The following is a 72,089-nucleotide window of genomic DNA, read 5'->3' as shown; positions in this document are numbered from 1 at the left end:
ACAGGAAGGTGGGCTAGCTGTACCAAATCTGAAACTTTAGTATAAAGAGGCAGTCATCAAAACTATTTGGTACTGGCTAAGAAATAGAGTGATGGATCAGTGGAATAGATTAGGCACAGAGACATTGTAGTAAATGACTTTAGTAATGTATTGTTTGATAAATTCAAAGGCTCCAGTTTCTGGAATAGCAACTCGGTATTTAACAAAAAATCTGCTGCTAAAACTGGAAGATAGTATGGCATAAATTAGTAATAGACCAACATCTTACACCTTATACTAAAATAAGGTCAAAATGGGCATATGATTTAGATGTAAAATGTGATACCATAGCTAAATTAGGAGAGGAAGAATAGTTCACCTCTCAGATTTATGGAAAGTAGAACAGTGTATGACTAAACAAGAGATAGAGAGAGAATATTATGAAATGCAAAATGGATGATTTTGACTACATTAAATTAAAATGTTTTTGTACACACAGAAGCAATGCATCTAATACTGGAGGGGAGACAGAAAGCTGGAAACAATTTTTATAGCCAGTATTTCTGATAAAGGCCTCATTTCTAAAATGTATTGGGAATTAAATCAAATTTATTATAATATAAGTCATTCCCCAATTGAGAAATGGTCAAAGGATATAGACAGTCAGTTTCCTGATGAAGAAATTAAAGCTATCTATTGCTATATGAAAAAATGCTCTAAACCACGATAGATTAGAGCAATGCAAATCAAAACAACTCTAAAGTACCACCTGACATCTATCAGATTGGATAATATGACAAAAAAGTAAAATAATACATGTTAGAGAAGCTGTGGAAAATTTGAACCACTAAAACATTGTTGGTGAAGCTGTGAACTGATCCAACTATTCTGGAGAGCAATTTGGAAGTATGCCCAAAGGGCTATAAAGTTGTGCATAATCTTTGACCCAGCAATACCACTATTAGGTCTTATTCCCAAAGAGATCATAAAAAGGGAAAAAGCCAGGGCAGGTAGGTTGGGCAGTGGATAGAGCACTGGCTCTGGAGTCAGGAGGACCTGAGTTCAAATCCGGCCTCAGACACTTAACACTTACTAGCTGTGTGACCCTTGGCAAGTTGCTTAACCCCAATTGCCTCACTAAAAAAAAAAAAAAAAAAAAAGGAAAAAGGATGCACATGTACAAAAATATTTATAGCTGTCCTTTTGTAGTGGCAAGGAATTGGAATTTGAGAGGATGCCAATCAATTGGGGAATACTTGAACATGTTGTGGTATATGAATGTAATGGAATACTCTTGTGCTGTAAGAAATGAGGAGCAGGCAGATTTCAGAGAAACCTGGAAGGACTTACATGAACTGATGCTGAGTGAGATGAGCAGAACCAGGAAAATATTGTACACAGTATCAACAACATTATGTGGTGATCAATTGTGATATTCTTGACTCTCTCAGCAATACAGTGGTCCAGGATATTTCCAAAGGATTCATGATGGTAAATGCTCTCCAAATCCAGAAAAAAGGAACTGTGGCATCTAGATGCCACAGATTGAACCATACTTTTTCTACTTTTATTTTGTTTTTTGTTTTTTGAGGTTTTTCTCTTTTGCTCTGATTCTTCTTTCACAGCATGACTAATGCAGAAATATGTTTAATGTGATTATACCAATATAACCTATATCAGATTACTTGCTGTCTTAGGGAAGTGAGAGGGAGGAGGAGGGAGGAAAACTTGAAATTATAAATCTTATACAGACAAATGTACCTACAAAATAATAAAATACTTTTATAATTAAAAAAGAAAAAGAAAATTGAATTGTCTTTATAGCTATTAAAAAAACACAAGAATGTTTACATGTCAACTACATCAATGAATAAACCCTCATTGAATTCCTACCTCCCACTTTTAAAGATTATACTCAGTTTTATTAGGTCAGTAATTCATAGTGGCAATCCTAACTCTCTTGTTCACTGGAATATCATTATTCCAAGCCCTCTCATCCTTTAATGTAGAAGATGTTAAGTCTTCTGTTATCCAACTATGGCTCCACAAAATTTGAAGTGCTTCTTCCAATATTTTCTTCTTGACCTCAGAGCTCTGGGATTTTGACATAATCTGGCATTTTCATTTTATATCGCATTCACTATTTGATTTGTAGATTATTTAAATTTCTATTTTATCCTCTGTGTTCTAAAGTATCAGGGAAGTTTTCCTGGAAAATGTATTGAAAGATGAATCTTGGTTCATGGCTTTCAAGTAGTCCACCAAATTTTAAATAACCTTTCATCAAACTATTTAGCAGCTCAGTTATTTTTCCAATGAGATATTTCACATTTTCTTCTATTTTTTCATTGTTTTGATTTTGTTTTATTATGTCTTGATATTTCATGGAGCAATTACCTTTCACTTGCCCAATTGTACATTTTTAAGGAAATATTTCTTTCAATGAGCTTTTTTACTTCCTTTTCCATTTGACCTTTTTTTTTCTTTTAAGGAGTTCTTTTCTTCAGTAAATTTTTGTACTTTTTTGGTGAGAACAATTTTGATCATTAAGGATTTTTTCTCTTCAGTGAATGTTTTACCTCTTTTACCATTTGGCCTATTTTCTTTTTAAAGTATTTTCTTCAGCTTATTTCTCTCTCACTTAAAAAAAAAAACACTGTTTACATTTTTTTCATGATGTTCTTTCATCCCTTTCATCTCTTTGCTCAGTTTTCCATTACCTCTCTTATTTGATTTTAAAAAATCCTTTTGAGCTCTTCCAGAAATTTTCTTTGGGCCTTAGATGAATATAGATTTTTTCTTTGAAGCTTTAGATATAAAAGTTTTGACTTCTTTCTCTTTTCCTGACACAGTATTTTAGTCTTCCCTATCTTCATAGTAACTTATTATTAGCGAGAACGCTTGTTTTATTTGTTCATTTCCCAAGCCTATTTCTTGACTGTATGTTAACATTGATCTCTGATTTCTGGGTGGAAGATACATTATTTCAAGCTTTAGGTTTTTTTATACAGATGTTTTCCTAGCTAGTTAAGGGGGAGGTGTCTATAAGTTTTCAGTTCTTTGAAGATACTATGTGTGTTTAATATTCTGGCCTATGCCCTGTGGTCTTTGAACAAGCACATGCAATTTTTGTGACCTTGTAAATATGAGCAGAGTCCCTGCTCTTCTGTAACTGCAAACTTTAGTATGGAGTGCCCTTCCTCAACCTGGCACTGTGTCACAACACTGAAAACTGGATGCACATAGGAGGAATACAACAGTGATATGCACCCAGTTCTAGAAAGGGACTAATTCAATCTCCTTTGGACTTATCTAATCTTCTTACCCTCTAACTTTGCACGTATTAAAAACATGTCAGTTATATCATTTTCATTATCAGTGATAATATTCCATTCTATTCTGTTAATATAATCAAAGTGAAGTGATTAAAATGGTTATCCTTTTAGGTTCTACCCAAACCCTATTTAATAAAAAAAGTCTTCCTTTTAAGGTTTGTTATTTTCATTCATTTCAGGCATGTCCAACTCTTTATAACCCCATTTGGGATTTTTTGAAGAATACTTTTCATTTAATGGGACATTTCATATGAAAATCCTTAGGAATTTTATTGTAATACTTCATTTTCTCTTACAGCGTGTCAGTGTAATAGGTGTATGATATCATAATCATGTTTAAGACTAAATTCCTCTAAACAAGGCTTATAGTACTCATTCTTAAATTCTTTCTTGGGCCCCTCCTAATAGCTTTATTTTTTACATCATAAAGGTATTTTAATATTTTTCAGTTACATGTAAAAACAGTTTTCAACATTTGTTTTTATAAGATTTTTATTTCCAAATTTTTCTCCCTCCCTCCATTTTTCCCTCCTCCCCAGGAGAGAAAGCAATTTGACATTGGTTTTTTATATATATATATATATATATATATATATATATATATATATATATATATATATATATATATATATATATATATATAATCACATTAAACATATTTTTGCATTAGTCATGTTCTGAAATAAGAATCATAAAAAGGGAAAAACCTCAAAAAGTAGAAACAATATGGTTCAATCTGCATTCAGAATCCACAATTCTCATTTTTGCATGTGGAGAACATTTTCCATTATAAGTCCTTTGGAATTGTCTTGGATCATTTTATTGCTGAGAAGAGCTAAGTCTATCACATTTGATCATTATACAATGTTGCTGTTACTGTTTACAATATTCTCTTAGTTCTGCTCACTTCCCTCAGCATCAATCCACTTAAGTCTTTCCAGGTTTTCTGAAATATGCCTGCTCATCATTTATTCTGAATGTTTCTTTTTTTCTTTATTTAGATTTTTTCCCAAATTAAATGTAAAAATAAATCTTATCCATTTTTTTGTGGGGCAATGTTAAGTGACTTGCCCAGGGTCACGCAGCTAGTAAGCGTCAAGTGTCTAAGGCCAGATTTGAACTCAGGTACTCCTGAATCCAGGGCTGGTGCTTTATCCACTGCACCACCTAGCTGCCCCCTTTATCATCCATTTTTAAAACTTTGTGTTCCAAATTCTCTTCTTCCCTCCCTCCCCAACCCCCATTAAGAACTCAAGCCATTCAACCTGTTATACTCGTATAGTAATGCAAAACCTTTTCCACGTCAGTGAGGTTGTGAAAGAAAACAGACAAAAAACTTTAGAAAAAGGACCTAACAAAACAATTATGCTTCTATCTGTATTTAGATACTATCAGTTCTTTCTCTGTAGATGGACTGCATTTTTCATAAGTCCTTCAGAGATGACTTGCATCATTGTATTGCTGAAAATAGCTGTCATTCACAGAATATCATCTTACAATATTGCTGTTATTTAGTATACAGTATATTTCACTTTGCATCAAGTCATGTGTTTACAAGTTTTCCTGATAGCATCCTGCTCATCATTTTTTATATAGTAAACTATATTTATATAGTACTTTAAAGGGAGATTTCTTTACAATAAACCCATGATATTGATTATTGCAATAACAATAATAGATAATATTTATATAGTATCTTATACCTGACAAAGAATTTTCTTCACAATAGCCCAGTGTGAGAAAATAATGGGGTTCTGGGACTCCCCAGAGGCCACTGAGAGAGCCAGGCCTGATCTTTCTTATGGTCAACACAGAGTCAGGCTGTTGAGTAATTCCAGAGTAAAAGCTTATGGTAGGATCTGAGAAACTTTAGTAGCAAAATAAAGATTCATCTGTTAGTATCAATTCAGCCAAAGCCCAAGGAGTCTATGTAGTAAATCTGTTAAGTGAGATAAAGGCCCAGTAGCATGTAGGTGTGATAAAATTATTAATAATAGGACTTACTGAGAGAGCTGGGCTTGATCTTTCTTAAGGTCAGCCCAGAATCTGCAAGTTACCTCATTCAACACCACACCTCCCTGGAAGCCTTGTTTTTGCCAGAGGATATGTTCTCTGACCTCAGCACTACTGTGCATCCAGTGAACAAATGTATTTGAGTGGTGCTAGCCAATTAGCTTCAAACAATGTTTATGGGGAGTCTCTGTTCCTGCCTTCAGCAAGCTTGCAGGGACACTCACCATCTTTGGCACAGGAACTGGGTAAGAGCAGATTCAGCCCTCTAGGGTTCCCCATTTTCGCTCTTCTCTAGGCCTTCCTGTCTTTCAGAGTCATGCATGCTCTCTTTACAAATATTTAATATACTTTAATAAATGCTTAATGCCCCAAAACTGGTTCAGTAGCCTCTAATTTCTAAGTAACAAATATATGATAAACCCCAGCTAATTTTTCCGACACTTGGGACAGAAATAGGGTGACCACACATAATAGTTTTACTTGCAACAACTGTAAAGTAAGTACTATATGTTTTATCAACACCACCACCACCACCACCATCATCATCTTACATTGCTCCTGCCTCTGATTCAAACTTTTTTCACAATTACTATTGCTAACTGTGTTTCCCTCCATCCTATTCCCTCCCCATTTTGGATTTTATTGGCAAAGATATTAGTATGTTTTGCCACTTACTTTTTTGGCCTATTTTTATAGATATAGAAACTGAGGCAAATGGGGTTAATTGACTTATGATGGGATCACATAGCTAGTAAAAGACTGAGTTGAGATTTGAACTCAGGAAGATGAGTTTTTCAAACTTCAAGCTCAACCCCTATATCTACTGTGCCTTCTAACTTACTTTCTTTGTAAGGTAGTTAACTATTAGGTTGTTCTACGGCACAGATGGTGATATGTCATTTCACTTTAGTAAAGAGTGATTCAGTTTGGGGATTTTTATATGCCTCATTTCATATTACATATTTATCATTTCTTTTACCTAAACACATTCAGATAGTGATGGGTGCAAGTCTATAAAAGACAGTAAGAACTGATTTTGAATTTGAGCTTGAATCTAAATTTAACTTTACCTTGCATCTGCTGAATTCTTTCTTTTGAAAAGTTGCTGTCTGTGAGGTGGCTAAAATTCTAATGAGTGTTTGCCAATAAATTCGAAGCTTTAGCAAGAGTTTAGACTTTTAAGCATTTATTAAGGAGCATAAGAATTTAGTGAGGAGAGAGAAAGATGGCAAGGTTCTTACATTTATTTATCTAAGGGAGCCAGCATATCTCCAGCTCCACTCCACCCATGGTCCCTGGCCAAAATAGAGAGACCCCTAACCCCTTCTTTGTCCCAGAAGTCTCCTGTGAAACCGGACACAGGGTCATCCAAACATGCACAGCTTCAAGCTAATTGGCTGGTAGCTTTGATCGACAGTACCCACAAGCAAACATTATTTCCTGATGCCAAGGAACTGACCTTCCAAGCCACATGACTTGATCTCAGACGCCTTCTTCTCTTGGTGGAGCTTTCCTACAGTATTTCTCCAGCAGAGGGCATCAATCCAATTCTCATACTTTTCAGGCTATCAACTATTAAAAGGAATCCACAGACTTTCTAATTCTTTTTTTTTTTTAAGTGAGGCAATTGGGGTTAAGTGACTTGCCCAGGGTCACACAGCTAGTAAGTGTTAAGTGTCTGAGGCCGGATTTGAACTCAAGTACTCCTGACTTCAGGGCCGGTGCTCTATCCACTGTGCCACCTAACTGTCCCAACTTTCTAATTCTTAAACATGTGCAATGGGGAAAAAATCAGAAATCTAAGCTGTTAATCAAATTAATTCACAAAGCAAAAGGGATCAGAGTAAACATAAAGTGAGAAAGAAATATAAATTGTTATTCTTATATTAATCCTTATTATTATTACTGATTTGCCATTTATCATTACAAAATAATTTTTTCTTTGATAGAATTGGATTGATACTATAATTTCCTAACTTGGGAATTAATGGAATTTTATTTGAAAAGTACAAGCTCATTCAAACAACACCATATGAATGGTACCTAATCAACTAAGTGAGACATAAAAACCGTTAACTAGAAACAGAGTAATTTTGGCAGCATTATCCTATTTAAATCCTTATATCAATAACAGAAGATTGCCTATGAGATTTATTTCTCTGCCATTTCAATTACTCTGAGCACTTTAAAACAACACTGGCAAATAATTATACAAGAGGGAAAGTTTTTCTTGAAATATTTATTGAATATGTCTAATAAATATATTCCTCAGAGTCCAACACCAATTTGTCATCATAGCATGGAGGCAATCCAGACTTCTTGAAAGCTAATTCTATGCAGTAAGGGGTGTATCATGTTCAAAAAAGTCATAGAAGTTTTGAACACATTCTCTTCAATTTAATATTTGTTGTCTGACAAGAAGCCTATTTGAGTTTAAAAGATATCAGATTGATATCACAGTAATCAATTTTGCAAACACTATAACTCTTGTGGGGCATCAATAAAATCAAATAATATTTGAGATTTTACTGGTAAGAGTTATACACAGACTAAAATATCACATCTCTATAAAGATTCCAAACATATCTATTGATGTTTAAGTCACACTCTTAATGATTCTGCTTATTTTAGTACTCAAAATCCAAGGATTTATTAAGCACTTACTTTGTGTTAAACTTGGTGTTATGCACTATTGATTAAAAGAAAAAGATAAAATGAACCTAACCATGGGGGGACTTATATTTTGCTGAAGAGAAAGAAAAAAAAAATAAGTAAACTCTTAAGTATATCAAATTTATCTACAAAATAAGAATAGTTCTCTCTCTCTCTCTCTCTCTCTCTCTCTCTCTCTCTCTCTCTCTCTCTCTCTCTCTCGGTGTGTGTGTGTGTGTGTGTGTGTGTGTGTGTGTGTGTGTGTAATTAACAATTGATGAAATGGCAGGATCACAGAAGACTTCTTCTGGGATGAGTATCTTGATCTTAGACATAAGGGAAATTAGAGATATAAAGGAGAGTAGATTAGGGAGGGAGACTGTTCAAGGCCTTGGTACAGGCTGTGCAGACATAGAAGAAAGAGATAGAATGTAATGTACAGTCAACACCAAGAAAGCCAATTTGTTTCATACATCATCATGGAGGTGGGGCAAGATAGAAAGTATAATCAACATGAGAAAATAGACTAATGATTTACCTAACCTTTACTTTTAAAGTAAGATAAGTTTAAATGAAAAAAAAAATACTTACAATTTTTAAAAGTGATTACATTTTTTAAAAATGTGCTAATAGCAATAATGACATTATATGTAATATGGATACATAATAACCATAAAACCAAAAAAGGGTGAAAAAGCCCTTTTTATTCTCTTTTCTTCCATTATTCATATTCCACTACTGTACAGAGGTTGGACTTCCAGCTTTCTATACTCTCCACCTACAGCTCTCCCTGTTTTCAATTCCATGGAATAAGATACCCTTCCAAAAATGATCCAGTCACTTCTAACCTCATAAGTCTTAGATACTACCTCCATGAGCTTCCTCTCCCTTGTTCCCCAAAACCTTCATTTATAGAAGGCAAAAATTTGAATTCCAGATCACTCCACTCTCCACTCCACTTTTAATAGATACCCCTTCTGTTGTCATCCCTGCTTCATTATTTTACTGTTGTTTTCTTAGATATATTGCCAATACCCAGCACACTGTCTGGGATGCAATGGGACTTTAATAAATGTTTATCAAATTGAATTGCACTAAAACATGTTCTCTGTTACCATTTCCCTCAAATACCTATTAAATGACAGCTACATAATCAAATTCATGAAATTAATTTCATAATTTATCTTGTATTAATATTTTTTCTATCATGTAATGACACATTTGTTATTTTCACAGGAATTTGCTAAGGAAAATATCTTAAATCAAAGGACTTATTTGATGGTATAAATCCTATGAATTGGAGAAGGTTATAGATGGGTACACATGTGTTTAAGCAGATAGTTTTGGACTTCCCCTCATATTACAATCACCTGTCTCCTTCCATAGAATGCAGAGAAAGAAGATGTTAAGAAATCTCAAGCACCAAAATATGATTTTCAAACAAAAGAAATATCAATGCCCTGAAATGATTAAGATGAACCAACTCAACATTTTACTTTTAACCCAGAATTAAAATTTCACCAATGTAATTTAATACTATAATCCATAAAGAATAAAATCCATTACATCTTTGAGAGGAAAATTTGAAGAAAATATTAACATAATGATGATAGCATCAGGCATAGTATTTCAATCTTGCAATTTTAAAATTTCAAAAATCAATGGCCATTCCAGGGGGGCATCTAGGTGGTACAGCGGATAAAGCACCAGCCCTGGATTCAGGATGACCTGAGTTCAAATCTGGCCTCAGACACTTGACACTTACTGTCTGTGTGACCCTGAACAAGTCACTTAACCCTCATTGCCCTGATCCCTCCCCCCAAAAAATGGTCATTCTTTAGGTTATCTTTTAATTTGAACTTATCTCAAATAGCTAATCTGAACAAAGTTTATTTTCTGATTATACAGTACAATTTTTGTTTTTGTTTTTGTTTTTGTTTGTTTTGCAGGGCAATGGGGGTTAAGTGACTTGCCCAGGGTCACACAGCTAGTAAGTGTCAAGTGTCCGAGGCCAGATTTGAGCCCAGGTATTCCTGAATCCTGGGCCGGTGCTTTATCCACTGCGCCACCTATCTGCCCCCTATACAGTATATTTTTAAAGAGATTAAATGGTCCATTTGTAAGCAAAACATAATGACTGTCTGGATTTCTCTTCTCTTCCTTCCTCTTCTTTTTTCTTTAAAATTGCTTCATTCACTGGAATGGTTCTTCTATTGAATATGATAAAGATTATTTTGATAATTTTTTTCTTTATTCTCTACGAAACTGAGTTTAGTGATTTCTCATTTATATACGTCTCTTAAATCATAGAGAACTTCTCTAATCTAAATTCTATCAAAAACTTCTATAACTGTTAAAGAAGGTCATCCTAACCACCTCAATAAAGCCAGCAACCTCAGTGAGAAAGACGGAATACTCTTTATTGACATGCAGAAAAAAGGAAGCCTAAGTATTGGGGGGACATTACAATTGACTACATTGGGGAAAATGGATTGCTATTCAGGTGTAGTTTTCTGTGTTTCTCTATTATGGATCTCTACTACTTATATATATGTGTGTGTGTGTCTGTGTGTGTGTGTCTGTGTGTGTGCGTGTGTACATATATATATATACATATATAATTTATAATATTTAAGTGATCTAAACCAGCAGGCTAGTTATTCCCATGGGGGAGATGAATCATCCCCTATTTTCTTTTTTTTCCTTTTTCTTTTGTGGGGGGCAGGGTAATGAGGGTTAAGTGACTTGCCCAAGGACACACTGCTAGTAATTGTCAAGTGTTTGAGGCCGGATTTGAACTCAGGTCCTCCTGAATCCAGGGCTGATGCTTTATCCACTTCACCACCTACCTGCCCCTACATCCCCTATTTTCACAACAACAGGCAAGGGCATATGGCTGACAATTTGAGGGGATGGCACCAGGTTAAACTAGTTGGGCCATATAGAAAGTCAACAAATGTCTCAGGGACTAACCATGAGTGATAAAAAACAAAACAAAACAAACAAAAAATCATTTGATTTTTACCACACCTTTACACTAGCTCAGAGGGACAATAGTATTTTTGAGCCCAACTCCAGAACTAAGAAATATTGCTTTAACAAAATTGGGAATGGTGTTAATAAGAGACTAGAATAACTGAATAAATGATATGGAAAATAATCATTTCCTCAAAACTTTCTATCCTACACTCCTCTAACTTAAAACTTTAGTATTTACTAAAGGGATAATGGGTAGGCCATTTGTATAGAATTTGGGGGAGTTAGTTTAGAATTTTATTTTCCAAGATATATGTAAAAAGAAATTTTGACATCAATTTTTTAAAAGGTTGTGTTCCAACTTCTCTTTCTCCCTCTCTTCCCACCTCTACCCCTAATAACTCAAACATTTCAATATAAGTTATACATGACTAATCATGGAAAACACCACATTATCTAGGTTGTAAGAGAAAATAGTTAAAAAACAAAATTTCAGATTAAGTAATTGTCAAAGAATAAAACAAAACAAAAACAAAGTATTTCAATCCGTATTCAGATACTATCAGTTCTTTCTCTGTAGATGGATTGCCATTTTCAAAAGTCCTTCAGGGTTATATTGGATCATTGCTTTACTGAAAATAACCACGTGCATCCAAGCAGATTATCTTACACTATTGCTGTTGTTTGTATATAGTATATTTCACTCTGCTTCATTTCATGTAGGCCTTTCCAGGTTTTTCTGATAGCAGCCTGTTCATCCTAACTTTTATAGAGTACCTTAAACTTCACAAAGAACTTTCTTCACAATAACCCAGCAAAGTATGTACCATACATTTTGTGATTATACTCAATCATCATAACTATTTCCCTGCATCCTATTCCCTTCCCATGATATTTACTCTATTTTCTATCTTTTACCATATTCCTCCTCAAAAGTGTTTTACTTCTGACTGTCCCCTCCCCAACTCTAATTAAAAATGCTATTCTAATTAACAACCCATTCTAATTAAAAACACTACAGATCACTGGATTAAATTGAGTTTCCTTATGATGATCATCAGTATAAAGCAATCAGAAAGCATAATATGTGATGGAGATAAGTTGGAATCATTCTCAATAAGATCAGGGGTGAAACAAGGATTCCCATTATCACCACTATTATTCAATATTGTACTAAAAATGTTAGCTTTATCAGTAAGAGAACAATAAATTGAAGAAATTAGAACCGGCAGAGAGGAAACAAAACTATCACTGTGCAGATGATGAGATGGTATAGTTAGAGAATCCTAGAGAATCAACTAAATAACTACTTGAGACAATGAACAACTTTATAAATTTGCTGGATATAAAATAAACCACATAAATCATCAGCATTCCTATATATGGCCAACAAGGCCAAGCAGCTAAAGAAAGAGAAATTCCACGTAAAAGAACTGTCTGTAGTCAATATAAAATATTTGTGGTTTTACTTGACAAGAAAAACCAAAGAACTATATGAATAAAATCACAAATTACTTTTCACTCAATAAAATTAGATCTAAACAATATGAAAAATATCAATTGTTCATGGTTTGGCATAGACAAACAACTTACATTGTATGCAATATAGGGCCAAAATGGGGACATGATTTTGAAATAACAATTGATACCACAGGCAGATTGGAGAGGAAGGAATACTTTATCTATAAGATCTATGGAGAGGAGAAGAATTTATTATCAAACAAGAGACAGAGAACATTATCAAATGTAAACTGGAATAACTTGGTTAAATTAAATTAAAAAGTTTTTGCACACACAAATCCAATGCAAACAAGATAAGAAGGAAAACAATTTTTACAGCCTGGGTTTCTGATAAAGTACTCATTTCTAAAATATATGGAAAATTTGAAACAAATTTATAAGAACACATGTTATTCCCCAATTGAGAAATGGCCAAAAATATGAACAGACAATTTTCAGATGAAGAAATTAAAACTATCTGTGGTCATATGGGAAAATGTTCCAAATCACTATTGATTAGGGAAATGCAAATTAAAACAACTCTGTGGTACCACTATACTCCTATGAGATTGGCTAATATTACCAAAAAAAAAAAAAAGGGAAAATAATAAATATTAGAGAAGATATGGGAAAATTGAAACACATTGTTTCTGGAGTTGTGAACTTATCCAACAATTCTCGAGAGCAATTTGTAACTATTCTGAAAGGGCTATAAAATTGTGTATACCCTTTGACGTAGCAATACTACTACTAGGTCTGTATCCCAAAGAAATCATAAAAAAGAGAAAAGGTCCCATATGTACAAAAACATTTTTGCAGCTCTTATTGTGTTGGCAAAGAATTGGGAATTGAGGGGATGCCCATCAATTTTGGAATGGCTGAACAAATTGTGGTATATGAATGTTATGGAATACTGTTATATTATAAGTTGATGAGCATGTGGATGTTGGGAAAAAAAAATCTAGGGGCAGCTAGGTGGTGTGGTGGAGAAAGCACCAGCCCTGGATTCAGGAGGATCTGAGTTCAAATCCAGCCTCAGACACTTGACACTGTGACCCTAGGCAAGTCGCTTAACCCTCATTGCCCCACAAAAATTTTTTTAAAATAGAAATATTTACATTTACTTTTGATGATTGAAGTGAGCAGAACCAGGATAACATTCTACATAGTAACAACATTGTATAATGATCAATTTTGATAGACTTAGCTCTTCTCAGCAGCACAATGATCCAAGGTAATTCCTAAAGTGGTATTTCTTGTTGTTTGTTTTTTTGTGGGGTGATGAGGGTTAAGTGACTTGTGAAGGGTTACACAGTTAGAAAGTGTTATTCTTAAATACTTATGATATAAAATGATATCCACATGCAGAAATGATTCTATGGAGTTTGAATACAGATAAAAGTACACTATTTTCACTTCATTTGTTGTTGGTATTTTTTTCTATCTTGTGGTTTTTTTTTCCTTTTTCTTACTTTACAACATGACTAATATCAAAATATATTTAACATGATTTCATACATAGATGTAAATACAGATATATAGATACAGGTATATATGAATTATATATTCAATCATGTGTATTTATATACATAGATTTAACATATTATGTATATATAAATATATATCTATGGATATGTAGATATTATTATAGATATCTACACAATCATGTGTAACGATTGGAATGACACCATCTGCTGGAGACTTACTGTAGAAGAGTTCCGCCTATGAAGTGAAGGTCTTTGAGGGCAAGACCAGGAGTCTTTTCTTTGGCGTCAGGAAGTGACGTTGGCTAGTGGGAGGAAGAAGGAAGAGACTGGCACTCGGTCTCACTCTCTTTCCTGGGGACTCTGGCGGAGAAGGGAGCTAGAAACGTGCTCTCCCTTTAATAGATAGATGAATGTAGGCCTTTCTCTATCTTTACCAAATTCTTATTCTCCTTAATAAATGCTTAAAAGCCTAACTCTTACTAAAGCTTATAATTTATTGGCGACCACTCATTAGATATTTTAGACACACTAGCTAGAATTTTAGTCCTTAACAGATGGCTGACCATGAAGAGGAAAGCTAAACCTCAATCTTCTGATCTTCTGGTTGGGTAAGAAATTTCCCCTACCCTCTCCCTTTAACTGCTAAGTACTGGCATACTGGCTGTGTTTTCCCTTTAAATTTTTTCAAATGGACCTTTTAAACTCCCTAATTACCCTATTTTTTACTTTAGTCTGTTTAACCAGACAAATGGGGGATAAGATCATGTTAATGCTTTGTTTTTGTGGATTTTCTATTTTTCTTTTTATTTTTGTTAGAAGAGCCAGCAATGTATTCACACAAGGAAATATCCCCCCCTCTCCCAACCATGCTTTTTCAGAGAAACCTGAAGAGATTCCTGCAGCTTTTCCCAGCTCTAACACTAATTGTTGCTCTAATTTTGCATGCCTGGAGGCAACGACCCACCCTCTAGAAGCTTTTAATCCCCTAGCACCTGGAGGCAAAGTGGGGGAAGAGGAATTCAGGCCTGAGTTCAAAATCAAGTCTGATTCAAATTGCCCTGGTCCCTCCTGTCCTCTCCAGCCCCCACCCTCTACTCCTCCCATGGCCAAGCCCATTGCTTCCCCTGCCTGGGAAGTCCAGAGATCTGATGCACATGCTCAACTTTCTCTAACTACATTTGCAGCTTCAGGCTCAGCCCTTCCCCAGCCTGGCTGTGCTTCTGAGACAACCTTAGAAAACCCTTTAAATTCCAGATATGCTCGTTTTATTCATAATTTTGCTAGCCTGCTTTTGTCTTTAATTAGTAATCTTATAAAGCATTTGTATGGTGAAAAGACTGACAGACAATATAGAGGGGTTAAAGAAGAAAAACTTAAGCTGAATAAGAATGACAATCATCAACATAGTTCAAGACTCTGCTTCTTTTGCCATGGAAGGGTATATATATTTTACAGAAATGTAGAAGTAAGCAGCAAGGTATTGATATGAGTATTGGGGATTTTAGATATCGGAATCAAAAGTGTTCTGAATTCGCTCAGAGTAATAGTATCAGTTCAGAGGTTACATAGGATTTCTATGCTATTACGTATACATTTTGAAATTAATGGTATGGGTTTATTTTCATAGAGATTTTCATGCTTTTGAGATTGTGTTTTATACTTAGTTTTTAAAACAAGGAGAATATTTGTAAAAGCTTTTTATAGTCATGTGATCAAGTTTATATTTTATAAGACTCTAATTAATATTAACTTCATATTAATTTACATTTCCCTAGTTTGAATTTCATTGTCTTTTATTGTTCCATGTGTATTTTCTTCTATTCATTTGTCTATGTAATTTTGAAACATTGCAAGATGGTTTTGATTTCATAATACAATGTTAATTCTAGGAGTATTGTGCTTCCATTTTCTGAGTTTGTTTTTGCTATTTTTTTTTTCTCTCAACTGATTACTTGATCAAACTAAAGCATTTCCTTGGCAAATTGGTTGCCACGGCAAGTGTAAATTGATTCTAGAAGTATTATTTTTGATAAGCATATTCGAAAAATAAAAAGAGGGGAATGTTTGTAAAAGTTTTCTTTTTTCAAAAAAAAAAGTTTTCTTTGAGATTGTGTTGTGCTTTAACTTGTATTTAAATATGTTCTGATTTTTCACAAAAGTAATTGTATAATTAGAAAAAGAAGGGGTATTATTTGAAATTGTTGCATAATTATATATTATATTCTGAGTCAAGATGTATTCACAGTTTTTGCAATCATTTATTATCCTCAATTTTTAAATCCATATGAGACTTGGATTGTGGGAACTTATCATTTAAGACATTAATTACCTTTATTCTGAGTTACCAGCTTGCCAGTTGGCCAAGATGCCATCCAGTCACAAGAGGAATGCATGCAAGAACAGACACTGAATTGTCACATGAGGGGAGACGTGCATGAAGTCAAGGTATGGCCGAGGGAACGGCTTTCGACAAATGTTGAGGTTGGATTCTCTTGGTTTAATATTTTATTCTCTTTTTCCCACAATACTGTACAGATGGCTGGAAGTTTTGATCCCACCCATCTCACTTCTACACCTGGTTTCTATGCTCCCTCCTATATGCCTGATGCCATGGATATCTCAATCCCATGCATCTGATTAAGTCTGACTCAGTTTCCTCCAATATGTTCGGTGGCATGGACATATATTCCATCCACCTATTTTAAGCCTGGCATACTGTATGGGCAGTACATATTGCTCAAGTGTGGGAATGCTCATATCCCATCATGTCTCTGTTCTTTTATGGTAACCCCCATAATTATCGCAGGTGTCATGATAAATAACAGTGTTGAATTTGGCCTTGACATCTGTTACCAATTATATTAGATTTTTTAATTTCTCATAATGGCATGAGGATAATTAGGCAGATGATGCCAAAAGTGATGAAACAAAGATAAAAATTATTTTTAGAAATTAATATCCCAGCAATTGTCTTCTCAATTTATCCTCTATAAGGGAGGGCTGTATTAATATTAATTTTAAAGAATGTTTCAATTTTTGTTTTATTATATGTTTCATGTGTAACAATCAAGATTCTGAATTCCCTTAGACATGTTTTTGAGAACTTTCATTGTTTGATTTGATTATTGACAAAGCTATTTTAAAGTTGTGTTAAGCTCAATTTTGTAGGAAATTTTCCTGGCTGATTACCAGCATCACACATCAACCCGTGAAAAGACTTCCATTCCACGATTATACCTAGAGGACATCTGAGAAAAGACTTTCAGTGACTTTAAATGAAAAGTTTTGTTTTGTTTTTGTTGTTTTTTTCTTTTTCTCTTTCTGTTATAATATACACCATCTGTAACATGTACTCTCTGCAGAGGCCCTCCCTTTGCAAGACCAATGTCAAAGTGTCGGTTCATGAGGACAAAAAAAAATTGCCCCTCTGGACAAAACTTTCCTCTCTTCCTTTTCTATATCGTTCTTAACATATTGTTAGTTAGCATAGGTTATTATATTCTGTTGTTTTTGAGTGTTTCATCCAGAAACGTACCGTTTCTGGAGGAAACAAAGCAGGAAACTGTAACGATTGGAATGACGCTACCTGCTGGAGACTTACTGTAGAAGAGTTCCGCCTATGAAGTGAAGGTCTTTGAGGGCAAGACCAGGAGTCTTTTCTTTGGCCTCAGGAAGTGACATTGGCTAATGGGAGGAAGAAGGAAGAGACTGGCACTCGGGTCTCGCACTCTTTCCTGGGGACTCTGGCGGAGAAGGGAGCTAGAAACGTGCTCTCCCTTTAATAGATAGATGAATGTAGGCCCTTCTCTCTCTTTACCAAATTCTTATTCTCCTTAATAAATGCTTAAAAGCCTAACTCTTACTAAAGCTTATAATTTATTGGCGACCACTCATTAGATATTTTAGACAGACTAGCTAGAATTTTAGCCCTTAACACATGCTATATAACATATATTAATTGCTTACCATCTTAGGAAGGGGGGATGGAAGGGAGTGATTGAGAAGAATTTAGAACCAAAAATCTCAGTTTAAAAATGAATTTAAAATTTTAAAAATGAATGCTGAAACAATCTTTACATATAATAGGAAAATAAAATAAAATGCTACCAAAAAACGTTGGACTAGAGAAGTTCTGACACACATATATACATACATAGGTATGTACATGCCACATATATACATATACACATACACATATGTATGCATGCATATCTATACAAAAACATCATACATACATACATACATATATATATATATATATATATATATATATATATATATATATATATATATATATACACATACACACACATATATACCTTTTTGTTTCTAATACAGCCATCTATGACATGAGGTAAGGAGAGAGAGAGAAAAAATGGACAAAGAAATGTGCAAGACAATTTTTTTTCATATATTTGAAAGGAATTTCCAGTTGTTCATAGTAAATTACAACTTTCATGTACAATTGTCTTTATTATTTTACTATCCTATGTAAGTGCTTGTTTATTGTATAAAAAGTATTAATGTAATTTAAAAAATAAAAGGTAAAAATTAGGAAAACAACAACAAATGATATATCCCTAATCTCTGGAAGTTATTTCTCCATCATCCTACTTAGCAGTGATTTTCACACTCAACATATATTTGAAACTATTTTTAAAAATTCTAATGTACTAAATTATCATACTATTTAATAGAATTAGATGTATTGATGTTCTATACTACTCTGACTAGGATAGTATAAACCAGTATTTATAACATGCCTTGTAAGAGTTTTATATCTATCCTAATATCTCCAATTGGTCTGCCCATAGTAAGTGCTTATCAAATATATATATATATATATATATATATATATATATATATATATATATATATATATATATATATATATATATATATATATATATGTATGTGTATATATATGTGTGTATATATGTGTGTATATATATATGTATGTATGTGTATATATGTATGTGTGTATATATATACATATATACATATATACACACATATACATATATATGTATATGTGTATGTGTGTGTATATATATATATATATATATATATTGTAACGATTGGAATAACGCCACCTGCTGGATACTAACTGTAGAAGAGTTCTGCCCATGAAGCGAAGGTCTTTGAGGGCAAGACCAGGAGTCTTGTCTTTGGTATCAGGAAGTGACGCGGACTAGTGGGAGGAGGAAGGAAGAGACTGGCGCTCAGTCTCGCTCTCTTTCCTGAGGAGGCTGGCGGAGAAGGGAGCTAGAAATGTGCTCTCCCTTTAATAGATAGGAATCTAGACCTTTCTCTCTCTCTTTACCAAATTCTTATTCTCCTTAATAAATGCTTAAAGTCTAACTCTTGCTAAAGCTTATAATTTATTGGCGACCACTCATTAGATATTTTAGACAGTTTAGCTAGAATTTTAGCCCTTAACAGATGGCTGACCACGAAGAGGAAAGCTAACCCTCAGTCTTCTTCTGATCTGCTGGTTGGGTAAGAAATTTCCCCTCCCTCTCCCTTTAACTGCTAAGTACTGGTGTACTGGCTGTGTTTTTCCTTTGAATTTTTTCGAATGGACCTTTTAAACTCCCTAATTATCCTATTTTTTATTTTGGTCTGTTTAACCAGACAAATGGGAGATAAGATCATGTTAATGCTTTGTTTTTGTGGATTTTCTATTTTTCTTTTTATTTTTGTTAAAAGAGCCAGCAACTTACTCACACAAGGAAATATCTCTCCCTCTCCCAACCATGCTTTTTCAGAGAAACCTGAAGAGATTCCTGCAGCTTTTCCCAATTCTAACACTAATTGTTGCTCTAATTTTGCATGCCTGGAGGCAATGACCCACCCTCTTGAAGCTTTTAATCCCCTAGCACCTGGAGGCAAAGTGGGGGAAGAGGAATCCAGGCCTGAGTTCAAAATCAAATCTGATTCAAATTGCTCTGGTCCCTCCCCTCCTCTCCAGACCCCACCCTCTACTCCTCCTATGGCCAAGCCCATAGCTTCCCCTGCCTGGGAAGTCCAGAGATCTGGTGCGCATGCTCAACTTTTTCTACCTGCATTTGCAGCTTCAGGCTCAGCCCTTCCCCGGCCTGGCTGTGCTTTTGAGACAATCTTAGAAAGCTCTTTAAATTCCAGATATGCTCGTTTTGTTCATAATTTTGCTAACCTGCTTTTGTCTTTCATTAGTAATCTTATAAAGCATTTGTATGGTGAAAAGACTGACAGACAATATAGAGGGGTTAAAGAAGAAAAACTTAAGCTGAATAAGAATGACAATCATCAACATAGTTCAAGACTCAGCTTTTGCCATGGAAGGGTATATATTTTACAGAAATGTAGAAGTAAGCAGCAAGGTATTGATATGAGTATTGGGGATTTTAGATATCGGAATCAAAAGTGTTCTGAATTCACTCAGAGTAATAGTATCAGTTCAGAGGTTACATAGGATTTCTGTGCTATTATATATACATTTTGAAATTAATGGTATGGGTTTATTTTCATAGAGATTTTCATGCTTTTGAGATTGTGTCTTATACTTAGTTTTTAAAACAAGGAGAATATTTGTAAAAGCTTTTTATAGTCATGTGATCAAGTTTATATTTTATAATACTCTTATTGATATTAAGTTCATATTCATTTAGATTTCCTTAGTTTGAATTTCATTGTCTTTTATTGTTCCACGTGTATCTTCTTCTATTCATTCATCTATCTAATTTTGAAACATGGTTTTGATTTCATAATACAATGTTAATTCTAGGAGTATTGTGCTCCCATATTCTGAGTTGTTTGTTTTTGTTATTTTTTTTTTCCTCAACTGATTATTTGATCAAACTCTTTAAAGCATTTCCCTGGCAAATTGGTTGCCATGGCAAGTGTAAATTGATTCTAGAAGTATTATTTTTGATAAGCATATTCCCAAAAAAAAAAAAAGAGAGAGGAACATTTGTAAAAGTTTTCTTTTTTCAAAAAAAAAAAAGTTCTTTGAGATTCTGTTGTGCTTTAACTTGTATTTAAGTATGTTCTGATTTTTCACAAAAGTAATTGTATACTAAGTAAAAAAAAGGGGTATTATTTGAAATTGTTGCATAATTATATATTGTGTTCTGAGTCAAGATGTATTCACATTTTTTGCAATCATTTATTATCCTCAATTTTTAAATCCATATGAGACTTGCATTATGGGAACTTATCATTTAAGACATTAATTGCCTTTATTCTGAGTTATCAGATGCCAGTTGGCCAAGATGCCATCCAATCACAAGAGGAATACATGCAAGAGCAGACACTGAACTGTCACATGAGGGGAGACATGCATGAAGTCAAGGTATGGCTGAGGGAACGGCTTTTGACAAATGTTGAGGTTGGATTCTCTTGGTTTAATATTTTATTTTATTTTTCCCCACAATATTGTACAGATGGCTGGAAGTATTCATCCCACCCATCTCGCTCCTACACCTGGCTTCTATGCTCCCTCCTATATGCCTGATGCCATGGACATCTCAATCCCATGCATCTGATTAAGTCTGACTCAGTTTCCTCCAATATGTTCGGTGGCATGGACATATATTCCATCCACCTATTTTAGACCTGGCATACTGCATGGGCAGTATATATTGCTCAAGTGTGGGAATGCTCATATCCCATCATTTCTCTGTTCTTTTATGGTAACCCCCATAATTATCTCAGGTGTCATGATAAATACAGTGTTGAATTTGGCCTTGACACCTGTTACCAATTATATTAGATTTTAAAATTTCTCATAATGGCATGAGGATAATTAGGCAGATGATGCAAAAAGTGATGAAACAAAGATAAAAATTATTTTTAAAAATTAATATCGCAGCAATTGTCTTCTCAATTACTCTCCATAAGGGGGGACTATAATAATAATGTAATTTTAAAGAATGGTTCAATTTTTGTTTTATTATATGTTTCATGTGTAACAACTAAGATTCTGAATTCCCTTAGACATGTTTTTGAGAACTTTCATTGTTTGATTTGATTATTGACAAAGCTATTTTAAAGTTGTGTTAAGCTCAATTTTGTAGGAAATTTTCCTGGCTGATTACCAGCATCCACACATCAACCCCTGAAAAGACTTCCATTCCACGACTACACCTAGAGGACATCTGAGAAAAGACTTTGAGACTTTAAATGAACAGTTTTGATTTGTTCTTTTTGTTGGTTTTTTTCTCTTTCTGTTATAATATACACCATCTGTAACATGTATTCTCTGCAGAGGCCCTCCCTTTGCAAGACTAATGTCAAAGCGTCGGTTCATGAGGACAAAAAAAATCGCCCCTCTGGACAAAACTTTCCTCTCTTCCTTTTCTATATTGTTGTTCACATATTATTAGTTAGCAATAGTTATCATATTGTTTTTACTGTTCCGTCAAGGAAACATTTTGTTTCTTGAGGAACAACAGGGGGGACTGTAACGATTGGAATAACGCCACCTGCTGGATACTAACTGTAGAAGAGTTCTGCCCATGAAGCGAAGGTCTTTGAGGGCAAGACCAGGAGTCTTGTCTTTGGTATCAGGAAGTGACGCGGACTAGTGGGAGGAGGAAGGAAGAGACTGGCGCTCAGTCTCGCTCTCTTTCCTGAGGAGGCTGGCGGAGAAGGGAGCTAGAAATGTGCTCTCCCTTTAATAGATAGGAATCTAGACCTTTCTCTCTCTCTTTACCAAATTCTTATTCTCCTTAATAAATGCTTAAAGTCTAACTCTTGCTAAAGCTTATAATTTATTGGCGACCACTCATTAGATATTTTAGACAGTTTAGCTAGAATTTTAGCCCTTAACAATATATATATATATATATATATATATATATATACACACACATATATCCATATATATATATTGTGTTCCAAAAGTATCAAATCACTGGGGAATGAAATGTCCAGGAAATATTAAGAAGACAAAAGTACAACAGAGTGAAATAAAAAAATATTTTTTTGCACTATCCATCATTTCAAAATGTGTTCTTACCTTTTATATGTCACTTAATCCCACCATTTTTACAGAGCAACAGATACACAGATATGTGTACAACTGTAGTTAGAAAGAGGCAAATATGAGTGTTTATATTTATTAAGTCTAAATATTATAAACAGTACAGGATTTGGAGGTTTTGGAGCTAAGGGAAACATTAGTGATTTGAGTTCAACCTCTATATTTTGTTGATGAGAAAACTGAGTTGGCGAACTAATTTCAAAAAACCATACATGATAGAATTGGAACTTCAACACAAGTCCTTTTTATCAAAGTTAGTGTTTTTTTTCCCTACCATATCATGTTGTCTGATTATATATGCATATAATATACATGCACATATGTGTGCATATATAGTTACGTATGTATGTAAGCATGTGTACATATCTGTATATAACAATAGCCTTTTGTGTGCATATGCATGCACAAAACATGCATACACATGAATACGTGCATACATGTAGCTAGGTACAGACATGCAAAAATATACACATGTGTGTACATGTATACATAGAGAAAAATCTATTATTAGCACATTAAATTTTTAAATAGTTCTAAATTTATTGTATTATTTTATAGGAAGATATTCTAGAGAAAAAATATGATCAAAGGGCCATATCCTAAAGGATCCTACCACAGGTATCATGCGCCCCCTGACAGCAACCTCTAATATCTTAGGAAATTATTATATGTGTATATTAATTAAATTTTATAACACATAGATTAAGACAGCATAGTAATTTATTGAACTAGGGTGAGATAAAATTTTATGCTATGATAAATGCTACACTGATTATACTTATAAGAAAAATTTAGGAGGTAAATCTATTTTTTTCTCCAGTCATCAAAATTATTTGCCTCCAAAAGAACTTTTTAATTCCATACTCAGCAGTACTGTGTAATATTGATCTGTAATCAACTGCTGACACAGGTATTTTGTTTAAGTTATATATTTACTGAAGTGCAAATACAGCATTATGACAAGAATACGTAAAAATGATTTCTACAGCACACAAAAACTCAGTGCAATCATTTCATCTAAATGACAATTTTGCTCTGCTGTTTTCTTCCTTTGGTTTATAAAATAGGCAATGTATATGTTGGAATCCATTCTTAAATGAAAAAAATCACAATAAATTTCTTCCCACAGAAGAATGACATTCATTTGAAATGTCATTCTTCATATAAACAATTTGAATTTCCAAAATCTATTTATATTAAATAATTGCCAGTTATTCCTTGGTCACTCAAGAATAAACCTTCAGAGAATAAATTGAAGAAGTTTTTTAACGTTTGCACTCAGAAAAAAAAGTATTTGTTGGTTAATCAGAAAACATTTATTTTATATACTCTCAAACACATTTATAAAAAAAGAAAAGTATAAAATAATCTATTCTATAAAAAGTCTATATAATTAGGGGAAATTATCATCTGAGTGTTATTTTATTGAATGAAAATAATATGTCTTCATTGACAGGTGTTCCTCAGTCACAACATGGTCACTGGGCTATGGTTTATACTTCCAGTTTTTTGACTCAAGTTTTATTATCAACAAATAGTGTGATTAACTCTCTTGTTTTATATTTCCAGACTGACAGCATTTCCAAAAAAAAATTAATGTAAAAGTTGTCTACAATGATTTCTGCCATTTTTACTAAACAGTTCATGTTAAAATATAATGCCCTAGGGCAGCTAGGTAGCACAGTGGATACAGTATTAGCCCTGGATTCAGGAAGACCTGAGTTCAAATCTGACCTCAAACACTTGACACTTGGTAGGTATGACCCTGGGCAAGTCACTTAGTCACTTAGGCCTTATTGTCCCACCCCCCACCAAAAGTAGATAGATAGATAGATAGATTGGGGTGTGTATATGTGTGTATATATGTATATATGTGTATATAGACACATATATACCCATACACACATATACATATATACATACAAAGACATACAAACACACATATTATATATATATATATATATATATATATGTATATATATATAATGCTCTACACCCTCTACACACATGAGACATTCTACTAATTAAATACAGTTTAATTATGTAAATAATTAATTGTGTTTTGACTTTTCTAGGACTATATCTTTTGGCTAAAATTAGAAACCCCAGCAGATGCCCCAGCCGGGGCTCAGGAGCCAGGCAGCACAGTGCTCCACCCACCTCGTGCTGAGCCCTATGTGGGCCTGGCCAAATTATCATGATGGGAAGCCAGGTGAGGACAGTCATGTGACTTTCAGCATGCAGAAGTTTGGAGACTGGCCATTCCACAACCACCTGTTAAATTCTGTCAATCATGGCTGCCAGCCAATTAGCTTGGGGCTGTGTGTGTGTGTGTGTGTGTGTGTGTGTGTGTGTGTGTGTGTGTGACCACCCTGTTTCCTGTGAGAGAGGGGTTTGCTGGGAAGGAGAAGGGAGGAGATTCTCAATTTTGGTGTGTCAGAAGGAGAGAGATGGGATGCAGCCCTTTTGCTCTTTGGGAATAGCTGAGTCCAGTTGGTGTGATTCAGGTCATATTATTTTCTTTCCCGCATTCCCTTTTTCCCTTGTCCCTAGTTCTACTAATCTTACTTGTGGTTTAAATTCATTCTTATTAATAAACCCTGTTTCATTTTTTTGAAAGAGGCTGTTAATCTCCTTCCTTACCCCAATATTACAGCGAGCTGCCTAACTAACTCTCCTCAATTAAAATTTGGTCCTAACCAAATTTTAATTGTTTACAATTAAAAAAGTTAAGCTGTTACTTATTCATGATGACAATAAAAATCAAGCTCTTGGCTCACACTTTTCATCTTAGGATAATGTAGGTTTGAATGTCTTCTGAACTCTCCTTGAGACCACATGCTGAGAGACTGCATGGATCTTCTTGTTCTTTTCTCCTGCTCATTCCAACTGCCACACAGTAAACCTTTTACTGGTATATTTAAAATTAATTAATAATAAATTCTTACTGCAAAATCTGGTACAATAGCAATTAATAATAATTAATATATAAAACAGCAATGTCAATCAATTAATACATACAAAATACATAATTTAAAAATATAAGAGGCAACTACATCCAGGTATTGTAAAACCTAAAACTTCTGATTTTTATTTTCAATTAATCTTCTAGGTAAGAACCTCTGTGTTTTTATGTCCATGTCTAAGTTTTCATATGTATTTTTATCCTTGTTTCTTCTCAGGTATTTGGGGAACTTCATTGTCAAAATGTCTGATTTGGCTTTCTAATTAATGACATGCAGATATGGGAAAGGGCCATCTGAGAGATTTTGGGCTTTTGTCTTAACAAGCCAAGTCAGGTCTAATCTTTTACAGAATGGAGGAGGATTTTTATTAGGTTATCTGTAGGATAAGCACGCGGAAAAGAGATATCCCTAAATATGATGAAGATCCCACAGTGGTTATAAGCCAGTTTCAGGTTTCCTTTAGGTTATTCCAGCCAGCTATGGGTGACATAAAAAATCTCAAGCAAACTATACTTTCCCCAGGAAAAAGAGTAGATATTATAGAACTTCAAATTCCTTAGTAGCTACAGGAAGACAGCTAGACCTGGCCTTTAGGAGACCCTAAATGGACCGCAATATCCCTGAGCATTTTAATAACTTAAAAGAAGGGAGAGGAACATTGTTAAAAACAATGGAATTATATGTGCTAGCAAAACAAAAAAAAATTGGGAAAAATTTCTACATACAACTCAGGAATTTAATAAGCATAAGCATGGGATGGACCCATTTTTCTCAACTTTGTTTCCACAAAAATTTTGCCACCAAAAATATGATCCACTTAACCTGTTTGCTTTAAATTTCAAGTATTAAGGATAAGAGATTGTATAACATGATAGCAATAATACCTGGAGAAAAATAACTCAAGAAAAAGAGAAAAATCTGGAAGTTTGAGATTATATAAATAATAAGATAGCACACTTGTTGTTTTATCTCATCTGCTTGACATGAAACCAATATTATAAATGATTTCAGGAAGAAAAATTCTCAGAGACCTTGAACACAAATGAATTAATCAATCTAGGGTGGAGGGAAATACAAGGAAATATGGTCTTCCATATCTTTTAAATTAATTTAGGCATCTGTGAAAAAATATTACAAGATGAGGAAAAATAATGTAATATTTGATGAAACAAGAGCACCACATGGAATTTGAGTACATGGAGTCACAAGCTGCTATTCCTAAGGGTTTCAAAAGAGAAATGACAATAGAGTTGAATTTATGTACTGCACAGGCAAAATAATAGCAAAATATGCTGTTATAAATTTCATGTATAACAGCAAGCCTCACTAAAGAAAGAAAAGAGAGAACAATAGTTTAGGAATGCAAATACTCAGAAGTTTAGGAAAACTTAGAAAAAAGAAGCAAAAAATAAAAGAATAGAAAAGAAAACATGTTGCTATACTAGCAAAACCTATGAATCTCAAAGATAGGATCATAGGTCTCCCAGAAGAAAAAGGAACCAAACCAATAAAAATCCATTAACTGTGAAATGAATAAAATAATAATGATAATTCTTAGAAATTATCAACATAGAAAATGAAAACACAATTGAAATAAGTAACACATCACAGATTGCCCTCAAGGAAAGGCAAACAAAAAAGAACAAGAGCAACTGAAAACTCTGAGGGATACACTCATTACGTTTAATAATTTAATTCAAAAACAAGTTTTGAAAGTCATAAGGGAAGAGAATGTCAAATACTAAAGAAAATACATTTGAATAATAAAAGAATATTATACACCCACTATGAAAATGGGGAGGGAGAAATGGAATATGTCCCAAAGAACATTGTTGTTCAGGATGTTGACCAGGATGAATTATCTTTTAAATCTCATCTTAAGTATAATAGACAAAAGATGGATATTCAATAATGAAGAAAACTTTGGAACATATTAGAAAGAAAACCAGAACTGGAGATAACATTTGCTTGTAATACGCCCAAAACTTATTGAAGGAAAAAAGTGAATAAATTCAGACAGCCACAGCATGACAGACATTGGAAAAACCAAATCTTTATAAAAGTACATAAGAAGCCAGAGGTAAAGGTGTAAATCTGGTAGATTAAATATTACACTGAGAATCCCTACATACACTTATAATACATTTTTGTTTAATATGAGCAATTTTATTTGCATTTTAAAATATTTGATTTATAATTAGTATATTTATGTTATATATTAAAATTATTTAAGTATATAAAGTTCTTATTTAGCATGGTATTTCTTTTTTTAACATCCAAGCCATTTATATTATTAATAGTGGTGATTTTTTTTTTTTTTAGTGAGGCAATTGGGGTTAAGTGACTTGCCTAGGGTCACACAGCTAGTAAGTGTTAAGTGTCTGAGGCCGGATTTGAACTCAGGTACTCCTGACTCCAGGGCCCATGCTCAATCCACTGTGCCACCTAGCTGCCCCCAATAGTGGTGATATTTAAAATTCACATCAATCAATAGACATAGAAAACATTGAATTAGGTATGTTTGTAAGACACAACTTAAAATTAGACTTCTAAATTGAATTACACAAATGTGTTGACATGTCAAATCAGTGTCCATGATAATGGAAGAGGGAAAATATTCATACAGTTATCCAAATCATAGAAATTAAAAATCACAATGACACAAAATATCTTGAAAGATAGGTACAACCACCAAAACAACCTGAGTAAGAGCAGTTAGAGGAAAAAGAAAAAATAGAATTCATATTCAGTTTTGTAACTCATAGTTGGTTCTTTGTACCTCCTTAATTATGTCTTATTTTCCCTTTTAAAAATGTTTTTATTGATATTTTCTGTTTTCTTATGTCACTGTACTTATGCCATGTATCCCTCCCTCTCCAATTCCCAGAGAGCTTTCTTATATGACAGATTTTTTTAATAGTAAACTTTTTTTGATAGTTTGGGGTTCCAATTATTATCCATCTTTCCCTCCCTTCCTTTGCCCCTCTCTGTGGTAGCAAAAAAGCAGATATGGGTCATACATGTATGATTATGTAAAACATATCCATATTTGTCATTTTACACAATTAAACTTGATTAAAAGAAAAAAAAATGAAAGAAAGTGACCAATAGCATACTTCAGTCTGTTACATTAATATTAGTTCTTTCTTTGGAGGTGGATATTATATTTTATCAATAGTCTTTTGGGATTGTCACAGCTTTCCCTCATCCCCTCCAATATCTGATATTTTGCATTTGTGATATTTTTGCCACTCTGAGAGGTGTGAGTTGAGACCTCACAGATGTTTTAATTTGCATTTCTCTGATCAATAATGATCTAGAGATTTTTTTATATGATTATAGATAACTTTGATTTCTTTGTCTGAAAACTACCTGCTCACATAATTTTACCATTTATCCATTGGTGAATGACTTGTATTTTTACAAATATGACTCAGCTTTCTATATATTTGAGACATGAGGCCTTTATCAGAGATATTTGTTTCAAAACTTATTTCCTAGTTTTCTCCTTCCCTTATAATCTTAGTTACATTAGTTTTGTTTGTGCAAAAACTTTTTACTTTTATATAAACAAAATGATCTATTTTACATTTAATTTTATTCTCTGTATCTCCTTTGGTCATAAATTATTGCCCTGCTCATAAATCTGACAGATAAATTATTCCATACTATATTAATTTGCTAATGGTTTTAACCTTTATGTGCAAGCATGTGCCCATTTTGACCTTACTTTAGTATATGGTGTGAGATGTCACTCTATACCTAGTTTCTGACCAAATTTTTTCTAGCTTTTCCTGCAGTTTCTGTCAAATAATGAGTTTTTGTTTCAAATGCTTGGATCTTTGGGTTTCTATTATACTAGATATCTATAGACATTTACTATAGTGTAATTTCTATCTATTCTATTCCACTGACCTACCTCTCTATTTCTTAGCCAGTACCAGATTGTTTTGATAATTACTGCTTTATAATACAGTTTAAGATCTGTTATTGATAGACTATCTAGCATTGATTTCCATGATATCCTTGAATTATTTCCAGATGAATTTTATTATTTTTTCTATCCCTATAAAATATTTTTGATAGGTTAATTGGTATAGCACTAAATAAATAAATTAACTTAGGTAGGATTTTCATTCTTATTTTTTTTGGCTCTGCCTACCCATGAACAGTTAATAGTTTTCAATTTTTTAAGATCTAACTTCATGTCTATGAACATTGTTTTGTAGTTCTGGTCATATAGTTTCTGTGTTTGGAGGTAGACTCCCAATCATTTTATATTGACCACAGTTATTTTAAGTGGAATTTATCTTTCTATCTGTTGTTGCTAGACTTTATTTGTCATATATAGAAATGCTAAAGATTTATGTGGGTTTATTTTGTATCCTGCAACTTTGCTAACATTGTTAATAGTTTCAAGTAGCTTTTTGGTTGATTCTCTAAGATTTTCTAAATATAACATCATATCATCTGCAAAGAGTGATAGTTTTGTTTCCTCATTACTTATTCTAATTATTTTAAGTTCTTCTGCTTCTCTTACTGCCATAGATAACATTTCTAATACAATATTAAATTATAGAGTTGATTCACCCCTGAATTTATTGGGATGGCTTTTATGTTTTCCATGTTATAGATAATGCTTGCTGATTGTTTTAGATAAATAGTACTTAACATTTTAAGGTAAGCTCCTTTTATTCCTGTGCTCTCTAGTGTTTTTAATAATAATGGGTGCTGTATTTTATCAAAGGCCTTTTTTATATTTATTGAGATAATCATATGGTTTCTATTGCTTTTCTTATTGATATGGTCAATTATAATTATAGTTTTCCTAATATTGAACCAGTCCTGCATTCTTGGTATAAATCCAACCTGGGCACAGTGTGTGATCCTTGTGATATGTTTCTGTATCCTTTTTGCTAGTATTTTATTTAAGATTTTTGTATCAATATTCATTAGTGAGATTGGTCTACAGTTTTGTTTCTCTGTTTTGGCTCTTCCTGGATTAGGAATAAATGGCATATTTGTTTCATAAAAAGAATTTTGTGGGACACCTTAACTTATTTTTTTTCAAATAATTAATGTAGAATTGGGATTAATTGTTCTTTAAATGTTTGGTAGAATTCACTTGTGAACCCATCTGGTCCTATGGATTTTTTCTTAGGAAGTTCATTGATAGCTTGTTCATTTTCTTTTTCTAAAATTGTGTTATTTAAATATTTTATTTCTTCTGCTAATCTATGTAATTTATGATTTTGTAGATATTCATCCATTTCATTTAGATTGTCCAATTTATTGGAATATAATTGGGCAAAATAGTTCCTAATAATTGTTATAATTTCCTCTTCATTGTTAGTGAAATCACCCATTTCATTGTTGACACTAGTCATTTGGTTTTCTTCTTTCCTTTTTTTTTTTTTGATTAAATTAACCATTGTGTATGTATTTTATTTTTTTTAAGCCAGCTTCTAGTTTTATATATTAATTCAATGGCTTTCTTACTTTTAATTGTATTAACCTCTCCTTTGATTTTCAGGATTTCCAATTTGGTCTTTAGTTAGATATTTTTTATTTGTTCATTTTCTAGTTTTTTTAGTTGCATGCCCAAATCATTTATCTGCTTTTTCTCTATTTTACTGATGTAAGCAGTTAGGGATATAAAATTTCCCCTAATAACTGCTTTGGCTGCATCCCATAAATTTTGATATGTTATCTCATCATTTTCATTTTCTTTAATGAAATCATCAATTGTTTTTAATGATTTGTTCTTTGACCCACTTGTTTTTTAGGATCAGATTATTTAATTTCCAATTGGTTTTTAATTTCTCTTTTAATTGTCTATTATTGAATGTAATTTTTATTGCATTATGATCTGAAAATAATATGTTTCTTATTTCTGCTTTTCTGCATCTGGTTGTAAGGTTTTTATACCCTAATATGTGGTCAACTTTCATGTAAGTCCCATGTACAGCTGAGATGAATGTATATTCATTTCTATTTCCACTCAATTTCCTCCACAGATTTGTCATTTCTAACTTTTCAAGAATTTAATTCATTTCCTTAACTTCTTTATTGTTTGTTTTTTGGTTAGATTTATCCAGATTTAAGAGAGGAAGGCTAAGGTCCCCCATTAGTATAGCTTTATTACCTATTTCCTCCTTTAACTCATTCAACTTCTTCAAAAATTTAGATGCTATACCATTTGGTGTATGTATGCTAAGTATTGATATGACTTCGTTGTCTACGGAACCTTTTAGCAAGATATAGTTTCCTACTTTATACCTTCAAACTAGATCTATTTTTGCTTTTACTTTGCCCAAAATTATGATTGATACTCCTGAATTCTTTGCTTCACCTGAGGCAAAATAGATTCTGTTCCAGTCCCTTATGTATACCCTACGTGTATATCTCTGATTTAAATTTGTTTCTTGTAAACAACATATGATAGGATTTTGTTTTTTAATCCATTCTATCAGCTTCCATTTAATGGGTGTTTATCTGATTCACATTTATAGTTATGATGAATAATTTATTATTTCTTTCCATGCTATTTTTTGCCTGATTATCCCCCCACTATGACCCTCCACACTGTCCCTTCTTGTTTTACTTATTATCACTGCCTTCCCCAATATCCTCTCCCTTGTTTTAGTCCCCCTCCCACTTCTATTATCACTGTCCCTTTTTAAGCTTCCTTGTAGTGTAAGAAAGATTTCAATCCAACTGAGTTTGTTATTCCCTCTTTGAGCCGCCAGCTTTGATTAGAGTAAGGTTTATTCTTTGCCCATCCCCCCCTTCTCCTCCATTATGATAGTTCTTTTATGTTACTTTTTTTTTGTGTAGGGGGAAAATTCACCCCATTCAATTCCCTCTTCCTTCTTCTGTGTAATTAATTTGTTTTTAGCCTTTTATTTGTTTTCTGGGGTTTTATTCTATCAATGTCACCATTAGACTAAACCCTGTGTCTACCTATACTCCTTCTGATTATTCTTTTAGTAACATTGTTAAGACTTACAATTATTATCATCCCTTCAATATTACCTTATGATAACATTATCTTTACATATAATCCTAATGGTTTTAATAATTGCTCTTATAATAAAGTTATTAATGCTTACACATATATTCTTAACATATAGAACTAGAAACAATTTAACCTTATTAAATTTCTTACCATTTTTCTTTCTTGTTTCTTTTTTTTTTGCCTTCTTATGTTTCTGTTGATTCTTGTATTTGGAGGTCAAATTTTTTTATTCAATTTTGGCCTTGTAATCAGAAATGCTTGAAAGTCCTCTTTTTCATTAAATATCCATTTTTTTGCCTGAAAAAAAATATTCTGTTTTGCTGGATAGGTGATTCTTGATTGTAAACCTAACTACTTTGCCTTCTGGTATATTGTATTCCAAGCCCTGTGATACAAGAATCAACAGAAACATAAGAAGGCAAAAAAAAAAAAAAAAGAAACAAGAAAGAAAAATGGTAAGAAATTTAATAAGGTTAAATTGTTTCTTAATCCCCCCCCCTTAATGCTAATCACTTTCTTTTGAGATTATGCCTACTTTATCCTTCATATAACTTATGGGTACATAAATGCTTGTGAGTTAGCTCCCTCAGAATGGTAGAATCTTGAGAGCAATAAATATGTTTGTCTTTCTGTTTATTCCCAGCACATATCAGAGTGCCTCTCATAGAATAGATGCTTATAAAGTGCTTAATTTATTAACAGTATGCCTGAGTGGTGTGACTAACTTAATTTCCACCTCACAAAATATGCAATTTAGTGACATATTGTTCAGTTACAAATTACTTTCTGGAATGGTTACACAAATTCATAGCTCTATTGATGGTGCCTTAGTGTGCCTGTTAAAATACAATCACTCTAGGGGGCAGCTAGGTGGCGCAGTGGATAGAGCACCAGTCCTGGATTCAGGAGGACCTGAGTTCAAATCCGGCTTCAGACACTTAACACTTACTAGCTGTGTGGCTCTGGGCAAGTCACTTAACAACAATTTTCTCACCAAAAAAAAAAATACAGTCACTCTAGCAACTTTCATTTTCCTTTTTTCATCTTTGCAATATGATGGGTATGAGGCGAAAACTCAGAATTAATTTTTTCCTTTATTGTTAGTAATTTGGTGTATGATTTTTATCATTTGAACTTCATTTTGAGCACTAGCTATTAATTTCCTTCAACCAACTCCAACATAACTTTTGTTTATGAGGATAAGTATAGAGACTAGATCATTGGTACAGGAGAGTCCTAGATGAAGAAAGTCTTTCTATCAATGCAGATCACATTATCTTTGCAGTTTACAGTGTCACAGTTGTCTACAGTACTGGGAGATTAATTTACCTGCACAAAACCAGAGTCAGAGGAAATATTAGACCTCATGTTTTCTGACTTCAAAACTGTTCACTATTCACAGAATGCTAATTCTACCAACATCTCTCTAATAATAGTGTTAATGAGACACTTTTTTGGAAAGGTACGTTAAAAAACAAATTTATACTAGTTGTATAATGATTTATAATAATTGTGTTATCTTCTTTATTTCAGTGGATATAACAGAATGGAAGATGGCAAAATATAGTTTCAGGAATCATATTGTGACATTATACTTATTCTACTAGAAAAAAAAATGTTTAATCCTGACCCTGACAAATACTGGTTGCATTATCTTAAGGAAGTCACTTCATCTCTCAGGGTTGTAAGCAGCTCTCTAAGACTCTACAACCATAACTACATCTACATTTACATCTATATCTACATCTGATCTGTACCTGCAGCTACATTATCTACATCTACCTCCACCTTATTTATCTGTCTCCACCTATCTGTCCATCCATCCATCCATCTATCCATCCATCTATCCATCCATCCATCTATCCATCTATCTATCTATCTATCTATCTATCTATCTATCTATCTATCTATCTATCTATCTATCTATCTATCTAAGCTAAATTGAAAAGGAAAATTTCCTTACCAATGAATTGGTTTTCTATATCAATACAATCATAGATCTCTCTACTATGCCTGTCTTTTGAGAGGTAATTGCTATTTTGAGGTGACCTTGTAATGTTATGGGCATAATGTAATAGGAAGAATATCCAAAAAATGAAAAAATTGAAGAAGCTCAATTTCCATAGGGAATCTCTCTTATATTTTCATTATGTAGGACAACATCTGTAACAGTGATGAACACCATTGGTACATGCATACATCCCTAAATGCCTTGCCTTGATTGATATTAATATTTAGAGGATAATTGAATAGATCCATTTCTGCAGTTATATTTATTAAAGAGATGTTTTTAGTCTTAACATATATATGTATATGTGCATTTATTCACACATAGAGATAGAGATAGAGAGATAGAGATATAGGTATAGTTATAGATATAGATATAGATATAAATGATATAGATATAGATAGGTATGGGTTTTGTTGTTGTTTTTGGAGGAGAGACTTTAAGATTCATTAATTTTCCCAATTTAAGTGCTTTCTTATCAACAAATAAAAACACAGATGGATATTTTATCTTCTATACCATTCTTTCAGTTTTGTGACTATGAAGATATGGTCTGCTATAGAGGATTATTTGTGAAGCCTTATTGTTACCTTTTCAAAGTTTAACTAAGGGTAGTAGAGAGTAAATTAATGTTAAGTCACTGATGCTTGGGTAGGGGAGAGGAGAATGGATGAATAACACACTATTAAGTTTGATATGAATTATGAACATTTTCTCAATCACTTTCTTATGGCTAGGTAATCAACAAAACAAGTAATCAAGCTTTAATTTGTGGTGTTTTGATTTATAAGGAGTAAATGCTTATACTTAAAATTTCACAATCATCTCTCGAGACAGTAAAAGCTATCCATGCTATTGTTTGTACTTAATTTTTGAAGACGACCAATGATATTACAGGGTCATATATTTACTTGTATGTGAATTGGATTTAAGGTTTTTTTTTGGGGGGTGGGCAATGAGGGTTAAGTGACCTGCACAAGGTCACACAGCTAGTGTTAAATGTCTGAGACCGGATTTGAACTCAAGTCCTCCTGACTCCAGGGTCTGTGCTCTATCCATTGCACCATCTAGCTGCACCATGAATTGGATTTAGGCAGTTACACAAATTCCTCAGGCTCACTATCTTCCAGAGTTACTGATGCCCAGTAGTATGACAAAAGACAGGATGCTTGGTGATAGCCCAGGGTTTACAGGATGACCTTGGAATTTTCAATGTGTGACCATAATCTAAGCATTCCCCAGTGCCTACTTCATCCACTCTCATGGCTATTGACATAGATTGTTCTCATCTGCCCATTCTACTATGGGAAGGCTTCATGTGCTTGGAGTAGACACCTCACCTCTAACTCACATACTGGATACATCTTCTTAGTCACTTACCCTCTCAGTACTCTAAACAGCTCTCTTATGTGCTTTCTCTCTCTCTCTCTCTCTCTCTCTCTCTCTCTCTCTCTCTCTCTCTCTCTCTCTCTCTCTGTCTCTCCCCCCATCTCCATCATCTCCATCTCCATCTCTAGCTCTATGACTATATCTCTATCTCCATCTCCATCTCTAGCTCTATGACTATATCTCTATCTCCATCTCCATCTCTACCCATGCCCATACCCATAGTCATGTCCATACCCATATCTATCTGTCTACCTATCTAATCTATCTATCTTCTATTATCTATATCTATCTATCTATGTTGCTAAGCTAAATTGACAAAGAAAGTTTCCTTGATGACTTTGAGAGGCCTAGGTTACCCTCAAACTGGTTTGGCTGCTCAGCCAAGATGATTTACTGAGATATAGCTGATGAGAATTCTTTAGCTTCTTGGAACCATGAGTGAAAGTTGAGTGTGAAGTGAATTTCAAAGGTAGATGAACTTCTTCAAAATGGGCTCATCAAGCTTTCATGCCAAAGGTGCTACTCTTCCTTCAACACCTATATACCCCTGATATAAATGTAGATCATTTTCAAAAAACAATTATTCATTTAAAAGGAAGCATAAATTTAAATATTTATTAATATAGTCTTGATGGATTTTGTGAGTATTGATAGCATGAAAGATTTTCCTATTGTTTTATCTTCAACTTTCTTAGATATCACATAAAATGACTCTTTAAGGCTTGCAAAGTTGTATTCCTTCTAGCATGGATTGTTTCTGAAAGAGTTTGATCTAGTTGTGCTGTTATGTTCTACTTCATCTTTCTAAGTGCCATTATTGCTTTTTCATATAGCATCTCTGGGACAAAGTCCCAAGATTGTGTTTATCTGACACTGATGATGAAAATAGATTGTCTTAAATATGCTGACTTACCTACCCCCTCCCAATTTTTAAAATCTATTTGTTATCTGCTTACCAGTTTCCTCTATGAATGCTTTGGGGATTAGATAGCTCATCTCCATTTTATGCAAACCTTGTTTTTTAGATTTGATTTTGTTTCCCCTTTTCTTTGTTGCTTTAAAAGGCCATGCTGCATGTGGCAGAGTCAAGAAAACACTAGCTGATCTCTCCCAACATTCTCCTCCAAACAATTTTAAAATAACACTTCAGATCAATTTCTAGGCTAGCAGAGCCAACAAAAGGTCAGAGTAAGAAATTCTTCCAGTACAAGGGAAAATAAAAAAGTTGGGAAAAGAGTTTTGTGAAAAGGGGGAGGAGGTTGACACTGAGTCCATGTGCATAAACCTCCAGTTCTGGAACTACATGATAGTGATAGAAGCTGCAACCATTTCAGGGGCTATCAAGCCAGAGATGATAAGGGGACCTGATAATGAGTTATAAAGATATCACAATGTACCATTATACTAACTATGCATAGAGAATGAAACACTATTTTTCAATTCAATCACTTATACCCACTTCTGGGTCATGGTTTAAGGACAGAGAGGAGCACTTTTGATCAAGGGGGAGTGGGAGTACTGAGGGTCAATATTTTGGCAACATCATTGTCTATACCTACCTCTGGGTCATAGTTCAAGGCCAGAAATGATTACTTCTAGTAAAGAAGAAGTGGAAGACCTGACGAGCAATATCACTTCTAATGGTAAGGTATCAAGGACTCCAAGGAAGAGTTTTACTTTGTGATCCCAAAGGAAAAAGGACCTTGTGAAGCAGTATCATTTGCAATCCCAAGGGATCAGGGTTTGTTTTTCCCCTTATATAAAGACCAAAATGCAAAGAGAGAATTGTCACAACTCCATTTGGTGGAAGCAACAAAAACTTCTGAACTCTCAGAACTAGCGCTAAAAACAGTAGTTCAAAAAATATGAGACATGAGATAGAGCCCCTCACTCTGCCCAAAGCCAAGAACAGAGCTCAACATTAACAAACATTTCCAGATCAAGAAATAGGGTAGAAATATAAACAAATAATCAAAACCTCCAACCATAAAAATCTACATCTCAGGGAAAATGATGCCACAAACTCAGAAGACAATGAAATCAACAGAGTGACAAAGTTGAAAAGAAAAAGTGAATTGGACATGAGGTCAACAAGAATTACTAGAAGAGCTATTTTTTCCCAAAATTAAATGAGTGGTAGAGGAGAAAATGAGTAGAGAAAGGAAAGGAAAGGAAGAAAATTATGAAAAGGCAATTAACAGATGGGCAAAATCAGTGAAAATATACTGGAGAAAGTAATATCTATAAAGCAGAATTGACCAAATGGGGGAAAAAGAAATTAAAAAGTTCTCTGAAGAAAATACTTTCTCAGAAATTTGAACTGGACAAGTGAAAATCTTTATCAAGACTTTAAAATTGTTGAAGCAATATTTGTCAATTAAATGCTTTATTTCCACCTTTCTTTGATCTATCTTTCTCCATTTTAAGAGGTATAATTATATTTATATCACAAAAGTAGTTTGTAGGTATTTCCTTTCTTAGTTTTTGAGAATAATTTGCATGGTATAAGTATTAATTTATTTTTACAAATCTTAATGAAGTTACATAAATATATTTGAATAAGTTTATCATTTTTTTAAAAAATCCCAGATATTATCATTGTGGCTGACATGTAGTAAGCCCTTAACAAATGCTTATTGATTGGTCACTGATAAAATTGCCATGCAAATCACTTTTATCAAAAATTAATTTGTCTTTCTCCCTTCCTAACCACACCCAATTTAGTTTAACCTACAAATACACTTAAAATTGAATGTTTTAGCTGAGTTTTGAACCAGTGTCTCATGAGACTTGTTCCCCCTCAACTTTTTTGACTTGTTTTCTAAATCAATGCTACTCATAATTTTCCATCATGCTTCAATATAATTTACAGATGGAATCATACACTAAATCAATATTTCCCTCAGCTTATATTTCTCTTCAATTTGAATTGGGTAAAAGATAGTTATATAACTTTTTATATCTTCTCTAGTAAAACTTTTAAACTTTTCAAGGAAACAATTACAACACTATTTACTTTTGTTGTTGTTCAATAATTTAAGTTATGTTCAACTCTGTGACCACATTTAATTGGCAGAGATACTGGAGTGGTTTGCCATATCCTTCTCCATCTTATTTTATAGATGAGGAACTTAGAAAACCAGTGTTAAATTATTTGCCCAGGGAAACACAGATAGTAAATGAGCCCAGATTTGAACTCCGGAAGATGAGTCTTTCTGAATTCAGGCACAGACCTCTATCCACCATAACACCTAGTTGCCATCGTTTCCTTTTACCTGTTTTCTGGACTATTTTACAGGAAAGTTTGCTGCTGCTATAATTGCATGCATTATACTCTCAACATTTATTTGCTTCAAATTTAGTATTGATTTTAATGATTTTTTATACATGGGAAACAATATCATTCCACATTTAACCACTAATTCTGAAGTAACTGTTTCATTGGTAAGTAGTTATTTCCTATGTGCAAAGATAGTCATTTTTCATGATGTTTAATGATTATCTTCCCTTAACAGCTAGAGACTTGCTTATTGAAGAAAATATTCATGATGTAGAGGAATGAGGCCCCTTCATAGACTGATTTTGGCAACTTTTATTTATTGAGTTCAACTATATTTTCCAGTATATTTTTAACATCCTTTCCTTTGACCACCTTTTCTTTGAAGTCTTTTAGAATCAAAACTTATGTGAAACAACCAGTATAGAGGATCATCTGATTCTTCAGAAAATTTCTCTACTTTTTTTTTATATTGGCATTTCTTTTTCTCATAGTCTGTCATTTTACACTCATTAATAATATCCCATAAATATATAACAAATTGTACTATGAACTTATTTTTTCTGACTTTTGCCCTATGATATAAGGTCCTCTATGATAAGAATTTCAACATGATATTCCTATTTGCCTATCATAAAATTTCTAAGTTTCTGTTGCCTTGTCTTTAAAATGGGTATAATAATAGCACCTGTAACTTTGGGTTATTGTAAGAATGACATGATACAACATATATAAATTGTTTTGCAAACCTTATAGTAATTTGTAAATGCTAAGTATTATAAACATGTAACATATTTATCTCTGTATAAATAATACATGTATTCTTAAATTTAGCTAAGCTAAGAAATTTCTTTGGCTAAATTCTCCTTTATGTTTTTTTTTTTGTTTGACTTTGTCTTATTACTTTAATTTTTGCATTGGGCATTCTATTTTCAAACTTCTCCCATTTTTAACATTTTCTTTTGAAAAGTTTTACTTATTTTTTGAACCATTCTTATGTCATTTCTATTATTCCATGATCACTAAGAGTCCATAATATTTTTTGGTGAGACAATTGGGGTCAAGTGACTTGCCCAAGATCACACAGCTAGTAAGTGTCAAGTGTCTGAGGCTGGATTTGAACTCAGGTACTCCTGACTCCAGGGCTGGTGCTCTATCCACTGCGCCAACTAGCTGCCCCCATAAATTTTTATTTTTCCTTTGTAGGTCATTTTTATACACTTCCCTCCATGCTATGGTATTTCTTCAGGAAAAATACATATAAAAGTGTTTTAATCTCTCTTTTACTTTTATTCCCTCCTTTTCCTTTTTATCTTTAGGAGTCTTTAGGTTGGTTAATCTACTAAGAACCTTGGCATATATGTGGTCTTTCTTCCTACAAATTTTGTTCCTTCAGATTTTCCCTCTCATGCTCAGTTGTTTAACTCTGGTTTTCTTTTTCACTCTCTGAATCCCTTCCTTTGCATTGCTTCATAAACTTCCTAGAATTAACATTTGAACATATTTTAGTGGGCATAGGTGGGAGCCTCACCTGTGTTGTTGTCCAAAATAAACTGCCTATTTGGGAGATGTGATTCAAGCCAAGTAGCTAAACCTCTTTCCCTCTTACAAGAAAGTTCTTTCTTTTCTGGTCATCTCTGAACTCTGCCACCATGGATTTACTCAAGCCATTTCAATATACAGATCCCAGTTGCTAATCATTTTCCCTTTACTTTGTGTGGGCAAAATCAATTATTTTCATCATATTAAGTGGTATAAGATATTTAGTCATTTCTATGGGGCAACCTAGGGAGGACTCTTACTGTAGACTCCTGAATCATAATTCCGAAGGGTTGATTATATTACCCACAATCAACTTGAATTTCAGGTTTAGAAAGAGCTTGAAGTATATTTGATTTTTTTAAACTTGAATGACTTTTTTTAAATCTTGTGGATTAAACTTCAGATACTTGATATTTAAAACTTAGCACAGTTCCTGGCACATAGTAATTCCTTAATAAATATTTATTAAGTTTTATATATATATATATATATATATATATATATATATTTAACACAATTTCCTTTTCTCTGATTTTTCATATGGCAAAATTTGAAGAAAATATGTACTCTGGGTTTGAGAATATAAACATGAAGTCTAGTTTACAAGATCCTGTTTATATTATAGATTTAGGAATTAATGAAATAGACATTTAATTTTTTTCTTTATACTTCATCAGATATTCTAAAATAATATTAAAATTAGCATTTATCTATCTATTTTAAAATTTACAAAAAAGGAACATCTCAGATTTCTTATAAGAGGGAAAGAGTGTTAGCTACTTGGCTTGAATCACATCTCCTCAATAGGTAGTTTATTTTGGACAACGACACAGGAGAGGTTCCCATCTATGTCCACTAAAATATGTTCAGATGTTAATTCTAGAAAGTTTATGAAGAGTATTTGGGATACTAGACAAAAATCTGAATGGCATCTCAGAGGTAAGCTGTTCAAACTCTTCATTTTCCTGATGAAATAATTAAGTTGATAGATTAGAAGGTGATGTGCTCTGTGGTGAGATATAAAGTTTAAAATCAAATGTTAACAACTAAGATGGTTTATATCTGAGATTCATGAATCAATTATGCTGTGAATAGAAGTCCCCTTAGCAGCAATAATAGCTTGAATAAAAATAATCCATAAAAAGCAAAGAAAAAAATAAATTTAGCTCAATGTGTTACATGGATTTACTTTGCTTGCTTTTTGGAACTTAATGGTTTATGGTTGTGTGATTGAAAGCTGACTTTGTTTGGAGGCAGTAGGAACCACAAGATATTTCACTTCAAATGAGACCATCATCAGTTATTATTATCCTTAGAAAGCAATAGTATTGATCCTGTTGAGAGTTAGAGGCTAAGCACAGCAGCTTCTTGGTTTAGAGTATGGATTTTGAATTCAGCCTTATAACCAAATAGAACAATCATAATGGATTTTTAAGATACTGCTATTTAGAATTAAAATTTTATTTCTCTTTGCCAACTTATTCCACCTCCTATAATATAATATTTTATGGAGAAATAGGTGGGGGTTTGGGATAGGGGTTTGGGGGAGGGTTAGGGGTTCTTTGGAATTCTTCTTTGAAGAATTGCATCCTCTTGCACACAAATACAATTAGAATAAAATGATAGTATTTAGGGTCCTAGGGAAAGGAAACCAAGGGAAGAATTCTTGGACTTCCTCTCATGGGGAGAAGGCATGGCACAGAGGCATAGCCTCTAAAGCAGGAGACAGGCAGATACTTTTATACAGGTCTGATGGTGGTCCAATGAGGTGATTGTCTAACTGTGGAAAGTTCCCCTATTGGGGGATGACCATCCCCCACTGGTGGTGGCTGGGAGAAGTTGGGTAAGGGGCAGCTCTGGATCTCTCAAGACATCTCTCTGCTCCTCATGCCACAAAAGCAGCAGACACACTCAATCTTATTTCCGTGAGGGGTGGGGGAGACTAGTTAGGTGTGTCTGTCCTTTGGTTTAGTTTCTCAAGGAGAAGGTCCTTTCATTTTCCCCAGAGAACTTTTGGGGTATGCTAGGCCCATAACACAGTAGAATTTTCCCAAAGAGATATATCATAGGAAATATAAATTAAAATCAATAAATATTGAATATGTTTTATATAACTGTGAAAACATGAATTTTAAAATATTTTGAAGGTACACACATATATGTGCAAATATGAATCATATTTATGTCATATGTATACAGTAAGTCAATCAATAAGCATTCATTGAGAGACTACAATGTGTCAGGCACTTCACTTAGCACTGAGGATACAAAGAAACACAAAGAACTAGGACATACCTTTAAGGATCTCACATTTTAATAGGGAAGGAAAGGGAATCATCTCTTACATGTATATATATACATATACATACTATACAAAACTAATTTAAGATAATATCAGAGGGAAGGCATTTATGTGAATGTATACTACAAAATGTTTCTTGCTTATATAATGGCTTTAGAGTTCACTATGAGTGGTGGGAGGAAAATTAAGTTGTAAGAAGACAAAAAATAAGAAGAGGCTAGGCTACATAATGTTTTAAAAATTGAAAAAAAGAAATTTCAATTGATTCTAGTGGTAATTGGGAGTCACTGGAGTATGCACAAACACACATAAATAAGAGTGCGTTTCTTTCTCTTTCTCCCCATTTGTAATTGGCTTTCCCTGATTGAGTTCTCTGTTTATTTAACTTATTGTCACTTCCTCTTCAAACTCAATCTCTTTCATTTCTTCCCTTTTCCTTCTTCTCACTGTTCCAATACAGTTTCCAGCTTAATTTACTGTATTTTTATATTACATTTTACTTTCAATTTTCCTTTGACTTCTTCAGATAAGAATGACGTTTATAAGACATCTCTTCTCACCACCTCTTTGCTTCTATAATCATCCCATGTGCTATTCAATTATGAGAAAGATAAATTCTTATCTCTTACCATATAATTCCTCATGTATTATTTTTCATCCTTATTTTCTCTTATTGATTAATTTGAACACCATGGGCATGAATTTACCTTTCATTTTTCTTCATTAATTCATAGAAAATAACAATATTTTATTTTCTCTATTTCTGGACTTCAGTACTTTGTCATCATTTAGTTCTTTCACATTGTTCAAACTTGTTTACTTTTCTAGGTTTCATTTCTATCTTGAATTTATATTTCAAACATTCTACTGAACTCTGGTTTTTCTCTAAGGTAATGCTTGTAAGACATTGATTCTATTAAAGGTCGGTTTTTTTCTCCTTTTAGAAAAGTTCATTTTCAGGATGTTTTCCTTGAGTGTGGACATTGTTTTTCTTTTTCTTTTCCTTTTACTTATATAATATTCCATTATTTTCTTTCTTATTTTTGATATAATTTTTTGCTGAATTTGACTAGTTTTCCATGTTACATGATATGTTTCAACCTGGATGTTTCCAATATTTTCATTTTACCCCTTTGACCTGAAAGCACTGAAGTTTAGTAATCACATTTCTGGTTGTGTTAGATTTGTGATATTTAAGAAAAAAAATTGTAGAAACTATTTTCACTTTGCTATGCTGTTATAATAGTTCTGGAATAATAGGTTTTTTTTTACATACAGTATTCATCTTTTTGTTTCACCATGATATAGGGCAAAGTCCAAAGAATTAATTAACTCTCATATATTTTTATGTCAGTTATTTTTTATATCAAATGGCCTATATGCTATTTCCTCCCTATATTTTGATTTTGTGGTAACATTTCTTATGCAGGACTGAGTTTTTGAATGTTTTTTCCATTTTTTTTTCAGTATGTCCACTCTTATGGGAAATTTTCCAGATTCTATTTTAAGTCATTCTACTACTTCCAAGATTTCCTGAAGAATTCAAATTTGATTCTTCCTCCCTTCCTTCATATCATCCCTTCTTTTGTGGGTTATCAACTCAAAATTCATTTATAGTCCATCTATTCTTTCTTTTTACTTGCTTTGTTGTTATTATTTCAGAATCATTCTTTTTTTTTACCTGGAGTTTTATCCTGGTGCATTCTATCATCCATAGTATTTATTCACTATAATATGGGTTGTCTTACATTGATTAATTTCTTTAGCTTCTCTACCAGACAGAGCAGTAGGCTTTGACTCAGTAAGAATGGAGTTTAAAGCCCATCTCAGACACTCATTAGATTGAATGACTATGGGCAAGTCATTTATCTTTATTTAACTTCAGTTTCCTCACCTACTAAATGTAAATAATAGCACCTTCCTTTATAGGTTTGATATTAGTATAAAATAATATAATATAAATTTCTTCACAAAATTAAACTTGCTGTATAAATTGTAGCTATTGCTATTGTTGTTATATCCACTTTAGAATATTGTGGGATATCTTATCCTCCTGCCATACACATTACCTTTTAGTTTCTTATGAACTTCTCTCGGCTCTGCAATTACTAGAATTAGGGTTATACCAATCTTATAGCAAATAACTATATTTAAAGTAGTGAACTACTAGGTACATGCAGAGCTTTAAGATTTTAGCTTAGAACAGAGCTTCTGGCATGGTGATGTGATAGTAGTTTTCTATGCCATTACATCTTGGCAGCAGTTCTCATGGGGGCAGGGGGAGGAAGTTAAGTGACCTGGACAGCCCATCTCATGATTCCTGATGGCACATGTAATAAACTGGAAAGTTACTGCTGCAAACTTATGTGTAGAACCAAATGGATAAATTATGGGCCAGTTATGTTCCAGCTTTATTGCATTTTTGGCGAAAATAGCTTATATAATATTTTTGTTTTGGGATAAGGGTAGTGAGAGGAGATAATCTTGTACATATTGGTCCTATAATAAATATTATCTTTCTCAAATGTCTAAGATTCCCAATAAATTCATTGTTCCTCTATTCAAAAGGATCAACTCATTACACTTATAACTTCATTAGTATTCTAAGATTTCCTGGTGTTACTCTTTTGTTAGATCATGGACATTGCTTAGAATAACACATAAGGTGGGACCAGTTTCTGGGAGTATGATAATAAGTATGATAATGAGAACTATTAGAAATAATTTCAAATGCCTTTTAGCTTTACCATTTTCCATTAGAATTATAAATATATTTTGATGACTTTGAGGAATAATGCTGTATTAATTTTAATAAGAAACCTCATAAAGCAAAAAAAATTCTGATTATTTATTGGGAAGAGGGGGAAACAATAAATATTTAATGGTACTATTATATTTTTTATATATTTCCTGTCCATTGAGTAAAACAAAATCCCAGAATATAACAAACTGAATATCCTTAAATTTCAAAGCCTATGATGATGTAAATCATGGTCTATTTAAGGATTCTGTGTTATATTAAAATTCTCATAGTCAAAATCACCATAAACAAGTAAATGTAAATAAAGATATTATACTACTCCAGAGAAAAATGGCCTGTATAACTACTGACCTTGAATTTATTTGAGTATTCTATAATTTTAGCCTAAAAAGATAATTATAATTAACACACACATTAGAAACAAATAGCAATTTATGACAAAATCTGGAGCTAGGCTTTTTTTTTTTTTTTGGTGATGCAATGAGGGTTAAGTGACTTGCCCAGGGTCACACAGCTAATAAATGTCAAGCGTCTGAGGCCAGATTAGAACTCAGGTCCTCTTGAATCCAGGGCTGGTGCTTTATCCACTGTGCCACCTAACTGCCCCGGGAGCTAGGCTTTTAAAGACAATTGATAAGTAAAATGTAAATAAAAATACCATATGAACAATAGCAATTGGTCTATGGAATGAAATTTATTAATATAGAAAGGAAAAAAATAAGTTTAAGGAATAAAACACTTTGAATTTTGAAACCATGATTAAAGGTTAGAAAAACAGGATTTCAGATTTAGTTAATGCCATTTGATCACAATTCAGTTATTTTAAATCATAATATTAAAAACAGAATGGATTATATTTTAAAAACATGGGTTGGGGGCAGCTAGGTGGCACAGTGGATAAAGCAAAGGCCATGGATTCAGGAGGATCTGAGTTCAAATTTGACCTCAGACACTTAACACTTACTAGCTGTGTGACCCTGGGCAAGTCACTTAACCTTCCTTGTCTTGCAAAAAAAAAAAAAAAAACACAAAACAAAACAAAACAAAAAAACATGGGTTACTAAATTATTTTAGAAATATTGGCAATAACATTATAAAAAAAGAAAAAGCGGGAAAGTTATAAAATAAGATCAAAGGAATATGTGTGTGTTTAACTAAAGACATATATAAAAATGCACATGGTATAGATAGATATACATAAGGAGAGATAAAGATAGAAGAAGATGCAGAAATAGCTATAGTTGAGAGAGACAGACAGACAATCAGAGTGACAGAGAGACAGACTTAATGCCTGGTAGATTATTGCATTTGGGATGCTTACCTTCTTTCTAGAAAAGTAGAAGTTGCCCATACAGTGATTAGAGAATAAATTCACCCTACTGTTTCATTGATTAATTCATTTTCAATAGAACTATTGATGTGAAAGGAGTGACAAATACACATATATATTGTAATGATTGGAATGACACCACCTGCTGGAGACTTACTGTAGCAAAGCTCTGCCATGAGGAGAAGGTCTCTGAGGGCAAGCCATGTGGTCAAGGTCTTTAGTGTCAGGAAGTGACGGTCTATCAAGGCTACCAGCCAATCAACTTGAGGAGCCTCCCATTTCTGGGAGGAGGACATGAAGTAGGAAGCTGACACAGATGAAGGGGTGCTGTCTCTTTTGGTTCCTGACCTCACCATGGTGGGTCGGATGATAGGGTCTCTTAGAAATAGTTAGATTTTTACCTTTCTCTCTGATCCTAATGCTCTGTAATAAATACTCAAACACTTAAATACTCTTGCTAAAGCTTATAATTTATTGGCGACCACTCATTAGATTTTAGATGCTATAATTAGAATTTTAGCCCCTTACAATATATATGTATATGTATATATGTATATATATATATAATCAAGATATATATCATATCTTAGATATTTACATGCTTCAATGACTCTGTGATTTTAAAAATGCAGCTACTTGCCACCAGAGTTGATAATAATCAATCCATACCTTCACATTCTATATGATTATTCCTAGTTTCATCCATAAATCCTCCATAGAAGATGCAACTAATGTGCTAGAATCTTTTCTTTACTATTGCATGTGTGAGTTTTTATTCATGTATAACTAAATAACACTATGCATAATGGATATATGTAAGTCACAGCTTTGATATATTTAGGAGAATACTAGACCTCAATGGTAATATGTTAAAGCTTCCCTATATCTGCTATGCCCGCAATCCTTTGGTTCACAGGTATTTTTATTTTTATAAATATTGTGGTGCTTGATTATTTGAAATCACTTAGCATCATCATGAGATTATTGATATTTTGATGATTCTTCTAAAGATCATTGAAGGGTCTATAATTACATTGATAAGAGTATAATATAAAAAGCATTTTGAGGTTTGTTAAGTTCTTTGAAAATAGTTAATGCACACGACTATTAGGAGGTAGGTGTTACTAATATCCCCATTTTACATGTAAGGAATCTAAGGTAAATTAGAAATAACTTGTGTCAAATAAATAATATGTTTCTGAATCAGGATTCAAACTCTGCCTTTCTTGAGTTCTCCAAATCTAATACTGCATTCACTGTACCACCTACTAGCTACGCTTCTCTTCATTTTGAATTCTCTTTTTAATTGATTCTTTATACATAGGCCTTATAGTCCTTGCCCAATATATACTGTGAGATTAAAATTGGATATTAGATCATAAATCTACCCTACTTAACCTTTCCCTTAATTTATCTCCCAGACTAGTAAATGGAAGAAGCTTCTGGTTTTCTAGATAGACCTTTTATTGTATGGTAGTCACAAGGTGATGTTGATTAGAAGGATAGGAAAGTAGAAATACAATACAAAATCGTCTTAAGTCTAGGCTTAGTCTATATTCTGTATAAAACTCACCAAAAGCAGAAGGCCACCTTTGGGGCGAGAGACCGAGTCAAGCGCGTGCTGTTAACCGAGAGTCCGGCCGAGTCAAACTCCAGTCCGCGTCTGTCTGTTCGGGGCAGCCAGGAGACCAGCAGAGCAGGAAAAAAAGGCCCCACTTCCGTGCTCTCCTTGCCTTTTAAGCTCGCACCCTGGAAGTCGAATGCTCAGCAGGCAATCTGGCCGGCGTCGCAGGTGGACTGGTGTGCATAGCTCATGCTGTTGGTCTCCTCCAAAAAAGGGTGGTCCGAAAAAAAACTGGCGTCTCTCCATTATCTAACCAACTGTTAAAACTTTTTACCACAATCCTTAGGGATATCCATATAACAAAATCATAAATCATTGTTATGTATATCTTACTTCTCTTCCACCAAATCCCTCACTTTATTCTTTTCTTTACTGTTTTAAAAACTATTTCCAAGTGAAGGAAGAGTCCTATCAAATTCCTTTTATGAGACAAATATGGTGCTGATACCCAAACCAGGAAGAACCAAAACAGAGGAAGAAAATTATAGACCCATCTCACTAATGAATATAGATGCAAAAATTTTAAATAAATTAAATACTTCCAAACAATGACAGTGATACAACACAAGGAACTTACAGGACCAAATAGAATTTATACCAGGAATGCAGGGCTGATTCAATATTAGGAAAATCATCAGAATCATTGACCATATCAATAACAAAACCAACAGAAATCATATGATTGATGAGGAAGCTATATTACTGTAGAAATTATTGAGAAATTCAATAGGTTTTCTCTCCTTGTTTTCTTCATTACCATTTCAGGTATCAGTCCACTTGGAATGATGGAGTTTGCTTGAGTTTTACATGAAACTTCTTGAAATTCAAACAAGTCATGTATTTAAATCCATCAAAAATATGTGATTTTTTTTTTCATGTGGGCACCCATTCCATAGATACAAATCATATTTCCCCTTGATAGATTAGTAAAGGATATTTGAAAGTGGTTGTAAAAAAACATTGCTTGGCAGCTTCTTTGTCTTTTAGCCAACAAACATTTACATTTTCTCTGGTTCCATATCCAAAACCTATTCCATGCTGGTAAAAATAACAGCACTTTTGATATCCAAAGTTATTTCCATGTCTTAATGAATGATGTACTAGCATATTTGGAGGTACCATGGCTAATGAATTCACACCACTATCAAAAATAAACTACTCATTCTGCCAAACCTACCCCTGTTGTGGTCCTATTCCAGTTTTTTGGAAAAGTATAAACCAGAATATATATATATATATGTTTGCATACTTAAATATCCCTCTTTTATTCCTGTAATTGTTTTTATTCAACATGGAAAAAAAGCCTATATAGTAGACTTTGAAAATAGCATTCTATCATGGCTTAAATTCATTAATGACTACAGTAACTTGGTACATCTTTTCTTTTTCTTTGAGAGAACATCTATCATTTGAATACTTTAAGCTATTTTAAGACATTAATTAAGGAAATGTCAAAGTGTCCTGAAAGGATATTTAATTATTATATCAAATATATAAATACACTCTGTCAATAATACCATTTCCAGTTCACTTTTCATATTAATTCCAGAAACATATGGTATGAATATTTCAAGTATACACAGGAATATCTTCACAGTGACTACTAACAAAGAAATTAGTGAGAGTTCATTTGGTTTAAAAAATCCTTAAAATGCCACTTTCATTGCTTGCAATTATGTGTGTGTGTACATATGCAGTGCCTTTGATAAAAATAATTTTTTTAAATGTTTATGTAACATTTCCCAGAATAGAAGTTTTCTACAGAACACTAGACTTATAGTCATCTTGAAAAGGTACAACACTTGTATTGTTGCCCACCTGGCAACAATCATTGCTATAGTCAATTAAGAACTCTGCTAGTTTCTGGTGATAAAAATAAAATGTATGAAACAATCCATTCTTGAAAGAAACTTGTATCAACATATGAAACACAACTATACAGGTAATTATAAACAGAATAAAAAAAGCATAAAATAGTATTTAGCAGAAGAATACTAATGATTAAGGTGTGGTAATTAAAAAGGTTTTAGAAACATAATTTCTGGGTAATTTAATCATTTTTAATAAAGCCAGCACATTTATTAATAAAAATAGAATGGTTGTTTGACCCTCTTTTTTACACCAAATCAAATCATGAAGGCAAGCTCAGGTCTTCTATCTTATTTTGGAAGAGGAGTAGCAATCAAATATGATCAGTTAAATAATGTTAGAGGGAGAGATTCAGAGTGGCATCATGACACACTTGGACAGAGAAGCTAACTCTATACACAAGCCACCCCAGCCTTGGGCAATCTTTTCAAAGAATTTATGCCCCCACAAACCTGAGCAGAACATAATACCTACTCCATATGGCTAGGGTCTTGAACAAGAAATCTATTCCAATCTCTTTTCAGTAATGTCCTTTATGGAACAGAACTTTAGCAAATAGGGACTTTAGAAAAAGGAGATAACTCTGAATCCTCCAAAGTTGACTATCAATAACCTTTTTTCAGAGGTTATTAGCAAGGAGTTAATATAGAAGATAGTACTTGAACTGGTTCTTGAAGGAATAAGATCCTATGAGGCAGAAATCAGGACAGTATATTCCAGAAAAAGCAGATAGCTAGTATAGACACAGAGTGTTTAAAGTTTTAGTGCTTGGAAATATAAAGACATACTCTATAAACTAAGGAATGGTTGAACAATTAATGGTATACAAATATAATTAAAATCTGTCATTCTGTAGGAAATTATGAAGGGAATAGTTTCAGAGAAATATGGAAAGAAAAAAACATATATGAAATGATGGAGTATGATGAGACCAAAATAAGGAGACATTTATAAAATGCCAAGCATATGGCAAAGACAAACTATTTTGCAAGAATTAAGGACTCTGATGAATAAAATTGCCAACTACAATTCTAGAGAACAAATTATGAAATATGCTGCCTACCTTCCAATAGAGAGAGGAAGGACTTGGAATACATAGTGATAACTTTTTTTTTAAACATAATCAATGTGAATATTTTATTTCCTTGACTCGATATGCTTATAACAGGTCATTTTTCTCTTTTGGGGTTTGAACTGAGGGATAATAAGTAGATATTTGTCCATTGCAATATATATATATATATGTATATATATATATATATATATATACATATATATATATGCATGATTTTTAAAAAAGAAAAAAAAATAAGGCTTTGGGTGCCAAGATAGTGGAGTGAGGAACGACCCTCTGAAGTCCTTCCAAATTCCTCTCCAAGCAACTAGAAAACCACTTCAGAATTGATCTAGGAGCATGGAATCAGCTTACCAGAATTGCAGAAAAGGTATGTCTCACTAGGGTGGAAGGGGAGCTAGGTTCAGGAATAGCAGCAGCCAGTCACAGCAAGGTGCCTGCCGCAAGGTTACAAGCCTGGAGCAATCTCCCACAAAGCCCTACAAACCACCATTCCCAAAGGAAACTGAGTAGTATATGCAGCTCTGCAAGACACCAATGGATGAATTCACCTGCCGACCAGGACACCAGCTAGACCTTGACTCCATTTCTAATCAATAATGGCACCCCACCCTGAAGCTGGCCAACAGAGTGACCCCATGCCTGGGGCCTACCACAAAAGCAACAGTTTCCATAGCAACCTATCAGCAGGGACTCACACCCTTGGAGCAGGCCAGCAACGAAACCCCACACCCAGGGGTGGCCAACAGGGCATTCCAACTCCACCTCCACCTTAGTAGAAGCTAGAAGGGAAGCCTACCCTCCAGAGAAAGCAAGGAACTAAGCCATAACAACGTGAAAGCCAGCAGCAAGACCCAGAACCCCAGCACAAAAGCTTGGGACAGTGCAGGACAAGAGCCCACTTTTCACGTATAAACTCCAAGTCATAAAAAAGACAAAAACAGGGGCAGCTAGGTGGTGCAGTGGATAGAGCACTGGCCCTGGAGTCAGGAGTACCTGAGTTCAAATCCGGCCTCAGACACTTAACACTTACTAGCTGTGTGACCCTGGGCAAGTCACTTAACCCCAATTGCCTCACTAAAAATAAAAATAAATAAAATAAAATAAATAAATAAAAAGACAAAAACAAAATGGAGCAAAAACAACAACAAAAGACTTAGACTATAAATACTTATTATGGTGATAGGGAGGAGCAAGGCATAAACTTAGAAGAGGAAAATGGTGTTAAAAATGGCACCTCATCTCTTTCTTTAACTCTTCCAGGAATTCTTGTATGCTTTGAGTTCAGTTAGTAATTTTCTTTAAGTCTTTTTTGTAGCTATTTGCTCATTGCATATAAACTTCTAAGTTTATTTATTGGTCTTCCCTTACTCCACAATACCTTTTTCTTTTTTGGTTAAATAATATTTGTTTTGTTGTTATTCTTTTTCTTGTTGTTGTTGTTTGTTTGTTCATTGCTTACCTATATGTTGGGAGGCAGTGTGCCAGGCTTCAAATTTATTTGTGTTACTGTTTTCAGAGTTCTTTCTGGAATGTGGGGTATGGGGTGCATCTCCAAGTTTTTGGTGCTTCATAGTGGTGTGATCCTGGCAGATATATTGTCATTGCTTTCTTGGACTGCTCTCTGGTATTGGCCTGGGAAGTGCCTCTTGTCCCCTGAAGTTACAATTGCTAGCCCTTTTCTTCACTTCAGTAATGTTACCAAGGTCTCTGTTTTCTTGTGACTGACCACCAAAGCACCTGTCCATCCTGGAACTGTGACCCAGAGCTGTTATGGGCAATAGTGTTGTCGATCAGCACCAGCTGTAGCAAGTGGAACAAAGATTCCTTTGTAATCTTTCTGAACTCCTACCCATCTGGGCTGAGATCTCCTAAGACTGTTGCTGCTACTGCTTTGGCAGTTGTTGTCATAGCAATTTGTGTGGGCACAAGATCAGGCTACAGCCCAGGGCCACAGACTTCTCCTACCATGGCTTTAACTTTTTCAGCCTAGAAAAATGTCACATTCCAACATGTCATTGCTTCTGCCATTCCAAAATTGGATTTGAGGCATTATTTTCAAGGTGTTTTAAGAGGAAGGTGGGAAAAATTCAACTGGATGGCTACCTCTCATCTGCCATCTTTTCTCAACCCTACATGGTTATGTCTTGAGTAGCCCAAGCAATGCTCACTTCATTCCCAGATTTCTGTCTCTCTGGAAAGTCCAAATTCCTCAGCATTTGCCACCTGCCTTTCACCTTGATTTCTAGTTATCCTTTATGTGTTTTCTTTCCCTATTAAAATATTAGCTTCCTTTAAAGGGGGGGCTATTTTCTTGAATTTGTATCCCTCTTAATTAGCATAGTTCCTAGTTCATAATAACTGATGATTAAGTTTTCATTATAAATGATTAATAAGTTATATTATCTATCCACGTAGACAGCTATGAATCTATCTATGTGTTGGAAGTATAAATTGAAAGAAGCAAAGCTGTCACTATATTCCAATAAGTTGCAATATGATAGAAGAGGACACATATATGGAAGGAGTGGCCAGGGAGGAATGTTTTGCTCTGGGAAATAAGATTGGGGAATGGCATTGCAGTGAAATTGAAATTTAGGTCCAAAGTAAGAATGTTAGTGTTGGGGGCAGCTAGGTGGCTCAGTGGATAGTGCACCAGCCCTGGATTCAGGAGGACTTGAGTTCAAATCCAGCCTCAGACACTTGACACTTACTAGCTGTGTGACCATGTGTAAGTCCCTTAATCCTCATTGCCATAAAGTTTGTGTTGATATACTTTTACCAGACCAAAACCTGGAAAGAACAATCTATTTCTACATAATGGGTATGTATTTAACACTCACCATTCAGAATAATATGTACCTAGACAAGTGATAGAATGTTGTTTTAGAAGCCAATGCATAACTATATGAATAACATATGCCAGTCTTATCCATACATTTATTTATTTATAGGCACATGTATTTATTTATTTGTTTGTTTACTTTTTAAGTCATAAAAGTATTTTATTATTTTCAAGTTATGTTTAAAGATCATTTTCAACATTTGTTTTTATGATTTTGAGTTCCAAATTTTTCTTCCTCCCTCTCTTCCCTCCCTCCTCCCTGTGAAAGAAAGCAATCTGATATAGGTTATATATATCCAATAACATTAAACATATTTCTGCATTAGTCATGTTGTGAAAGAAGAATCAGAATAAAAAGGAAAAGCCTCAAAAAATAAAAATTAGAAACAATATGGTTCAATCTGTATCCATGTTTCAGAGTTCTATTTTTTTCTTGATGTGGAGAGCATTTTCCATCATGAGCCCTTTGGAATTCTCTTGGATCAGTGTATTGCTGAAAAGAGTTAAGTCTATCACAGTTGATCATCACATAATGTTGCTGTTACTGTGTACAATATTCTCCTGGTTCTGTTCACTTCACTAAGTATCAGTCCACTTAAGTCTTTCCAGGTTGTTTTCAGAAATCTGCCTGCTTATCATTTTTGACAGCACAATAGTATTCCATTACATTCATATACCGCAACTTGTTCAGCTATTTCCCTATTTGTGGATGTATCCTCAATTTCCAATTCTTTGCAGATGCACAAATAACAATTGATGTGAGAAAATATATCTAGGGTTTTATTGGATTGAAGATTAAAATGTGTCCCAAGTATAATATGGTAGTCAAAAACAAAACAAAATTTAAGAAGATTTTAAGATAAATAAAAGTGGGATGCTTTCTAGGAATAACAGATGTTGGTTGCAATAAAGTTTATCCTTATTAGGCCATATATAATGTATTGGGTGCCACATTTTACTAAGAACCTCCCTAACCTTAAGAGCAGTCAAAGGAGAATGCCCTTTAAAAAAAATATATATATATATATATATATATATATATATAATAGCTTATAGCATTCAGTTGAATGAATTCATATTTTTAGCCTGGACAAAGAAAGATATAGAAGGAAACAGTGCAGTTGTTCTTAAGAATTTGAATATTTTCTATCAGGTGAAGAAAAAAAAGTTCACCTGATTCTATCTGAGCAGAACCAGGAGCAATTGGGGGGTAATCTAGGTGACAAATTTAAGCATTTTCTGTATCTATGGAGTGTGAGTAGATGGGGGGCATCCAAGCAATAAGCTTATTTGAAAATAGAATAGACTGACTTCTTTCAAGCAACATCTGAATGATCTCTTGTCACATACTGAAGAGGAGAATATTTTTTAAAGTATAAATTGGACCAATTTGTAGAGGAATTATGATTCTTTGATCACAGATTCATAATGTAATATTTTTTTCTGGCATCACTCTCCTAGATCACTTATGATCATATTGGAAAGTTTATTTCCAAGGGACCACATAGTATTTTTTCACCTGGAGGTCTAAATATAACATTGAGGATTTAAGGCTTCATAGATTTGAAGGTGGAAATAATCTTTCAAAACAATCTACTTGTCAGGTTGATGGATGAGGAAACTAAGACTCAAAGAAATTAAAATTTTTCCCAGGGTTATAAAGCTAGTGATTGTCTGAGCTGAATTTTGAACCCAAGTCTTTCTAGTTCCCAATCTACTGCCCTATCCACTACTCTACCATTTATAATAGAAAGTTAATAAGAAGATGTTGCAGATGACATCTTTTATATCCTCAGAAGAGAATAGAAATACATTGAAAAGGAAGCATAGAAAATCAAGACAAGTAGAAAAGTAACAAGGAAAATGTATTATGCACCTTTAAATAAATGATCAAGTGCTAGGAAATGGACATCTGTAGCTTTATGTAGAATCTTCTTTTGAAGTTTTACTAGGTGTATGGTAATGTTTTAATTGATATTTAAGTTCACAATTATACACACACGTACATATCATTATCTATATATGTATATTTAGTTTTAGGACAATGGTGTAGGCAGGTTTTAGGTAGTAATGAGTTGAGAAATTTTTATGTGGTGAGAAAGTAATAACATGAAATTCAGACTCCTTTTTCAAGATATTTTGTTATTAGTTTTATAAGCAGATAGGAAGGATTCAGTGAAGCAGAAGAAAGAAAATGAGTGAGGGTATAATCTATCAGACTATAAACACACTGATATCAGTCACTATTGCTTGGTTTTGTGTCTCTATTAGCATAAAGATTTTTTATAAGTTCTCAGTTTCTATAGCTATGTTTATATCTATCTTTTATGACTATCTCTGTTTTCCTAAACATATGTAAAACTATAGCTGGCTCGGCATCTGAAAGTTCCTACTGCCTCACCAGTCTGTAGAGTATAAGATGCCTTACAGATCTGTAAGGGTGCTTTAAAACAATCCCCCAGGTTCATTAAGCTCCATGTGGGCCAAGCTGTAAGGGTCTGCCCCCTCCCCAACTGCTTCTTCCCGACCAGCAAGAAACCAGATTAAAAAGCCTCCTTTCAATAAAAGCAAAAACAGGGTTTATTGACAAAAATAAACTTAGAAATAAGACAAAGAAAAACAGGATATATGACCTGTAAAAACCACCCACCAGATTCTCTATCTCCCTGTGCATCTTTTGCTCTCTGGGTGTCGCTAGTTGCTTCCACACCCACCTGCACTTCCTCTCTACTGGTTGTTCCCCTCTCATCTACCATTCTGTCTCCCATCTCCTTTCTCTGTAGTATCTCTCTCTGCTGCTCTACTTCTCCTCCTTAAAAAAACCCTTCTCTTGCAGGAAACCCTGGGCTGACCACTCATGCCCTAAAAGCTAATTCGCTGGCATCCACATGGCCATGCCCCAAACCAGCTGGGGCACCGAGTCTCTGTGCAGGGTGTGCCGGCTGGATGGAGGGACACGCCCAAGGCTTGTATGCCTGGGAAGCGGGGGCAGAGAGCCATGCAGGGTACTCCTGAGGCTTTCCAATTTTAGCCAAAGATGGGGGTCTCCCAAATCAATTCTTACACATATCCATATGTGTATCTATCTAGGTATTTTAAAATCAGTCAGTGATTGATGGAATTATTACTTTAAAAGGCAAATGAGTGCTTAAAGTGAATTTATTAGATTATTCAAGGAATGTAAGTAATTCTTCCTTTGATATCAATGAAAAGAACAAAAATTGGCAGAGGTGGGGGAAAATTAAAATGTTGGCCTTGTGAAGGAAAGTTGAGGAGGACTTGTGTCAGATATTCTCAATATTTTCAGTGAAATGAGGTGATATTAGTTGTGTCAGAAACACAGATAGTTTGGGGCTCTGGGAAGAGTTGCTGTGGGGAACAAGGTAAGTAATATAGTATTGATGAATAGAAAAATAGCTTAGCTACTAAAAGGCAAGACTCGGAATTCCATTAGTTGGGGAAATGAGTGGGCATGAAGGAACTGTCTAAAGAATAATGACCATGGGGCAGCTAGGTGGCACAGTGGATAAAGCACCGGCCCTGATTCAGAAGGACCTGAGTTCAAATCCAGCCTCAGACAATTGACACTTAGTAGCTGGGCAAGTCACTTAACCCTCATTGTCCCGCAAAAAATAAACTTAAATTAAAAATAAGTTAATGACCATTCTGGCATGTAGTTGAAGTAGATTCTTGGAAAAGGTCATGGAAGTTAGGGAGCTGAGGAGATAGGAGGCCAGCTTGTATAAAGGGGAATTGCGTTAAATAATAATATATTTATTGAACTTTTAGGGTTGGATGCAAATAATGTGGAGACACATAAATTACATCAGTAAGGAGCTAGACAAGTTTTGAGCATATTTTAAAGGAGGAGCGGAGTTTGCTGAGTTATGGTGCAGAGGGCTGGACTAAAAGAGGCATTGGCAAAGTGAGCAATTTTTCTTTCTGTTCCTATGTGACAGAAGGAACGAGAAAAGTTAAAACCTGTCTTGGAGAAGGTTCAAAACATAGAACAAATATGAAAGGAAGAAATCTAGGATGACCTGCAATTTAACAATAAAGAGAATCCTAGAGAACACATTGAAAAACAAAGGGAAAACAAAAAACTGGACTAGAGAGGAACTAGGAAATAGAAAGACTTATAGGAAGCATGTTTTGCCATAACCAGTGACACTCCTTGTTGTTGTAAGGTATCCTGCTCATCTGGCCAAAGTCACAAGCAATGGGAAAATAAAAACAAAACAAAACAAAACAATCTTTATGGTTACTAGACAGGACCTAGATATGAGGGGAAAAAATCTGTGCTGTGCCAGAGAAGCAAAGAAAGCATAACCATGTAAAAGAAGAACGGACTTTCCCAGATATTGGCATGTAGTAGCAAAGCCCCAATGACCTATGTCAGGATGAGCAGAGGGGAGGGCCTAGTTAAATTTAAGATAAAGCAAAAACACAGAGAAATATTTCCACTTTTTAAAAATATTAGAAATATTGAAAAAAGAGAACATTAGGTGCTAGAATTCACAAGGGTTGAGGATTAGTTGAGTAAGACCTACAAATGATCAAAATAAATCAGGGAAAATTTTGGGGATGATAAGGACAATTTAAATTATCCTAACTTTTTATACTTTCTGAAATATTTTCCTATTTCTCCACTCCTATAAACCTAAAGATATCACTTTGTGGTAAGCTAAGCAAGTATCATTTTTTCCCCATTTGAAGGATTAAGAAAATGAGATTCAGAGAAATACAATTACTTCCTTGAGGTTACAAAACCAGAAAATGGAAGAAAAAGGAATTCAAATCCAGGTCTTCTGAAGCAAGACACAGTGATTGTTATACCAGAGTTGATGATGTAAAACCCTATGAATTATCTTAATTTAAATGTGAATAATGTAAATATAAGTATATATAAACATAAATGTATATCTGTGTTTGTGTATATACATACATAAATACACATGTAATTATACATATATATGTATATATAAACTGGGCTATGTAACATTCCATTTGGCAAGTGTATTTGAGTAGTATTACAATCTGATCCACTATACCTAAATAAAATGCAAAAGTTAATTTACCTCAGAGTGGTACTGATTTACATTTAGCATATTATTAATTTACAAAATGAACAGTAACTATTTAGTGTATAACTGAGAACATGGGACCCTTTCTAATCTAAAGGATTGGTCAGGGCATAATTGTCCTTATAGTCTGTATAATGATGCTATGCAAAGTATTACAAATATTTTTGATTTTCATTTTACATGTGAGGAAACTAAGGCTCAAAGAAGTTAAGTCATGTCACCATAATTGCACAATTCATATCACAATGAATTAGTATTCATTCCATGGTGTCCACTGATTTTCAAAGTTGTCCTTTTTTCCACCTTACTAAACCAAGTTGTTGAAAGAGAAATAAAGAAGAAAAGAAATAATATATTATAGAGAGATTTACAAATAAACTGGGTGTGGTTATTAAATTAAAATCAGAATTAAAAGAGTTGAGAACAATTTTCTAGATTTTTTTTCATTTGCAGAAGACTCAATACAATATCAATATTATTCGAAATTGTTAGGACAGAAGAAGGATAGTGACTTTTTTGTTTTTAAAAGTCACTCAAGTATGGTCTGAAAAGAAAGAAAAATAATTCAATGTTGCCATATACCCTGAATTTAATTCAATTTTATTCTATTCAACAAATATTAATTAAATGAATTTGATAATGTTTTGAAAACTCCCCATTTTCACAACTCTCCATTTTTACTGGCTATATCCCATACCTGGAATATTTTTCTTTCCTATCTATGTCTCCCAGCTTCTCTGGCTTCCTTCAAGTCTGAGTAAAATCCTACTACCTACAAGATGTCTTTCTTGATTCCTCTTAATACTCATGCATTTCTTCTGAAATGATCTCCAATTTATATACAATATTTTGAACTTAGTTGTTTCTTTTTTGGTTCCCCCAAAAGCTTGTGAGTTCCTTGAGAGTGGGGACTATTTTTGCCTGTTTATATCTCCAGCTCATAGTGTAGTGCATATAAGGCATTTAATAAATCTGTGTTTATGTAATTAGTCTAGTTCCCAGAAAGTATGATTCATTAATATTTATTTGTCTCATCCTTGATAATATAAATAATTTTTCTGCAGAGAAGTTATTAAATTCATCATTCTAGAGAATAAGAAAATGAATAGAATATTGTGATTTTATTATTAATTTTGTTATTAATTGATTATTAGTTTGTAAATGTTTTCTAATTATTTAATCCTATTCATCATTTTCATAATAAATTTTTTGAAAGGCAAGTGTTCCTAAAGAGTTGTATACACATATACCTTTTATGTGAAATTTGGGAGTAAAATACATGTATTTTCTAGGTCCTTTACAATATTAGGCTATGTCATCTATGCAAATTTTTTAGCAATGAAGCACTTCCTTCACATATTGTTTAGCTAAATATCTCTAGGTTAGTAGAGTACCCGGAAAACCTGAAACATATCCTGTATCTTCTGCCTTCGGGAGCTATTATAAATAGAATAAGGAAAATTATGTTTTGCTTCTCTGAAATTTAAAAAAGTGTTATGTGAATGGACATTCACAGTCATTTTTTTTACATATAAGGTATTTTATTTTTTCTGTTACATGTAAAGATAATTCTCAGCTTTTGTTTATACAAGCTTTACAATTTCAGATTTTTCTCCCTCCATCCCCCCCTACCCCCTCCCCTAGACAGCAGGTAATCTGATATAGGTTATATCTATATATCTATATACATATACATATATATACACACACACACAAACACACACACACACACACACACACACACACACACACATATATATATATATATATATATATATATATATATATATATATATACACACACATAATAACATTAATCCTATTTCTGCATTAGTCCTGTTATAAGGGAAAAAATCAGAGCAATGATGAAAAACCTCAAAATAGAAAAAAAAAACAACAGCACCAAAAACAAAAGAAATAGTATGGTTCATTCAGCATCTATACTCCACAGTTCTTTTTTTTTATTTTTTCTTAGATTTGGAGATCCTCTTCTATCATGAGTTTCTTGGAACTCTATTGTACCATTGCATTGGTGAGAAGAATATAGTCCATCACAGTAGATCAACACTCAATGCTGATGATACTGTGTACAATGTTCTTCTGGTTCTGCTCATCTCACTCATCATCAGCTCACGTAAGACCCTCCAGGTTTCTCTGAACTCCTCCTGCTCATCATTTCTTACAGCACAATAGTATTCCATTGTATTCATATACCACAACTTGTCCAGCCATTCCCCAATTGCTGGGCACCCTCTCAACTTCCAATTCTTAGCTACCACGTAAAGAGCAGCTATAAATATTTTTGTACATATGGGTCCCTTTCCCCTTTCCATGATTTCTTTGGGAAAAAGACCTAAAAGTGGTATTGCTGGGTCAAAGGGTATGCACAGCTTTAACACCCTTTGGGCATAATTTCAAATTGCTCTCCAGAATGGTTGGTTCAGTTCACAGCTCCACCAACAATGCATTAGTGTTCTAATTTTTCCACATCTTCTCCAACATTCATTATTTTCCTTTTTTGTCATTTTAGCCCATCTGATAGGTGTCAGGTGGTACCTCAGAGTTGTTTTTATTTGCATCTCTCTAATCATTAGAGATTTAGAGCATTTTTTCATATGGGAATAGATAGCTATGGTTTCTTCATTAGAAAACTGCCTGTTCATATCCTTTGACCATTTCTCAATTGGGGAATGACTTGGATTCTTATAAATTTGATTTAGTTCCCTATATATTTTAGAGATGAGGCCTTATCAGAAGTACTGGCCTCAAAAATTGTTTCCCAGATTTCTGCCTCCCTTCTAATTTTGGATGCATTGCTTCTGTTTGTACAGAAATGTTTTAATTTAATATAATCAAAATCATCCATTTTGCATTTTATAATATACTCTATCTCTTGTTTGGTCATAGACTGTTTTCCTTTCCAAAGATCTGATAGGTAGACTATTCCTTTCTCTCCTAATTTACATATGGTATCACCTCTTATGTCTAAATCGTGTATCCATTTTGACCTTATTTTAGTATAAGGTGTCAGATGTTGGTCTATGCCTAATTTCTGCCATACTATCTTCCAGTTTTCCCAGCAGTTTTTGTCAAATACTGAGTTCCTATCCCAGAAGCTGGAGTCTTTGGGTTTATCAAACACTACATTACTAGTGTCATTTACTACTGCATTTCTTGAGTCTAGCCTATTCCATTGATCTACCACTCTATTTTTTAGCCAGTACCAGATAGTTTTGATCACTGCCACTTTATAGTAAAGCTCCAGGTTTGGTACCGCTAACCCACCTTCCTGTGAATTTTTTTTCATTATTTCCCTGGATATTCTTGATTTTTTGTTTTTCCAGATGAATTTTGTTATTATTTTTTCTAGCTCTATAAAATAATTTTTAGGTAGTCTGATTGATATGGCACTGAATAAGTAAATTAATTTAGGCAATATTGCCATTTTTACTATATTAGCTCTGCCTATCCATGAGCAATTGATATCTTTACAATTATTTAGATCTGATTTGATTTGTGTGAAGAGTGTTTGGTAGTTGTGTTCATAGAGTTCCTGGGTTTGTCTTGGCAAGTAGACTCCCAAGTATTTTATATTATCTACCGTTACTTTAAATGGAATTTCTCTTTCTATCTCTTGCTGCTGGACTTTGTTGGTCATGTATAGAAATGCTGATGATTTATGTGGATTTATTTTATATCCTGCTACTTTGCTAAAGTTGTTAATTGTTTCAAGTAATTTTTGAGTTGATTCTCTAGGATTCTTTAAGTATACCATCATATCATCTTCAAAGAGTCATAGTTTTGTTTGCTCCTTGCCTATTCTAATTCCTTTAATTCTTTTCTCTTCTCTGATTGCTAAAGCTAACATTTCTAGTACAATATTAAATAATAGGGGTGATAATGGACATCCCTGTTTCGCCCCTAATCTTATTGGGAAGACCTCTAATTTATCTCCATTGCATATAATACTTGCTGATGGCTTTAGGTAGATACTGTTTATTATTCTAAGGAAAGCTCCACCTATTCCTAAACTCTCTAGTGTTTTTATTAGGAATGGGTGTTGTACTTTGTCAAAAGCTTTCTCTGCATCTATTGAGATAATCATATGATTTTGGTTGGTTTTCTTATTGATGTGGTTGATTATGTTAATAATTTTCCTAATGTTGAACCGGCCCTGCATTCCTGGTATAAATCCCACCTGGTCATAGTGTATTTTCCTGGTGATCACTTGCTGTAATCACCTTGTTAATATCTTATTTAAGATTTTAGCATCAATATTCATTAGGGAAATTGGTCTATAATTTTCTTTCTCTGTTTTTGCTTTGCCTGGTTTTGGTATCACCACCATATTTGTGTCATAAAACAAATTTGGTAGAACTCCTTCTTCACCTATTTTTCCAAATAATTTGTATAATATTGAAATTAATTGTTCTTTAAATGTTTGGTAAAATTCACCTGTAAACCCATCTGGCCCTGTGAATTTTTTCTTAGGGAGATCATTAATGGCTTGTTCAATTTCTTTTTCTAATATGGGCTTATTTAAGGATTTTATTTCTTCTTCAGTTAACCTGGGAAGTTTCTGTTTTTGTAAATATTTATCCATTTCATTTAGATTGGAATGATGCCACCTACTGGAGACTTACTATAGTAAAGCACCACCATGAGTAGTTTGAGGTCTTTGAGCCAATTTTGATGAGTGTTTGGCTCATTTACTGCCCAGATTAAATAGATTACTCCACCCAGTTGGGTGTGTCTGTTAGTCCCTCCTTGAGGCAGCTCTGATGAGTTTAAGATCTTTGAGCCTTTTCTGATGAGTGTAAAATTCATTTACTGCCCTGCTCCTCTCCCATCTCTTCCCCTACTCCATAAGCCTTTTCCTGTTACTTTCATGTAGGATTTCACTTCTTCCCTTCCCCCTCCCCCAATGAATTCCCTTCACCCCTCAATTTAACCCTAAAGATGTTATCATCTAGCTAAGTGACACAGTGGACAAATCATCACCCCTGGACCCAGGGGGATCCCAGCCAAAACCCGGCCTCAGACACAAGACAGTCAGTCACCCACTGAACGACCCCAGGTATGTCCCCCAGCTCCATTTTTTTTTTTATGGTTCTCTGGGGTCTTGTATTTGAAAGCCAAATTTGCCATTCAGTTCAGGTCTTTTCATTACAAATATCTGAAAGTCTTCTTTTTCTTTAAAGTCCCATTTTTTCCACTGAAGGATAATGCTGAGTTTTGGTGGGTAGGTGATTCTTGGTTGTAATCTCATTTCCTTTGCCCTTTGGAATATCATATTCCATGCCCTCTGGTCCTTTAATGTAGAAGCTGCTAGATCTTGTGCTATCCTGACTGGGGCTCCACAGTACTTGAATTCTTTCTTTTTGGCAGCTTGCAATATTTTCTCCTTGACCTGAGAGCTCTGGAATTTGGCTATAATATTCCTAGGAGTTTTCTTTTGGGGATCTCTTTCTGGAGGTGATCGGTGGATTCTTTCAATTTCTATTTTAGCTTCTTCTTCTAGAATTTCAGGGCAATTTTCCCTGAGAATATCTTGGAAGACGGTGTCTAAGCTCTTTCCTTGATCATGGTTTTCAGGTAGAACAATAATTTTTAAATTATCTCTCCTGGACCTATTTTCCTGGAAACAGTGCCCCACTTTAAGGAGCTAAAAGTCTAGTAAAAGAAAAGCAAGATGAGCCGACAGAGAAAGGTGAGGACCATAGAAAGTTTCTTCAGTAACAAGGAAGACCAAGGGGCACCCTCAGAGGAAGATGTCAACATCAGGGCCCCTATATCTAAAGCTTCCAAGAAAAATATGAAGTGGTCTCAGGCCATAGAGGTGCTCAAAAAGGACTTTGAAGATAACATTAGAGAGGTAGAGGAAAAATGGAAAGAGAAATGAGGGTGATGCAGGAAAGTCATGAGAAAAAAGTCAACAGCTTGAAAAGTCAAATGGAAAAGGAGATACCAAAGCTCTCTGATGAAAATAATTCCCTAAGAATTAGGATTGAACAAATTGAAGCCAATGATTTTATGAGAAGTCAAGACACAATAAAGCAAATCCAAATGAATAAAAAAATAGAAGGCAATGTGAAATATCTTCTGGGAAAAACTGCCGACCTGGAAAATAGGTCTGTTGTTTTTTTTAACATAAAGATGAATAGATTGGGATAGATAGATCTAAAAATAGATCCATGTCCATATTCAGATGCAGATCCAGATGCATATCCATATGTATGTCCATGTCCATGTCTATGTCTATATCTAATCTAACATATCTACATCTATGGAGAAAGATGTATATAGATGCAGATCAAGGTAAATGTTAATATAGATGATATAGGTATGGACAAAGATGCCAAATGATTATCCATATGTGTATATGCATATGTGTATGTGTGTGCATATATATACACATACACATTTATGTATATATTATACATATATATGTGCATATACATACATACATATATACATATACATACATACATATACATACATACATATATATATATATATATATATATATATATATATATATATATATATATATATATATACCCGTGTGTGTGTTCAGTGGGCATATATATACATACACATATATGCACACATGCATACACATTTATACATGTGTATACATACACATATGCATAAATAAACATGTATATATGTGTGTGCATTATCATCTGTGCATGCATGCATGTGCGTGTGAATGGTTCAGGTAACTAATGAACAGGGGGTGGCTGTATAAATGGGGATACAATAGGAATTAGTAGTATACATGATTTCCCAGGGAGTGAGGAGTGAAGAATGATAATGTAGTTGTGAAGCTATGTGGCTGCAAGGATGATGGTTCCATTAATAATAAGAGGAAAGTGAAAAAAAAATCACACATAAAATAATAAGAAGAAAATTTGGAAGAAGGGAGGTTTTGGTGAAAATAGAGTGAGTTGTGTTTTGGACAAGTTGAACTCTTGTGTATGTATCAATATGTGTATATATATCTACCTATATGTGTGTTTGTGTGTATACTGGTTCCAAAATACTGGTTCCAAAAATGAAAGCAAAGAGGTTGTTGTAGGCTGGGGACAATAATTGGATGCGAGCCTTTGCATTACTTTGTCTAACAGTTGAAGTATCATTAACAGAGGGGCTTCTTTACCTTAGGAAATATTTGTTTTAAAATGTTGCATACAACAATAGGGATGGGATCAAATATAGTCATGTAAAATGCACTATTTGGTATTAGGATGATTTTCCAATTTAACAAATGTCTGAATTGTAAGAAATGCCCATAGTTAATTTACTGAGGTGAAAAATAGCTATTCATTAGTTTTTCTCCTGACATGTTAATTGGCTTTGGCCGTTTTCCTTAAGACACTCCATCTAAGGCAAATAAAACAAGCTGTTGTCAACTTGTTTGGAAGAAAAGTACTCTTGTGTGTGGAAAGCTGTGTGTCCATAAGGAACCTATCTCTTATTTAATGTTCAGGAAGCTACTCATTCATACTGAGCAGAGATAACAAGATGTAATAGCAAATTATGCATTTTAACGAATCAGATCAGAATGTGACAATTAACTTAAACTAAATACAAACTATAGGGCATGACTCACTAAATACGTACAAAACTATGTACAAAAAGAACAACATATTGACACCTTGCCATTAAATAAATGTACAAACAAATGTTCACATTTTTTCTTTCCTCATAGTATAGTTACAACAGCCTTTGAGGGGCAGCTAGGTGGTGCAGTGAATAGAGCACTGGCCCTGAATTCAGGAGGACCTGAGTTCAAATCCAGTCTCAGACACTTGACACTTACTAGCTGTGTGACCCTGGGCAAGTCACTTAACCCCAATTGCCACACACACACACACAAACACACACACAAAAGCCTTTGAGTTGACTTATCACATTCAACATAGTTGAACACTTAGGAATATAGCATGAAAATACAGTTTATTTTTTAAGAATATGAAGTTTACACAACTTTCTACGGTCATGAAAAAAGATATGTATGCATGTTTGTGTGTATGGGTGTATTCCACTATGAGAGAACATGTCTCTATTATATGTGCACACACATGCACATGTATATGTATGAATGCGTGTGTACATGTGCACATATACATACATTTTTTATACAAACTACACATACATGTGTACGTATGTGTGTATACGTATGTCTATGTGTGTTTGTGTACAAAACTAAAGGGAAATAGATGTCTAAGTGCTAATACCCAGGAGAAGGTAAACACCTAGAGGTCAGAGATGATAAATTTCTTCTTTTATCTTTTATTTTTTCATATTACATACTTAGCACTGTGCTTTGCTAACAAATATCTGTTGAATTATATGAAATAATTTATTTGGATGACAAGGAAAAACAAGGGTAGAGAATCACTACACAGCTTCATGATTAAGCAAGTAAACTTACAACCTGTAATTCACAGCTCTGAGGCCTAATATAGAGAATTTATAATCACTACCCCTATGGAAGCACATCAAAATTATTAATACTGATATCACATGGTTTTTCCAAGTTCACACAAGTATTAAGTGGCAAGTGGATCAGAAGAATGGGAAATATTAAAGAAAATAAAATCTCATTATCTCAAAATTAGCATTTAGACATATAAAAATGATTCCAATGAGAAAAATGCTTAAAATAACTTCTTCCTCAGCAAATTTTAGTTTCTGACTCATGAGTAATGAACATACAGTCAAAAGTCCATGGATTTATCTAACCAATGACCTAAGAAATTAAGGATTCCTTAAACCTGTCTGCAATTTTTAAGTTCAATGACACATGATCATAAGTTAAAGATGTTCCATTTTATGAGACATTAAGTTATAATCTGGACTCAGAAATGATAATGTTTTCATTAACTTTTCTCATTTTACTTAGTAGATTTCATTTATATCTAGCTAAATAACCTGCAATTTTACTTAAAATATAAGGCTAAACTTCTTTTCAAATATCCAATAATTCAGCTTATTTTGTTAGATGGCTTCACACAGGTTTTTTTTTTTTTTTTAAGTGAGGCAATTGGGGTTATGTAACTTGCCCAGGGTCACACAGCTAGTAAGTTTTAAGTGTCTGAGGCCGGATTTGAACTCAGGTACTCCTGACTCCAGGGCCGGTGCTTTATCCACTGAGCCACCTAGCCGCCCCCACACAGGTTTAATAGATTATAACAAAGGAGAAAACAGAAATGTTTTATTAAAAATTATTTTCCATATCCCAAGAAAATCATAACATTTCATTTAGAGATCAAATAGTTCAACCTCTACTTAAAGCATAAATTTTCCTACACAATATTTCCAACCAATTATTTTTTAAATTTATTTTTATTTTTTAGTAAGGCAATTGGGGTTAAGTGACTTGCCCAGGATCACACAGCTAGTAAGTGTTAAGTTTCTGAGGCCGGATTTGAACTCAGGTACTCCTGACTCCAGGGCCAGTGCTCTATCTACTGCACCACCAAGTTGCCCCCTCCAACCAATTATCAAAAAATCTTCACTTGCATTCCTGAGGATAAAAATCAGTGTACATTTTAAGTCTGAACATTCAACTGTAGGTATCTCTAATTATTAGGAATTCTTTTCCTTATAAAACATATATCTGGAAACAATGGAAAGAGGACTCTGTATGGAGTCAGCAAGATGTGAATTAAGATTTTGTTTTAGCAGTTATTAGCTATGTGACCCTGAACAAGCCATTTAACCTCTATTGGCTTCAGTTTCCTTATCTGTAAAATGGTGATAATAATAGTACCCATATCTCAAATCAAAAGAAATAACATATGTCAAGTCATGTGAAAATCTTAAAGTTGGTGTATACAGAGAGTATATACCAAAGAAGAAAGCCAAGAACTTTAAGCACAGTAATTATCAGTGACTCCTCACCCTCAGTCCACTTACCCTACTTCTATCCTGGCCACCACAGCTATCATTAATTGACACAACCCACTTAGTTAGAGGACACCAATCCTTATCCACTCTAACATCTAATGCTAAAAAATGTCACCTATTGCATAGGCAAGTCAGCCTATGTGAAGCAGAAGGCACCCTCAAAGAGACACATGTGCCAACAGGTCAAATTATCACCACAACCTCAACTACCATTTTCCTTCAAACCCTGATTCACGCTCGAGCTATAGCAAATACCCAGAGAATCAACCTTTGGGAATTCAAGTTTTGACAACTGCTTCTTCAAGCAGCAAAAGGAAAAAAAGATCAAGGTGTCCATTGTTTGCCAAAGAAAAGACACATTCCCTCTCCTGATATTTAATGATCAACACAATGTAGATAAGATGATCTGCAAGACCAGTAAAGATTTTGTCAAAATTCCTGCTTTCATCAGATTTTCATCCTGTGATATGTATCATAAATTCATTATGCTGTTTCTGCCTGGTAAATGGCATTAGTTTTGTTCTTTATTTTAAGGCTAACATTTTTTTTTCTCTTTTATATTTCCTGAATTTTCAAGGTCATTTTTAATTTCAATATTAAGTGTTGTAATTTTCCACCCAAGTCTTTCTATACATACTTTGATATCTAATGTTATTTTGAAATTCTTTTAAGTTATTTTTTCTTTGGTCATATTCCAGGTGTCATATAATATGGAATTGTTTTTCTTATAATTAATATTAAAATAACATGTTTCTTATAATTAATTAACATTGAATTAATAAAGGTATAATTATAATTACAGTCATATATAAGATAAAAATATAAAGGATACTATATTGTTTTGTGACTTTCCCCGAGTATTTTTGTGGCTGAAATTTCTATAAGTAATCCAATCACATAAATAAAAAATATATATTTTTATAGAACAACAGATATTTTTAGCATTATTTAGATTCATCAGAATGTATATCTGGGAGGGGGCAGCTAGGTGGCACAGTGGATATAGCACTGGCCCTGGGAGCCAGGAGGATGTGAGTTCAAATCTGGGCTCAGACACTTGACACTTATTAGCTATTTGACCCTGGGCAAGTCATTTAGACCCAATTGCCTTGCCGAAAAAAAAAATTAAATTAAAAACCCAGTATGTAGATCTGGAATAGACAATAGAGATAGAAAATTATCTTGACCCATAGTTGAACAGGAGAAAGAGAGGCATGATAACCATTAAGAAGTTTTTTGTCTCTTTTAATGACCTCCCCAATTCCCACAAAAGGTAAGGTTCATCCTTTAACTATTGAAATAATCCCAGTATGGCTATAGGGCAGAAAGTAATAGAATGCAGTCTTATTTAAGGAATGTAAACTGAATATCAAAAAGAAAGATATATAAAGGCCCATGATAAGGTTAAACATACTAGAACATGAAACATTGTCTGATAAGAAGAGAAAGGGGGGGGCAGCTAGGCGGCGCAGTGGATAAAGCGCTGGCCATGGATTCAGGAGAACCTGAGTTCAAATCTGGTCTCAGACACTTGACACTAGCTGTGTGACCCTGGGAAAATCACTTAACCCCCATTGCCCACAAAAAAGAGAAATTTTGGCTTTGATCCTCCTGGGGTTGAGGCTGGTGCTTTGTCCACTATGGTACCTAACTGTCCCAGGATGAGATCTTTAAAAAAATGAAATTAAGGGGTGAGAGGAATGCACTGTTAAAAAGGGAAAGAGAGAAGTAAAATGGGGGTAAAGTGTCTCATATAAAAGAAGCAAGAAAAAGCATAGGGAGTGGAGGGGAAGATGGGAGATGTATGTAGGAGTGAGTGAGTCTTACTCTCATCAGAATTGGCTCGAAGAGAGAATAACATATACACTCAATTGGGTATAGTAATATATTTTATCCTGTAGGAAAGTGGGAGGGGAGGGGGATAAAGAGGGAGGGATGAAGGAAGGGAAGGTGCATTGGGTGAAGAGGCAGTGAGAAGCAAAATACTTTTGAGGAGGGATAGGGTAAAAGAAGATAGAAAATAGAGTAGATATCAAGGGGAAAGAAAAGGATGGAGGGAACTACAGTTAGCAATAGTAATTGTGAAAAAAAATTTGAAGCAGACATTAGTATGG

This window comes from Dromiciops gliroides, chromosome 3 (assembly GCF_019393635.1).
Source record: "Dromiciops gliroides isolate mDroGli1 chromosome 3, mDroGli1.pri, whole genome shotgun sequence".
NCBI classification, from domain to species: Eukaryota; Metazoa; Chordata; class Mammalia; order Microbiotheria; family Microbiotheriidae; genus Dromiciops; species Dromiciops gliroides.
The sequence above is the reverse complement of the archived record's forward strand: the minus strand, read 5'-3'. Positions refer to the sequence as shown.